General features: G+C 33.3%; 4 protein-coding genes and 1 long non-coding RNA gene across 10 annotated transcripts; 3 read left to right on the top strand and 2 right to left on the bottom strand.

Moving 5' to 3' along the window:
- The first annotated feature begins 296 nt into the window (after positions 1-296).
- Positions 297-13,784, top strand: LOC114164262 (sucrose transport protein SUC4-like). 3 transcript variants are annotated; one of them, XM_028048865.2, is made up of 6 exons: positions 297-1,097; positions 5,956-6,695; positions 7,119-7,182; positions 7,265-7,308; positions 12,752-12,911; positions 13,233-13,784. In XM_028048865.2, the coding sequence occupies exons 1-5, from the start codon at positions 596-598 to the stop codon at positions 12,908-12,910; spliced, it is 1,509 nt and encodes a 502-aa protein (XP_027904666.1). In that variant the 5' UTR covers positions 297-595; the 3' UTR covers position 12,911; positions 13,233-13,784. The 3 variants fall into 3 exon arrangements, 2 of the variants coding, with proteins under 2 accessions (XP_027904666.1, XP_027904665.1); XR_003599516.2 differs by having other exon boundaries at positions 298-1,097; positions 12,752-12,975; XM_028048864.2 differs by having other exon boundaries at positions 298-1,097; positions 12,752-13,784.
- LOC146883968 (uncharacterized) lies at positions 9,301-10,463 on the bottom strand. Its single transcript, XR_014984640.1, has 2 exons — positions 10,012-10,463; positions 9,301-9,667 (listed from the first exon to the last, which is right to left on the bottom strand). It is a non-coding gene; the product is annotated as an uncharacterized LOC146883968 (long non-coding RNA).
- A 677-nt stretch (positions 13,785-14,461) lies between the features above and the next one.
- On the top strand, positions 14,462-18,944 carry LOC114162903 (protein DETOXIFICATION 48-like). Of its 3 annotated transcripts, XM_085666895.1 has the most exons (5): positions 14,462-15,902; positions 16,401-16,449; positions 16,557-16,643; positions 16,719-17,054; positions 17,251-18,944. In XM_085666895.1, exons 4-5 carry the CDS (start codon positions 16,896-16,898, stop codon positions 18,736-18,738), a joined length of 1,647 nt encoding a protein of 548 aa, XP_085523021.1. In that variant the 5' UTR covers positions 14,462-15,902; positions 16,401-16,449; positions 16,557-16,643; positions 16,719-16,895; the 3' UTR covers positions 18,739-18,944. The 3 variants fall into 3 exon arrangements, with proteins under 3 accessions (XP_085523021.1, XP_085523022.1, XP_085523023.1); XM_085666896.1 differs by lacking the exon at positions 16,401-16,449; XM_085666897.1 differs by lacking the exon at positions 16,401-16,449 and having other exon boundaries at positions 16,557-17,054.
- Positions 18,945-35,919: 16,975 nt separating this feature from the next.
- IRX9-L (Nucleotide-diphospho-sugar transferases superfamily protein) lies at positions 35,920-40,148 on the top strand. 2 transcript variants are annotated; one of them, XM_028048604.2, is made up of 4 exons: positions 35,920-37,087; positions 38,921-39,170; positions 39,298-39,486; positions 39,734-40,148. In XM_028048604.2, exons 1-3 carry the CDS (start codon positions 36,276-36,278, stop codon positions 39,466-39,468), a joined length of 1,233 nt encoding a protein of 410 aa, XP_027904405.1. In that variant the 5' UTR covers positions 35,920-36,275; the 3' UTR covers positions 39,469-39,486; positions 39,734-40,148. The 2 variants fall into 2 exon arrangements, with proteins under 2 accessions (XP_027904405.1, XP_027904404.1); XM_028048603.2 differs by having other exon boundaries at positions 35,923-37,087; positions 39,298-39,501.
- Positions 40,149-42,143: 1,995 nt separating this feature from the next.
- Positions 42,144-68,684, bottom strand: LOC114196073 (symplekin). Its single transcript, XM_028086582.2, has 27 exons — positions 68,252-68,684; positions 67,738-67,897; positions 66,985-67,077; positions 64,121-64,223; positions 63,793-63,961; positions 58,104-58,278; positions 56,916-57,044; positions 56,188-56,802; positions 55,447-56,073; positions 54,912-54,977; positions 53,769-53,882; positions 53,436-53,681; positions 50,258-50,305; positions 50,029-50,175; positions 49,481-49,639; positions 49,317-49,379; positions 48,771-48,881; positions 48,580-48,663; positions 48,440-48,487; positions 47,769-47,843; positions 47,432-47,527; positions 46,237-46,317; positions 46,088-46,159; positions 45,586-45,630; positions 45,422-45,505; positions 43,165-43,268; positions 42,144-42,870 (listed from the first exon to the last, which is right to left on the bottom strand). Exons 1-27 carry the CDS (start codon positions 68,452-68,454, stop codon positions 42,756-42,758), a joined length of 4,032 nt encoding a protein of 1,343 aa, XP_027942383.1. The 5' UTR covers positions 68,455-68,684; the 3' UTR covers positions 42,144-42,755.
- Between the last annotated feature and the right edge of the window lie 3,405 nt (positions 68,685-72,089).

Below are 72,089 nucleotides of genomic sequence, written 5' to 3'. Positions count from 1 at the left end.
ATTTTTTTTTTATAATAGATGAAGTAGCACAATGCTTCCGGTGACAGACAGGGTTGGGCTGTCATGGCAGTGTTTCTTAGTAATCTGATTGCAGAGCCCAGATTTGACAATTTGACAAATTGTGAGATTGCATAATGCAATGACAGGAAAAGAAAACCGGATTGGATAACACACGGTAATTAACACATGTTTCGTTGAAGGATAAAGTTGTCATTTGGCATTCCCGAAAAAGCGAGGGAAACCAATATTATAATAATATTATTATTATAAAATAAAATAACGATTCCGTACAGAGTAACAGTTGCTGTCCAGATTAAGGCTTAGGGGAGGACGGATCCGTAAATAGGTGGTGAGGTGAGGGTATGTTTGCAATAAACATTGCCATTGACACAGTCATACATTGTCTGTGGGAAGCGCAGTGTTTCAACGGAATGAAGTGTGCTACAATGCGCCGTCTCCAGCGGAAGCGCCACTCTTCTCTCTTTCTCTCTGTCTTCCTGGTCTTGCGCTATGCCCTGAGGAAACGGTCACACGGAGATTGCGAACAAGCTAGAGATGGGGACAGAAGGGTCACGGAATTTGGAATTCGGACACAATGGCGAATCAAGAAACTCAGCAGGGCCGTCCCCGGCAACAACGCCGGTCCAAGGATCGACCGGTGGTCCCGGCTAGGGTTCCGTTGAGGCTGTTGCTTCGGGTAGCGTCGGTTGCCGGAGGCATTCAGTTTGGGTGGGCATTGCAGCTCTCGCTTCTGACGCCGTACGTGCAGCAGTTGGGGATCCCGCACGTGTGGGCCAGCATCATATGGCTCTGTGGGCCGCTCTCTGGGCTGCTGGTCCAGCCCCTCGTGGGCCACTTGAGCGACCGCTGCACCAGCCGGTTCGGCCGCCGGAGACCGTTTATCTTGGGCGGAGCATTGGCGATCATCGCTGCTGTTCTGGTCATCGGTCACTCCGCGGACATCGGGTGGTGGTTCGGCGACACGCCCCATCATCGCCCCTGGGCTGTGGGCGTTTTCGTTTTCGGGTTTTGGATTTTGGACGTGGCTAACAACGTCACTCAGGGGCCCTGCAGAGCTTTGCTTGGTGATCTCACTGGTATATCTTTCTTCCCTCTGAATTTCCAATCGTTGAGGACCAAATCAAAGCCCTAAATTTGCACTTTCCTCCTTAAATATTAATTACACGTTCGTTTTTTATTCTCGCACTGTACTTTTATTTTTTCATGATTTTTCCTTAAAGGCGCGCTATCATCATATATTCAGTTTGGCTCCAACATGTTTGCTGTTTAGATTGGTTACAATTACTCTAACCTGCCAAGGAAGTACTTTAAAAACTACTAAATTGATGAACTAACTATTAGGTAATGTTGATCTCCCAATTTTCGACATATTAAATCGTGTGACAAAGTAATAGATGAAAAGTTGATGTTCAATTTGGAAAATTTATGTGCGTTTGGTACAGAACTGCAGCTCCGTAATTTTTATTTTACACAAACTCAGGCCGTGTAACTTGTGCAGGGCTATTCAAGGTTTTGCTTCTGTCCAAATTGATAGTTAGAGACAAAATTGCCCCAACTGTCTTACATTGGTTTCTGTCAAGGAAACCATAAGTCACTTATTATTGTTTTGGCTAGAAAAGTCTCCCTAGGGTTAGAGTGGCTTTTTCTCATGGTATTCGAATTGTTAGCATGGGTTATTTCTGATGTATAGCTACAACGTGCTTTCCATGTTTAATCAGGAAAGTAATACGATTTTCTTAGCAGGGAACTGAAATCCTTGATATTATGCTGCATTGCATGTACTCGTGATTTTGGTTCTTTAATGTTCACTTTCTTCAGAGGCCATTTTGGTTGAAATCCTTGTGCTATCTTTTTCTTTTTTCAAGACCCTTTGATTCTGAAGATATTTAAATAACTGGATAATTTGAAGATTTATGTTAGAGGAAGCTATTATAATTTATAATATTAGTACATTGAATTTTTTGAATTAAAATTGAACGAAAGATTCCATTGGCAAAGACATGGAGTTTGGTAATGGGACTATACATTGGGTATTGGCCGCTTAAGGAATTGGCCTATAATTCCAGTGCTGACTCTAGACTAGGGATACATAGGCTAAAGGGCGATGTCACCCTGACCAACACAGGCCAATCGGGCTAGTATCTGCTGCATTGCTGGTTATGTCGGGTGGGACTAAGTGAACTGATGGGTTTAATTACTCAACCCGTCCCCGCATTGCCATCTCTAAATTTTATGTCTAAAATTGATTCTTAGGTTAATGAATTGTAATTATGTCTTCTTGTAAAGGTTATTAAGAGTATGTATGACTTATAGGACACTTTGGGATGAACGGCAAATCTTACTATGCGAAATGACTATACAAGCCTACATATGATGTTTAGTGCATGTTATTTGTTGTTAGTAGGATCTTAAGAGTTTATTACTAGAAGCTGATGGAAGATTTTAGAGATCTTTGTAGTTATTACTATAGAAGATGATGTATTATTTCAAATTAATCAATTGAATAAATTTCTTTTTTTGAGATTTCTCCTTTCAAGTTGGTGTCGGAGCTCCTGAACTTGGGGGTTCAGCTTCTGCATTTCTTCTTAACCGTCTTAATTATTGTTCGTTTTAGGGTTGCTTAAAGTGCACCCATTTCCTTTAATTATTCCTTATTATCTAGGAGGGGAGTTAAGGAATCCCTACTATTTATTTTGGGTTAAATATGTTTTAAGTTCCTAAATTTTGACGTGAAAATGGAATTTGTCCTTGTCCAAAACTTTGATATAGTTTGGTCCCCAGAATGAATAAATATAGTCCTCCTAACCCAATTGCATTAAATTTTTTTTTACGTGTCGAACGACATTTCAGGTTGGCGTTTGTGTTTACAAATTTTGCACGTTCTAGCTCCAATGCCAATCTAAAACGCTGGTTAACAACTTAAGATTAAACACAGAGAAATATATTTCTAGAGGGCTTGAAGGACCCTTCTATTGTTTTTCTATTTATATTGATTAAGAGTTAATACAATAGGGAGATGGAAGGTCAAGGGACTATCCTAGACTGCTAGCTACAAAACTAGGAACAATAATTAGAGATAACCCAACATACAACTCCATAGTTTAGGCCTACTGGCTACACTAACATAAGTAGACTTAATAATTATTCCAACAATACGTAAAAAAAATATTAACGTCATTGGGACAAGAGAATTATATCCATTCATCTTTAAAGTTTGGGTACCAAAATGTATCAAGGTTTGAAATAATGACAAATTCCAATTTCGCGTTCAAGTTTTGGGACTACAAACATATTTAACCCATTTTTTTAGTATGACAACTTAAGATTTTGAAAATCCTTGCAAGACTCCTTCACCCTCTTCAATTGAAGAAGGAATGCCTGCACTAAATGCTGAAATTGAACGTCTAAAATATCTCATGAAGTCTATTAGTAAGTCACCTTCTAGTACTTGCTCACTAATCATGACATGTGAGAATTTCAATTCTTCTTTCAATGTTTCTAAAACTACATGTAAGGACTCTGGTGCGACAAACATATGATCCTTCATTCATCTCTTTTAACATCATATGTTTCTAGTGACCACATTACTCTTGCCGGTGGGACATGTATTCTAGTAGCTTGACGTGGCAATATTTCTCTTTTGCCCTTCCTCAGTCTTAAAGATGTCCTTTATATTCCAAAACTTTGTAATAAACTTATTTCTGTTTAAAAACTTAATGATAACCTAAATTGTTCTATAACCTTTCCCACTCAATGTGTTTTTCAGGATCTTGCAACGGGGATGATGATTGGAATGGTTAAGGAATAGTGAAAGTTGTATTGCTTTAACAACTTGGAAACTAAGGATAGTATTAGTATACAAACAGGTACTTCTTGTCTCCAGTCTTGTACTACTACTTTTGAGTCCTTTCAAATTTGGCTTTTCCACTATCGTCTTGGACATCCATTCCTTTCTCTATCGTAGACTCTTCTTTCTTTCAGATTTCTCCTTTGAAGTTTATCATTTCAAGGAAAATCTTAGGAACAAATGTAGAGATTTTTTCAATCTCTTCAATTTAGGAGCCATCCAGAATTTTAGAAGCCAAGGGCAGTTTGAGTAGTTTTTTTTTTCCTCTCACAGTTTGTGGGATTTGGGGAAGCGAAAGGAGATGGTATAAGGGAATGGCTGAAAGGGTAACATTGTTTTATGTCTTATAAAGAGTATTTTGATCATATTCCTAACGAATGTGTGACATCTTAACACAGTCGTCCATTTGTAGGATAGAGGAGATACTGGAGCGTGAAGTTTGCAAGAGTGATTGCACCCAACATAACATCAAGACTAAATAGGGTCTACTGAGATGTTTATTTTAGAGTTGGAAGATTTAAGATGGAGAGTTATTGGAGAAAATAATATTTTAGAGAGAATATCTAAATGAAAAGGGCTTCGTTATATTTAGTTGAATAGATTCTTAATACACTGAGTGAGTGGAATCTATTTCCTTGGTGAAGATTAAATGGGTGTAACGTCCAAGATGTACGAAGATGCATTTCCTCAATACAAAGGTCTACTATTTCTTAAGTAAATGAATTAAGCATGGCTGCTATTGCCACTGAACACCCTAATAGTAGGTAGAAACTGACATAGCTGATGATTTGATGGAGAGTTCATTAGAAAGTCATCAAAGGTGATAAGCCTTTTGGAGGTCATTGGAATACTGTTGGAAATCTGTTGGGAGTCACCAGCAGTAAAAAGGTCACAGGAAAATGTTGCTAGAAGTGTTTGATGGTGGAGAAGAAGGCCAATGGAAAAAGGAAGGTGAAAATAGAAATTAGAGCTGCTGAAATAAAAAACATTTCTATATTTTAAAAGCATGGTATGAGAACTTTGATGGGATGGTTCATAGCGGATGCATTGGCATTGATCTTATATTGTAAATTGTCCTAACTCAGCACTAAAACCTAGCTCAGGGGGAGAGGATTGCCTGTGTCTTATGAGGAGTATTTGGAATTATATTCAACAATGTTGGGCATCTTAATGTAGATAAACATTTAGTTATTTTTGCGTGAGACAATTTCATATGGTACTGTACGGGGATGTCCTTTGCTGGGGGGACCTGCATCCTTTCTGAAATCTATATTTGCTAAATTTTAATACAAAGAAAGAATCTCTTGCTAATATTCAAATATCTGATACATACATGCATTCTCATACTCCATAACTCTATCATTTATTTGGTTCCTCGCTTCTAAATCTACGTGATGTATCGTGTAAGAAGTAAAAGGTTGATGTGTATATTATATCATAAAATTATCTTTTGTAAATATTGTGCACATCTTCTGGGAAGGTTCTATTCGTTTTCTGTCTCTGTTCTTAAAGTATTCCCGCTGAAGAAAAACTACTATATCACTTAAAACTTGAAATCAAATTATCAGCATCTGACAATGGTGAATACATGGAAACACAAATATTGTACCACATTCGGTATCACAAATATTGTAACACAAATATTCTATCTCATATTCGGTAACAGTAGGAAAGAAAAGGATAAAAGTCACCTTACCCTCTCTCCTCAAAAACTGGATAAAATGATCCCAATAGACACAGAAGATAATTAGAATGGTAGAAAATAATAAATTCTCTACCAAATTGCTAATGTTTATTTCTACACGGATGATTGTCTGCTTGGTATGTACTTCTGAATAGAGCTCTCACTTAATTAAAAGGACATGGTTTTTATCTTTTTATTTTGATCACATCTTGCCTGAATGGTTTTGCAAATGTGGCCTTAAATGTCTGAATAAAACCCCTTCAACCCGACCTCAAAAAAGAACGGAAAAGATACAGCAAGAAATATCTTATCTAAATTGTAATTTATTTAAAATATCAGCTATAAAAAGAAAACAATACATTGACTGCCTCTATATTTTGTTTATGTATCTTTGAAATGTTAGGTAAGGATCACCGAAGGACTCGTGTTGCAAATGCTTATTTCTCCCTGTTTATGGCTATTGGTAATATTCTTGGATATGCAGCTGGGTCATACAGTGGTTGGTACAGGGTCTTTCCTTTCACCATGACCCCTGCATGCAATATTAGTTGTGCAAATCTCAAGTCTGCTTTCTATCTTGATGTTGGTTTCATCGCTGTCACCACTTATATAAGCATCATGGCAGCTCATGAAGTGCCTCTGAGTTCTAGTAGGGCACAACCTGTTGAAGCAGCAGCAGGGGAATCGGGTGTTGCTGGAGAAGCTTTTCTGTGGGAGTTATTCGGGACAGTCAGATATTTTTCAACCCCAGTATGGACAATACTATCTGCTACTGCCTTAACTTGGATTGGATGGTTTCCATTTCTCCTTTTTGATACTGATTGGATGGGCCGAGAGATTTATGGTGGTGAACCAAATGAAGGCCCTAATTATGATATTGGAGTTAGAATGGGGGCAATGGGCTTACTGCTTAATTCAGTTGTTCTTGGAATAACATCTGTACTCATGGAGAGGTTATGCAGGAACCGGGGGGCTGGGTTTGTGTGGGGAATCTCAAATATCTTGATGGCTGTCTGCTTTGTTGCAATGCTTATTGTAACCTATCTGGCAAATAGAATTGGCTATATAGGCAAAGAACTACCACCAACTGGCATTGTGATAGCTGCATTGACAATCTTTACCGTTCTTGGGTTTCCACTTGCAGTAAGTTGCTCTATTTCCTGCTAAAAGCATTTTGTTTGTTCTTTTTTCTGTCAGTATTGAAGGCACCCTTTCTGTCTCCCATGTTCCTTAAAACAAAAACTCAAATTCTGTCTTTTTGCACGGTTTCAGTTACTCATCATATGAAGTATCTTAATTGATTTGATTTTGTCTGCATGATCTCCTTAGCTCAAATTGACTTCCGTTCTCCTATGTACCTTAACATAAACAGTACTATTATGGCTCCTTGAGTCTCTTGGCTCAATCTTGGCTGCAGTCTTACCACAAACTGGCTTTTTCTATCTCGAGAATCAAGACACGTCAAAATTTAAAATTTGGAAATATCCCCATTAATTGTGCATGATTTTGCCAATATATTATTTGATCTGTGTAAGTTAATCTGGCTTCATGGATCAATTATTTCAGATCACTTACAGCGTTCCATATGCCTTAATTTCCACACATACTCAGTCATTGGGGCTTGGCCAAGGTGAGCAGGGTTGATACCTTATTCTTTCTTGAGTATATTATTGTATTTTATGGCTACTTATATTAACTGTTAGTATTTCCAGGATTGTCAATGGGGGTCCTAAATCTTGCAATAGTGCTCCCGCAGGTATTACTTTTTGAATTATCCCTATTTTTTATTTCTTTTGTTGGATGGGGTGAGGTGGGAGGTTGAGAACCAAAGGAAGTTTTTTGCAATTGCTTGTTTGGCATTCCCAGGAGATTTTGTGAAGAAGAGTCTTTGGACTTAAAAGTCTAACTCAACTTCACAAAATTAGTTTCTAAGATGAAATTTTCATTCATATGTATCTTATAATTTGGCTATATCTTTGGTCAATGTGAGATCTTCAATAAAAAAGAAATCCAACAGATGATCAACAAAGAGAAATTAAAGAGATGTGGTTGAATTTGTAAATCAGTTTACCATTATAGAGTATTATTATAAAGGTCAGTGAACCTCTGTTGCAGAACACATGGTTATAAGGACAGAGGAGCACTACATTACAGTTATTCATTTGTACCAAACTACAGCTGTCAGCTGTTTAGTTCTAACTAATAACAACTGTTCCATGTGTTTAGTCTTTGGATGTAAAACATGATTGTGAGATAAATTTACAGCACTGAGTGATCACATTAAATAATCAGAGTACGACAAGGGATAGCTTGCTAAGTGAGTTGAGTTTGAATCCATAATAGAGCAGTAGTAGCAGAAGCAAGGCTTGTGTATAACTTTTGTGCTTGACCGAGCTAAACCAGTTAGTTTTCTTGACAACCAAGAATGCCGCACCATAAATTGATCTTCTGTTATCAGGAGAAGTAGCCCAATCAGCATCTATTTTGAGAGTTTAGAACCAGAAATCATAGGAGAAAAATTGGAATCTGTTCTAGCATATTTGTCTTGGCTAGCAGATCCTTTATATATTATGTTTGTGTCAAGAGTGCCATTGGGCTGTGGGTGTACTTCAGAAAATGATCCAAGGCCCCTAGTGTTTGAGTGAAAAAACGTAGTCTAGTTTATGATTAAGAGGCTGAATCAAGGACGTATAGTTTCTAGTTAATCAAATGCTCCAAACTTATTACAAATATAATCAATTGTAGGACCTCTCACGGACTCGGTGAAGAAATTTGCCAAATGATTGTTAGAGTTGACAAAAACACCAACTTTGAAGCAATATGCAAGGAAGTTTAACTCTCTTAGCGACTGCTTGAACAAAATAGTTCACAAGAGGTTGAATCCATGATTGAATACCCTCCTATTGCATTGGCTGGGGACAACATTTTGTTTCTTTTGTAGGAAATTAAGTTATTTCCAATAAGAATGCAGTTTTGGAAAGTAGATATCTTTTTAGTTAGAGAACCTATTGAATCCTCATCCAAATATCCCACAACTCAATGGATAGTAAGGTATTCTTGCCTGCAGATATTCCTGTCATTTGAAATTACTTAGATACTCTTAATTATATCTAAAAGGTTGGTCTAATTTAATGTATGTTTCAATTTAACGTATTTGCCAAATCAGTTATTTTTAATGTAAACATGTTTCAATTCTTTTATTGTTGTTTAAAAATTTGTATTTTAAAAAATATACATGAATACTTACAAATATTCATTAACAATTGTGGTTACTCGCGTAACGCTCGTGTGGGTATGGGTTGGGTACATGAAGAATTTTCATCCAACGGTGTGGGTAATGAGGATTATTAGTCGTTTTTGTCTTGTCCTATTACCATTCCTACTTGGAGCTCCTTTGATACATTTCAATATACAAATGAGAGAATTCCCATGTCCTTCACAAGGACAGTTAAGAAATTTATTCACAACCTGCGGCAGAATTAGTTGTTTCCTCCCAAATATTAATCACATCTGTCCTTTGAAAAATGGTAATACTAATCTTTGAATTGTGCTACATCTATCCCCAAGAAGTGATGGTGTCTACCAAGATCTATTGAAGTCCCAAAGACCGCAAACTTTTCTCTAATATGCAGCCATAAGCAACATCATTCTGTCCTTTTCATAAAAAAATGCAGCCATAAGACCTTAATGGTGGCAAATGTAAATGATACATACGAAGAATTGGAAAACACCATAAAGGCACTGAAAATTATTGGTGCGAAGAATTTGTATTTATTTCCAAACTCATTCACTAATCACACGAGCACAAAAAATCAACTTCAAAAAGGGTGAAATGGTGAATTTTAGAATGCTACGTAACTACAGATCAATCTTGTTTTCCAACAAGGATTATCAGTCTCCAGGATAGAATCAATTTCCATAGTTAGGTGGTCAACGTTGTCATCACCCTTTAGCTAAAGCTTGATGTCAGAAGTTCAAGTGTCATAGTTGGTCCCATCCAGCTTGTCAAAAAAGTGACTGGGAAGGGATACATTTGGAGAAAATACGAGGATAAACCTTGGGAGTTCGTAGTGGTAGAAGACACCATGGGTGACGACCTAAAATATGGAAACAACCTGTAATAGCAAGAAAAAAGAAAGTTAGAGCCCCTATAATGGGCCAAGAAAGCACCGAACAAGGTAAAGCGCAGTGGGAAACATTGATAACAGTTGGAAAGAGTGTGACAGCACAACTCGGGAAACTGAAGAGACACGATGTTTTGATCCACATAGGATTGAGTCACGAGCCTAAACACAAAATAATCCTTCTTGTGACATATGGTTGAGGCAAGAAGCATACCCCGCCTTGAGTTGGGATGAATTTAAGTTTTTTCTTATAGGAAAGAGGAAAAGCTATATACACTAAATACATTAATGTTTATGAAAAAATTGTAGGCAGTAACCGAGAATTATGAAATTACTTTTCCCTTCTGTTCAGTTCTTTTATCTCCCCAGTATTGAATCCTCCCTTTGTTTCTTCGTTTAACAACAGCAACGACTTTTTCTTTTATCTCAAACACTTTATCCCTCTGTGCCTTATAATACGTGCGATTGAGGAAAGCTGATATATCCTTTGCTGTAGTAAGAAACATACAAGTGTCACTTCCTTGGCCTTTTCAAGTATGTGAGAAAGACACCCCTTTCCCTTGAGATAGGTTAGAACAAGATGGGACCATCTGAGAAAGTTTTCCCATTAATCTGTGTGAAGCTCTAAAGTCTTGGAGTTCACCAGTCTTTTTATGAAAAACTGAAATCTTTTTCTGTTGATTTTGGATCAGACATCATGGAAATCTGAATCAACAACCTACTGTCTAATGAGTGATTTTATAAAGAGAAAATTGCAATGAAGGCTATTATGATGAAACTGTAGCTATTAAGGTTGCACACTCCTGAAGATAAAATGGCGAGGAAGGTCGTAAGTGGTAAAATAGAGACCTGGACACCAGGGAAAAACCTAGAGCTATGATACCATGTGAAAAATTGTGTAGAAAGTAACCAATGATTGTGGAATTACTTTTCTTGATATGAGATAGAAATAATACGTGGGTGTTTAACGAAAAATGATTAAGAAAAGGAAATAAACCTCCTCAAACAAAGGAAATAAATCTCCTGAAATAAAGACAATTTAAATCGGGCAAATGTACCAAATAAACTCCTAATTCAAATCCTTTAATTTTAGGGATTTCTTACAAACAAATCTGTAGTTATTATTCAATCAATCTATACTTATTGCACAGTAAATGTGCAATATTTACACCCATATTTCAACAATATTTAAATGAAGAAATACGAAACTCATCTCCATGAGACCAACTTATAAGGTGGGAGTTTCCTAAATCTTTATAAGTTATTGGTAATAGCTATCTATTGAAAATGTGAAAATTGAGACTTTTTCCAATATATCGATTATATCCTGCACTATTGAGCTTGATAGGTAGATGATAAGGTAGATAACCTAGGAATTAATGTAGGATAAACTTTGATATTATCCTAGAATCTAAGTTTTGGCTTAACCAACTTTAAAAACTAGTTCATGAGGTGAGGCCCATGCGAGTTACTCCCTACTTATATACATTGTGACTATATTACTAGTCAATGGTGGTATCATTAACTCCAAAAAAATGGCGCCGATAGATAGTGGATCCACCGAGATGGCACAAGGTAGGGTTGTTTCTTGTTAACCTTTAAATACCATGTTGATAAGAGAGAAAGCAAGACACATGATTAAGAAAATTGCCTAATTACTATAACTGTATAAATCCTAGAATTGCTTAATTACCATAATTAAAATATCTACAATATCTAATAGTCTATAAAAATATATGAGTTAAATCTCACAAGTGGTCCTGAATCAGAGTACCGTCACAATTTCTCATCACTTGATAAAATGAGATTTATAAATGAATAATCAATTAATTGACGTTGATTCATGTATTCGGATACCATTAATAGCAACAGGCAGTGCAATTATAGTCTGATCCCGTACGGTGAACTTCCGTAATTATACTGATTTATAGTTCTCTCCCAAGGTATTTTGCTGAGTAAAACTACGAGGGCAGTAATTTTCGTGCTGGGGCCATCAATTGAGATGTCTTTTGACTAAGAATAACAATTTTTGGCATGGGAACTGAGAAAAGTTTAGAGAGTTGAGACATTCCTGAAACAAGTGTCAAGATATGTCTGATACATGGGTCCTTTTTAAAGGTTTCCATGCTTATGTTTTAACTTTTAATTTGGTCAACTTATTCCCACCTTTCATCTGCACAGTGTAAGACAATTAAAAGCTGTCCATTATTACAAGAGTACAACAAGAAATATATTTGAAATAGGCACAAAAATAAACCATCTGTATAAAAAAAAAAATAGTAATGATCTCCAATTCCTTGGCAAATCTCTGGAGAAGATTTCATTTAATAAATCATGACCTGAGCACTCAAGGTTTGTCCTTGGATATTTGTTTCACACCAAAACATTCTCGAGTAACGATTGAGATTATGAGCATTTTGTTAAAGAGAGGTAGATTTGTGAACAGGAAAATTTAGCAGAGCTTAATAAAGCTTTTGCTTACTCCTGCCAAAGCCTTTAAAATTAGTTCAAGGGAATTTGGATTGAAGGACACAACATTCGCTGGGATTTCAAATTGCCTACACTATAGGATATATGCATCAATTAAATGCACTATACCGTGACTTACATTATGGTCTTTGTCATTTCTTCAGGCTCCACTTTGATTTTTTTCATTCATTATGAGCCCGAATTATTGCCTCTGTAAAACTAATTCAGGCTGCTGAAGAAAGTACTTGAAATACTCATCTCAATTAATTCACTTTTCCTTGATCCATCATGTTCTGAAATTACGTATTGCTTGAGACAGGCAATTAGATTTACCCAGAGTCGCACTGCTAATTTGTACAATCATGCAGGTTTAATGAAAATTTGCTTTGTACTTTTGCCTCTTCCCAGATACACATTTCAAGTAACTGATTGACAGATTTCAAACATGCCAGTAGACCTAGATTATAGAATTATTTTCAAATAAGAAAATTTATGGAATTATTTTACAGTTGTAAGTTTACGGAGATTTATCTCTTGCAAAAGAAAACTTTGTGGTGAAGGATCTTATTTGAGCTCTAAGTTTATGTATATGAATGTTTGAATTAGATGGTGGTGTCCCTGGGAAGTGGACCGTGGGATCAGCTATTTGGTGGAGGAAACTCTCCGGCCTTTGCTGTGGCAGCTGTTGCAGCCCTTCTCAGTGGATTCATAGGTATCTTGGCTATTCCCCGATCTGGCGGTCAAAAGTCTACAAGCCAAGCATGAGGTATCATGTTCTTTCTACATTTGACACGGATTTCTTTTGAAAGAGGGATGAGGAAAATGGACAGGTAGCAATAATTTGTAAATAGTTATGTGTTTGATTGTAGTCTTTTTATCGAGCCTTCTATTCATTGAAATATCTCCGGCCCAATCTTTTTGTAATACGAATAATTGATTACATGGATGTGTTTTTATTTTATTGATCATTATTTATGGGCAATGAACTAAGTTCTACTGCTATTATTTTCTGATGTTTTGGAAGCTTTTGACTCTCTCTCTGTCTCTCTTTTGTCATCCTGATGAGTGAGTGGTCTGTTTTAAACAGTGAGAATGTTCTGCTTTGTTAACCACGAGGGACCCTCTACTGGCCGTAAGAAAGGGTGATTTTTCTTGATGTATAAGGAACAATGTAAAAGAAGAAATTCTTATAGCACTACTTTTCCAAACATCCTCTGGCAACTCATATAATCATGAAAGCTGCCATCAAATACTGATTAGAAGATTATCTGCAATCAGTGGAGAATTTCTTCATTGTAAATCAGCACCACCTGTGTAGATGTTGCTTTTAAAGGCTAATGCGGTGGGAAGTAGTTGGGGCATCTTCTGTAGGTTCTAAGATTACTCGTGGGCGACATCTTTACAACCAAGATGAGTTGCTGCTGTTTGAGAATTATTCCATGTGAAAAATTCTTTTATTTTTAGGATTGTGCGTGATGCTTCAAGCATGATGTATTGGAATTTTAAGACTTTTGTGTAATTTGTTTGTATTAGATGAATGTGCTTATTGGCCAACACTGAATATGATAATTGTGCTGATGGAAACCTTGATTAAGACACGGTTTTAATGACCCATTTTTCTTTTGGGTTTGATTTATAATGGTCATTCATTTAATGTGTACATTTAATTTATCTTACTTCTTTTGAACATGGAATAAATTCTTGTTTTTAATACACTTCACTATTCATGAAAGTCTGATTTGCTTTCAATTCTTCGTACATTTGTCTGTTCCTAAGACTCAAAGAGCATTTAAAATATCAACCTTTATGTCATCATTGTCCTAACTATTAGTGAATAGATCTTCCAACCACGTGCCAGCTGCGCTGCTGGAATTTATCCGTCTAACCAGCCAGCAAAACTTTCTGTAAAGATTGGATTGAATTTTGCAGGTTATTATAATTTACAGGAAACAAGTGTTTACTGTTGCCGAGAGGGTTGGATGAATGAATCATTACATATTTTCAGTTTATTATGCTCATTTTATATAACAAAACCATGATTATTAATTTCTTTTAGTTGCTGGTAATTATTGGGCACACATTTCCATACTAGATTGTATGCCATGCGTATTCTACTGTTCATCAGAGTTCTAGCAGGTATGCTTTCTGGATTTCATCCATATGAACATGCAAGTGTATGTCTCCATAAATGATCATTTATGTCGCGTAGCGACGGAATTCAATAGTTATATGTATCTCTTCATTAAACCAATGTACTTGAACTGGTAGAGTAATAATCTCAAAGTGAAAACACTTATCATTCTTTTCCCTTTCATTAAGTTAAAAGAAGTGGTGGCTGATCTCCAATATGGCAACTTGTTTTCTGATATCTTTTTTTTTATCGATAACAGTAAGTTGGTACGCCATGATGACGTGATCCTGAACTCGTGGCTGCTTCAATTCATTTAATATAATCTTTTGCTGTTGGAGAGATATCTAGAGCTTACGCAGCTTCACCTTGCCAATCCATTTAGTGTGCCAAATTCGAGATAGGTTTCCTCCCATTCATATTTATTCATTGTTTGGATGAGACTGGTTTTTTCAGATTGTCCATTGTCAGAACTTTCACTGTTGCTTTATAAATTAATTCCAAAGCATTGGTTCCCTTGCATGATACATATCTTTCATTTCACATCAAATTGGTGAGCTACAGACACATGGAATCTGACATGGGATGGCCTTGAGTTACAGCAGATTTTTAATATATTTTCTTTTATCATTATACAATGAAATTCTGATGGCTGAAGTTGCTCAGACGGCAAGGGAAAAAAAAAAAGAAAAAAAAGAAGAAAGAGTTTACCTGCTGTGTTTGGGCTAATGATGATACAGAAGTTTCTGTTTCCTCATATATAACTTCATGCTCTCGTATTCACAGACAGACTCATCTTAATTCCATCATCTTCTGATATAAGATTAAATGGTTGTAATTTGAGCACGTAATTCTCTCTAGTGTCTCCTATCTCCCATCTGTCTCTTCTCCATACGGCCAGCTACCATCATTCCCCATTAACACCACTGGTGGTCCCTCTATGACACCAACACCTACCTCCATAATCCACACACATATTTTGCATATGTAAATAGATATACACATATCCATGAAGATAACCTTTATAAAAGGGGAAGTGGGAAAAAAAAGTGCAATATAATATACCCTGTATTTAACCTTTTGCAGCTTAAAATAAAATCCTAGGTAGGAACACACTAGTTTTATAATATGAACTAGGGAAAACAAGCCTATGAACTTTGATTTGTAACCATGTATCTCACTTAGAATTCATAATAACTTTTCATTTTCCTCTACTGTTTGATGCCAAGAAATATATATTACATGGACTAGTGGACACCCGTCCACTACATATATATATTTGAACATATCTGCTTGGTAGGGGATAAAACATTGAACAAGTGATAATAGTGGGAGTACAGCAAGAGGCATAGAACCGTGTGGGTCCAAAATTGGATGCAAGAAAAAACTTGCTTCATCTGTTAAATAAGGTAGCAGTCAAGGAATGTTTTGCCCTTCGGCTGGTTCAGATGGTCTATATATAGACAATGGATGTGTTGGGAATGGAATTTAGGACATGGTCTGGAGAAGATTGAGACATGCATGGCTTCTGCCTCAACCAACATGCAATGCCAAACATTTTTTGCCAGCACTACAAATTAGCAACTACCACCCACTGTCCAAAACCAAACAAAATATGTTGTAGTGAAAGTGAGTTAAAATTTGTACAAACTGTTGTTCTCTTTTTATTATATTCTGGTTTTTCTCTTTCTTTTCCACTTTTTTGCTCTTCTCTTTCTACCTTCCTTTTAAAGGTAAAAGAATTATAAAAATTTTGTTGAGTGCAAACACCAATGCATAAGCATCGTGTGTGGCCTTTCCATTCTAAAAGTATCACATCCCATACCAAAATGAAAAGGGAATATTAGTAATAATAAGTTTGTTTGACAAGTAGGGGAATTTTTCTTTGGTGAATTGGGTTGGCATTTCCAGTTTGAGGATAAAATTCTGTGTGTTCCTTATACAGGGAAATGGAAAACCCAACGTGGTGTTTTAAAAGATTATCCACACATAATCCATCCATTAATAACTGGGGGAGTTTAATTTAAACCACTACTATGGCCATCATTATCAAATCAAAGCGTGTGATCGATTTGACGGCTAAAATAACCACTAAAGCGAATAAATCTGTCCATTCTTTTTCTTCAGTTTCACCATCCAAAAGATAACACCTTTTGCTTCCTCTCCACACTCAAAGGTAAGGTAAAGGGGACCTTCCAATTTGTTTTTCATCTTTTTCCTTTTAAATATATTATTATTATTATTATTATTATAATCACATATTCTTATATTTTCTTTTTGTAGACAAAGAGAAGGTCGGTTGCCTCCGAGGACCTCCACAAAGCATTTCTTCCGTTCAAGCTTCTCTCTCTCTTTCACCCTTTTCTTTTGGTAATTAATTTCATAGTCATATATAATGTATATAGTTCAGCAATATTTGTGTATAATGACACGTAACCTTTGTAGGGCCACCTTTTCATTCATAAAAACACATTCCCCTTCACCCTTTCCCTCGCATCCTCAAACACAAAACCCTCTTATTCTTCCCTCACACACACAACTTCAAACGCACTGCACGATCACTAACCCCAAACACCACCTACCTTCTTCTTCTGTTACATACATAATATATCATCATCCATCATGTGTAATCCCAAACCATCCCCATCATCATCATCATCATCCCCATTTCTGTGTCCCACAAAAGCCCACATCATAACCCCCGACCCCAAACTCAAAAATCACCCTCCGCTTCATCGTCAACTTCAGGATGAACTTCACAGATGGCCAACTCCCAACGAGGTAACGACAGACACACAGAGAAGATATTAATACTCATTTTCTGTGAATGTAATTTGAATGAAGTTGCGGAAGATACCATCTTCATGGTCACATCACACGATGAAAAACAAACAATGGGAGTTTGTGATATTAACGTGTTTTTGTCGTATTTTTTGTCCATGCTACTTTATAATTTTTTAGTGCATTGGTGGTGCAGGTAATAGCAGAAATGAAGGCACTGGGGAAGATATCATGCCCAACAGCACTCACGGGGTTGCTCTTATATTCAAGAGCCATGATCTCAATGCTCTTCCTAGGTTACCTTGGGGAGATGGAGCTCGCCGGAGGCTCTCTGTCCATCGGCTTCGCCAACATCACCGGCTACTCCGTCATCTCCGGTCTTGCCATGGGAATGGAACCCATTTGCGGCCAAGCCTACGGCGCAAAACAGTGGAAAACGCTGGGCTTGACCCTCCAGAGAACCGTCCTCCTCCTCCTCTCCACCTCCATCCCCATCTCCCTCACCTGGCTCAACATGAAGTCCATACTCTTATGGTGCGGCCAGGACCACCAGATATCCTCCACCGCACAAACCTTCATCCTCTTCTCCATCCCCGACCTCTTCCTCCTCTCCCTCCTCCACCCTCTCCGCATCTACCTCCGAACGCAAAGCATCACATTGCCCCTGACCTACTGCTCCGCCCTCTCCCTCCTCCTCCACCTCCCCCTCAACTTCCTCCTAGTCGTCCACTTCAAAATGGGAGTCTCCGGCGTCGCCATAGCCATGGTCTGGACCAACCTCAACCTCTTCCTCTTCCTCTCCTCCTTCGTCTACTTCTCCGGCGTCTACAAAGACTCCTGGGTCCCACCCAGCTCCGACTGCCTCCGCGGCTGGTCCTCCCTACTTGCACTTGCGGTTCCCACCTGCGTCTCCGTCTGCCTCGAATGGTGGTGGTACGAACTCATGATAATCCTCTGCGGCCTCCTCCTCAACCCCAAAGCCACCATTGCTTCCATGGGCATCCTCATCCAAACCACCTCCCTCGTCTACGTCTTCCCCTCCTCCCTCAGCCTCGGCGTCTCCACCCGCGTCGGCAACGAGCTCGGCGCCAACCGCCCCGCCAGGGCCCGCATTTCCATGATAGTCTCGCTCGCCTGTGCCGTCGCGCTCGGCCTCGCCGCCATTGCTTTCACCACCCTCATGCGACATCAATGGGGCAGATTCTTCACCGCTGACACCGATATTCTCGACCTCACCGCCTCCGTGCTCCCCATCGTCGGCCTCTGCGAGCTCGGCAACTGCCCCCAGACCACCGGCTGCGGCGTCCTCCGCGGCAGCGCCCGGCCCACCGTCGGAGCCAACATCAACCTGGCCTCGTTTTACTTGGTGGGCATGCCCGTCGCTGTTCTCCTCGGGTTCGTCGTGAAAATGGGTTTTCCTGGGCTCTGGCTTGGGTTGCTTGCGGCTCAAGCCTCCTGCGCTTCTCTCATGATCTTCGTTCTCTGCACCACTGACTGGAACGCTCAAGTGCAGAGAGCCAATGACCTTACCACCGCTAATTCTGCTTCTCCCAAGTTACCCACCACTCTCACGCCGACAACCTCAAACCATGTTTCTCTTCCAGAGACTCTTGCCACCCATGATCACCTTCCCCACACACCCTCTCTTGAAACAGACCCTCTCATTATACACACCGTAAATTAATTCACCCATTATTTAATTAACCACTTCATCATTCCTCGCCAGAATCCACACCAGATTGGATTGTACAAGTTGTACTGAGGACAAAAAAAAATTTAATATTTATCTTCTCCCCCTGTTTCTCTCACATTCATTATCCACTCTTTTTCAGGTGGTCGCGATAGTAATGATGAAATTAAACTCCTATAAACTCGGTTTTATTATGTAAAGTAACTTTCTTTTTAATATTCTAGTGGAATAAGATTTTCATGATATGAACTTTACACACGGGTTTACCCGAGGAGAGGAAAAATATAGTGTGTATAAAAGAAAGAACGAGTCTTTTATTATTATTATTATGTTTTTCTCAGAACCTTTCGGAGAAAGAGAAAAGCATCGGGTTCAGATGTCGGTTTTTATTGAAGGAAAACAAAAGGGGTTTCTGAGTAACGTTCGTGCTGTTTCCTTCCCCAAAGGGCAAAACTCTTGACTGTCTAAAAATGGAAAAAAGAAATACCTCTAAGACCATGAAAACCAAGCCTAAAGCGTGAATTTAAACTCGATCGCTTTCGTTTCTCACTGTTCCATGTAAAAGATAACAATAATAAGAATTATTTGAAAGAAAAGGGTATTTGGGGCGTGAAGGAAAAATAGCTTTGATCCTCACGTCGCTCAATGAGTGTATGATAATGATGGTTATTCATTAGGGTTGGTGTTGAGTATCTAAAACTGGAGCTCTAATTGTACATTCTCGTAAATGGTTGTCGTACAATTCCGTAATGTGCGTGTGATGCACAGAGAGAAAATTGGCCCCATGAGTGTGTGTGTGTGTGTATTATCATTGCTATTATTATTTAAGTTTGCGCTGCTTCTTCTTCCCACACACCCTAACGTGTTGTGTGTGTTGAACAATTTGTTCTCCTCTCTCGTTAACTTTTATTAGGACCACTGTATATGATTGAATGACACATGTCTGTGTGCGAGAAACATTACATTTACGAAATGATATGTTTCTGTAATGTTTTTCAATGCACGATGCACATATGGCAGAATGATTAGTGGTGGACGAGTTGTGACAGTGGCAATGAAAAATGCGTAGAATATATATGCTTCTTACTTAATGCTCTTTTCCATAGTGTCTGTACGACAAATAAAGAAAGGATGAGCAAGGAAACAAATAGACACAGACAATGACGCGAAAAGACAACAAAAATAAAATTCAAGTTTTTTAATGTATATGTTTTGAACAACTTCAAATGTTTGATGCATGATCTTAAACCAGCTTGCTTATAAACTTCTAAACACTTCCTCCATCCATAGCTATGATTGGTTTAGCATTTCCTTTACTCTACTAATAGTTTGTAAATGAAGTCTGATGTTGTCTGGTTTAAGTTTAAAACATTGAAAAGTAGAGAATTGGAAACACAGTTGAGAAGAGTAGTAGAAAAATAAAAATGGAAATACCTTGGTGAAAGCAGCAGAGAGATGGATTTGATTTAATAAACGATTAATGAAGTTTTTGAGTGGCAAAGAGAGAAGCAGAAGTGCAGAAGGCAGAGAGTGGCTGGTGGGGGTGAGAGGTATAATGAAAAAGAGGTTAGAGTGAGTGTGTTTTATTTTACATGGTTAATGGTCTCAAGTGTACGATAAAAAAAAGGTTGAAGACAAAGAGACAGAGACAAGGGCACACACAAATGGAGAGAGGTATCTACTGAGAGAAAACAGTAAAAGAATGATAACAATAATTGGTAGGAGAGAAGTATCTACTGGAGAAGGGTATTGGAGGGGCCCTGTTTGGAACTGCAGAAACAAAATCCAGCTATTATTGCCTCTGTCTACTTCTCAGATGACAAAAATATTGCAACAGTGCCTCTGCATTGCCACTTCCCCACCACCTCATTTGTTTTTCTCCATTCAAGAAATAAATAAATAAACTTAGCAAACATTTTGTTCATTGATTCATTGATTCACAACAATGAGTGCTTGTGTTGTATGAGAAGGGCCCATCTCATATTTTTGCAGTTTAGAGTGGAACGCCAAGGCCATGTTTGTCGTGTTGGCCTTCTTTTCCTCCCGACCTAGTGCTTCAAACCACCTTATCTTCTTCCACTTTTCATACTTATAATTCTATCTATATATCTATCTATCCTAGTATTACTTCATACTTATACACTTCTGGCAAACAATTCTCTTTATAATGCCTCCTACACATTTCCAACATTTCATCATGCCTATCCAACATTTTTAGTTTCCAACACAGATTCTGTGGATATATGCCACCTCTCTCCCAACCCTTTTCTCCCTGTGTTTTCCATCTCAACCTAAACCTTTATTCCTCTTCTTCCTCTTATTCCTTATTCATATTTCATTTCTTGACTTTCATACTTTATTTCTTGACATGACTTAAGGTAGATTATTGATTAATGTATTAATGTATTACTGTTTTTTCTTTTAAAAGAATCTATGACTCATGCTAAATCACGCCAAAAATTCAAAGATGGAAGTCAAAATATAATTTTCTTTCGTTTCGTCTTATTTTTACTATTTGCAACCCTGAACTATCTTGTATGAGATGCATCCTGCTGCAAATCACAACTTAACAGACCACTAATTTCGTACTCAAAAACGTCTGTTGTTTAAAGTTCAGAACTTTAAAAGGGTTAAATTAACGAAACCTGCATACGAGATTTCCACTTACAAGGATTTTTGCAAGTTGGTATTGTCATCATATATGCATTAGTGAAAGCTGTTTCCATGCCCACCTTTTTTTCCGTATTGCCACTTTTTTCCCTTTCATCTTTCATCACACACATAACATAGGTTACATGTATATACCATGGATGATATGTGTGCATGCTTGCATGCTATGATATGTATGTATTTTTTTAAAGTTAGATATGTATTTGAGGTGGATCACGAGGTTATCGAGAGTTAAGGTAAGTTGTTGTTTTCTCATGTGAAAATCTCACATTAACTAGAAGTTAGACAAATTTATAATGTATAAATATATATAAATTTTATTTTACATATTAATTTTATGGGGTTGGATTATTGTTAATTTTTTCGTAAAAAGAAAGTGTGTTGGTGAGTATAGTGGCGGATGTTGGATGATGAGGGAGGCATAAATGAGAGTGGGGTCATGGGGTTGAGAAAAAAGAGAATAAGTATAATGATATTTTAATTACTAAATTTTGATATTTTTTTTTTACCAGAGATGTGATCTTTTAAGTGATTTATTTTTAAATATTAAGAATAAATAATGAAAAATAGAAAACCACTTTAAAAATAACATCTAAAATTATATGAAAAAATTGTGAAAATTTAGTAGTCAAAAAATTATTTTCCAAAATATAAACCCACACTACTGCTACTGCTAAATTTAATCTTTGTACTATTGCTGCACCTTCTTTGGCTGTACAAAAGGTAAAAATAATCTTTCTACTCTGTGGTGGGGTTCGCACATTCTCACTTTTCCGAACAAAATATAATATGGTACAAACTTGTAAGGGATAAAGCAAAGATAAATCTTCAGTTTTTCTAACCTTCTCCCAAAATCCTCACCCACTTTCTTCCTTTTTCTTTTGCATCATTTTAGGATTTTTTTTTTCACCCTAAAATTCGACCAATTTGAGTATGTAAATACTTATTAACTTTAAAGAAAAAGAACTAAAACTTAAATTTTATGTAGAAAAGTATTCTTTTTTAAACAACTTTAGTTCTTAAATTTATAAAAACAAATTATTTCAAAATGTTGATAATCTTTCCATCTTTGTTGATGTTACTTTTCAATCAAAGTGCGTAACGATTTTTTAGTTAACATTCATAATTTCTTTCGATTATTGTTGACTCAGATTGTTTTTTATGTTGATATTAACCACAATTATTTATTATGATATTGATTGAAGTTATTGGTTAGACTTTTTTTTTTTGTTGTTGTTGATTGTTGATGTTTACTGAAAAATTTATCAAATCGGCATTGACAAAAAAACAATCTTAGTTAACGTTGGCCAAAACATTTCTCAATTAATACTAAAAGAAAATAATTATAATATACTATTAACAAATTGGCCGTTGATAAATCATTATAGACATCAGAAAAAATTATGATAAATGTCAATTAAAAAAAATAGTTCATATATATAAAAAAAGGTCCCCTCAACATTGTACAAGAAAACCTTAATTAATAATGAGCGAAAAATAATAACAATCTACAACGAAACCAAAAATAATTAAAGCAATGTAAAGAAGAAAAAAAAAAACTCTAGTTGGTGTTGTCATTGACTAAAAAAATCTAAAGATATTGATCAAAAAACAATCCCGTGAAAAAATAAATCTAATTGATACGTACAGGTTGAAAAACATTTGTCATCAGCTAGCTAAGAATAACCTCAATTAATATAAGTTGAAAAAAATATAATATATCTGACATCTGTCAAAAATACTGCTAATGTTAACAAATAAAACATTGACGAACATTGATCCAAAAATACTTTAGTCTAACATGAAAAATAAAATAACATCAATAATGTCAACTGAAAAACAAATACAATTGACTTTAGTCTAGAAAACAATTTCTCTAACATTTGTCAAAACAAATGACAAATGAGGAAATTATGAAATCCAAACATTACTCAAGCCAACAATGTACTGGTCATACTTAAGTTGATGAACTTCCAATAAAAATCAAGTTAAAAAAATAAAGTTAAATATGTTTTTGGATCTTGAATTAATTTAGTCTTTTATTTTTAAAAATGTGTAAATTTAATCCTTTGAACCAATTTTTTTTTTAAATTTATTTAACGTTTTAAACGCATTTCTCAGCTAACATTGAAGCAAACATATATAAAACGGTGTAAACAAACTAAAATACTATAATGAAATGTATTTGAAACACCAAATAAACTTGATAAAATTTAGTTAAAATAATTAAATTCGCATATCTACGTAATTGAGAGACTAAATTGGTTCAAGAAGGACTAATTTCAATTTTCACTAAAAGTTAAAGAATAAAAAATATATTTAACCCCAAAAAATATCAGAAGAAAAGTCAAAAATTTGATAATAAAAAAAATGAATTCTTAGATAAAAAAAAATTGAGCACTTGATAAAACAAAACGCTCATAAATTTAATGTTTTAAGATTTTATAGTTGTTTCTCTTTTATTTACCTTCAAAGATAATTTTCAGATGTAATTAATGATTTTTTTATAAAGAAATATTTCTTTTATAATTGATTGGATTTCCCAATAAGTGCGAACCAAAAGAAGATTACAGAAGATTGAGGACTATAACAACGTCCAAGTTAAGTTTTTTGAAAAATCTTTTTCTCTAAGGTACAAAGCTTCAAGTGAAATTCCAAGTTAAAGAAAATTCAAAGTTACAATTGGGTCAAACCAATTAGTCTCTAAAGGTTGTGTGGAAAAAGAAATCTTTTCAAAATCAGGTTGAACCGGAAAATCGATGAATTAATTGCGACCAATTAAAATAAATTATTCAATTGGTTTACAAAATAGTCAAAGAAAAAATTAATAATAATAATAAACCAAATCCCACAAAAAATGGATTCACACTTCATTACTGAACAAAAAAATTAATACAATATTATTTTAATTTTAAAAAAATAAACTTAATCTGAATTTTTTCTTTCTTTCTAAATACAAGGCTTATGTGTATTAATGAAATTAATTGCATTATGCTATATTTGATTTTATATAAAAAAAGGTTATGAAATTATATTTAATATATATATTATTGGTTTTATGATTTCCCTTATAAAAATTCTGTGTGTTTGATTACGACAGTTTTGAAGACATAAAAGATAGATTAATTGGTTAAAAACATTGAAGTTATTAAAAAAGGTTGGTCAAACGGAAAAAAGGTTGAACTTATGGAAGTTATTGTTTGAAGAATAAAGAAGGTAGACATTTATGGTCTTTAATGGCAAAACATAGTCGAAGATGTATATTTAATCCACCTATAGTTACCATCTTATTACACAAGAATTTCTATAAATACAATTCTACACATGTCCAAATCTTATAGTTAATTGTTAGTTATTTATAATAATTTTGTCTGTGATTGAGACACGCAAATTCCTTAAAGACAAACACATGTCTCACACAATAACCTTATTCTTCCAACAAGCAACTCTATGTTGTCACCTATTTCTTAATACAAATATACTTTTCATCACTTATTGCTCTTCCTTATCATCTTAATTCCTATTTCCTCTCTAAACTTTATTACTTTTTTCTCTTTTAAATCCGAATTTTCCTTCAAACTTTCACCTTTTCATCTTAACCATTTTTTTCTCTCTTAATTTTCATATCATTTCTTAACCCTCTCTTCTTCTTCTTTTTTTCTCAAAACTTAATTATCTTATTTTATTTCAATTTTTCAAAATTTGTATAATATGATTCAATATTTCACATTTCAAATTTCGGTAACAAAATTCAAATTTATCACGAATGGTCGAATTTTGTTGTTCAAATAGCATTAAAAGTTTAAATAATGGTAAAGTTCTTCAATTGAATGTTGAAAGTCTCACATCAAGTAGAGATAAGACAATTTCATAATATATAAGTGGGGTGCAAACCTCTCACCTTACAAGCCAATTTTGTGGGGTTGAGTTAAACTTAAAATTCACTTCTAACATAGTATCAAAGACTCCAATTAAAGGATATATGAAGTGTAAAAAAAAAAAAAAAAAAAACACACATGTCTAATGTCTTGCATGCTAAGTTAGCTTTGAATGAGAATAATTCAACAAATTTCATAATTATGTGTTGCCACTTTTCACATATTTAAAATAGGCATGAAGATGCCGTCCCATATATGTGTGTATGTATGTTGGTTGAATAAACGTAAAGAATTAAACAATGAAAGATACGAAAAAGTAGCAAGAGAATAAAGAAGAATTGTTGAAAAAAATGAGAGAATGTGTGTTTATGAGGATTTTGCAATGCATTAACTAAGATTCAACTAAATAATTGGCTTAATATGGCAATAAGAATATATTCAGCATTCCTTCAAATGTCTCATCACACCACCCTTTATTAATGAGTGGCCATTTTCCACACTCTCCATCTATGCCTTTTTCATTTTACCATAACAAGCCTTAACTTTTCTCATTTTGGTTAAACTTTCTCAAAAGTTACGACTAATTTATAAATAAATTAAAAATAAAAACACACAGTTAGGACCCAACTTTTGCCATTACCTTATATATAAATTAATTTTAATTTTTTTTCTAAAATACTCGTAACAAATACAAAACTTAATTTATCAAAATTTGATTTATATTTATATAATACATCACAAAATTAATTATAAATTATTTAAATTTTACACGCTCAAATTTTTGGTTGAAAAGAGAAAGAAAGTAAATATTATATTGTTTTTTTTTTCTTCAAGACAACTTAATATCACCACCTTTACTGGACATTCGAAGTACTCTTCTTCAACTTTCTTCTTCTTCCTTTTTGCTAATTAGTGTCATCCTTATTAATTATTAGATGTAAAAGAATGAAAAATATGGATTAAAACGCTTAATCTCATTTTTTTTTCTCCACCTACGTGTCCTTAATTAAAAACCACCCTTGTCTCTCTTTATTGTTAATTTTATTAGTTAAATATTGTATTGACAACAGAAAAAAAAAAAAGAGATAAATAGGGAAGACTAATTTGATCCTAAAAGAAATTTTTTACCATACATTCAAAAAATATGTTCAAAAATGGGCTTCCTCAAACGAAAAACTAATTTATTTAAGCAAATATATATATATATATATATATATATATATATATATATATATATATATATATATATATAAAATTTATGTTATAAATTATTTTTATATTTATGTTATTACATTAAGTTTCTTTCTTACAATCTATATTGTATGTAATTTTCATATATCATGATATAGTAAAATATAAATTATTTTAATTTATAATGATAATTTATTTTAATTAAAATTATCTAAAACATACTAATAATTGATAAAGAAAATAAAAAAATACATTGAAATATAAAACATAATAATAGAAAAAAAAAACTATAAACTTATTAAACTAATTTTTATCTTATAAATTATTAAAAGTATCTTTTAGTCAAATAAGTTAGTAATTAATTTATTGGTATTATCAAACACATTAAATATCTTTTCATTGTTAAAATTATAAAATAAAAATGAAAGAAATGTGTTTCATTATGTACTTTATCAAACTTGATTAATTGCGTGCTGGTATATTTTCATATTGATATCAGATCCATTATTAAGTCGTACGAAAAATCTAGTTCCTAATTTGAGTATCTTTCTTCGTAGATAACGAGTTAAAAAGTAAACATGCATGCACGATGATTTTGTAAGATAGTAAGACGGTAGAGTCTTCAATTTTTGAAAAATACTTTTACACATACAAACACAAAAAAAAAAATAAACATGTTGAAAATATAAGTATGACTTTAAATTTCGTATCGCATAAAAATGAAAAAAACTTAAGTAATATAAAGAACAAAATCTATAACCTTATTATTTTAAGTTTTTTTATTAAAATAGCATCAATTATTTATTTATTTATTCATATGAATCGGACTTTTAGTATATTTTATTTTTTAACTTATGGATCGCATAATTATCCTATGATAGAGATTAGGTAGACTAAATCATAATTAAAAAGTGAGATTTTTGTGAGGATAATGGTTGAGGGGAGATTGTTGCGGGTGACATCAATTGTCTTGTGTGACAGAAGGTAAGTAGGTCGGACCAAATTGAATCGTGACATTTGGACTGTTACGCTGTTAAATAACTAATATATATTATTTGTAGATTGTGTTTTTTTTAAAGGTGTGAAAGTATTATTTTGCGAAGGAGAAGGTGGGAGTGACATGCCCTACCTATAAGGGAGTCCTACATTTACGCCAAATAGAGCAAAAACCTACGAAGGCAAAGTCTTTGTTTACGGCCAATGATTTTGGAGGACGTTCATTACATACAGATTCATGCATCCACCCATCACATTGAGATTTCATTTCCTATTTCCTAGGTGGGAGTGAGGTGTCTTGTCTACCTACAACACAACCTTCACCACCACCACCAATTAATCATTTCTCTCTATTCTGCATTTTCTACACTAAAATCCACTCAAAAAACTTTACTCAATAACATTAATCCAATCCACACATTTTCTCACATTCACAACAATGTCTTTTTCTTTTTAATTATGTACAAAAACCTATGTGTATGTGTTGCTTGCTCATGCAACAACATTCTAGACTTAAAAAGTATATATAATATGCAGAAGATGCAGACGAAGAATGAATAATAATTGGAGCGAAGGACGAAAAAGAAGAACACAGAGCACGCTGCTAATACTATAATAGTCAATAGAATAGATAATAGAATAGGTTAAGTGTTGAAGTACCATTCAAGCCTTCAAAGATGCCATTCATGTGCTATTCACCACTACCACTACATCTCTTCTTAGGCCCATTCTCTGCATGCTAAAACTCACATCAACTTCAATCTTAATCAACAAAAAACAATTTTAATTATTAATTATTAATTATCGTGTTTGCTTCTGACAACACCAAATAAAAGGGTGTGCATGGCTACAGTTTGACCATTTTCATGGCTTCTGCAATGCAATTAATATCCATTAAATGCAACAAAGTTTCGTATAGGAAAGCTATAGGAATAGGATAAGAGAGTGTAAGTTTGAGGGTGAATGCGTGCATTTGTACAATAACCACAAACAAAAATGTCATGCTGTCAAAACTGGACTTTAGGCTTTATTGCTTTAGGCCATGGACAACTAGGTTTTCTTCTTTTCTGTGAAATCAGAGAGACAACTATAGTAATTAATTCTACTTTTTTTTTGTTTTTTTTTTATGTGGGAAGTATATGCATTCATTTTATGAATATGAATTAATCCCCATCAAAAAAATTAACGAAATTTTGATATGTCTTAAAACAAAAAGGCCAAATTATAGAGAACAAGTGTTTGTGTTGGTTTATTTATTACGATATGGATGAAGATGCAGACTTTATGCAGAAACACGTGGATACAGCACAGTTCTGTATAATTAATTAAAATATATATGCTGGTTTAATGAGAAAGTGATGTATGTCCCTTTAGAAAATCTGCCATAGAAAATAAAGAGATACTCTGAAAAAGAATAAAAGAGTAATAAAATAACAAAATTTAGATTAAGCTCTGTAGATTTTTATCAGCAGACTTTTTTTATTCACATGTAAATAAATTACTTATAAATAAGCATTTTTTATGGAATACGTATTCACGATTTCAAAATGTGAACTTGTTTTAAGATTTGTTTATAATAAAGTTTTTTTGATTGTGAATATCAGTTTGTTTTTTTATCTTTCTTTGTTCGTAATTGATGATTGGTTTGACCATATAGTTTTGTGTTAGTTGAAGTGAAAGTAAAGCAACAAGAATGTGTCAAATTTGCAATTAATTTGCCACCGCCTACCCAATGTAGTAGTGATTGTTTGAGATTTTATCAGTTTTTGGTAGCATTTGACCAATTTTCATATGTGGTCGTGTTTTGACCATTTGTCTTTGTTGGGGTGCATGGCCCACACTATTATTAAAATAAAATCACCATAATTAATTCTTTGAATTAATAAGTGATTAAGAATTAGTGCGCCAAACCAAAAGCGATTTCAGCAGAAAAGGAAATCCAAGAAGCTATAAACACCAATCAATGTTATGCATAGATACTAAAACTAATTCATTCAACACAAAAAGCACAAACAAAGTAATCATCATATACTATACTAACATAGCTCCTTCTTTTAATTTGTGAGTGGGGTTTGCAAGTGCAAAATTATCAATATTATTTATTCATTTCAATTCTAAGTTATGTATGAATTAATGATGAATGTTTTTAAAAACTCAAAGAGAAAAAAGTGTGATTTTGGAGAGTGAATTTGAAAGGCCTAAGTTGCCCTAGAAAAGAATATGTACTCTTATTGTTTAAGAAGTCTTATGAACTATAAATTTGGGATACGGAAGCTGAGTATATGGTAGCCATGGCTCTCCATTGCAATAAGATAATTGAGAGCTAAGAAAAGAGAAAAAGTAAAAGATTGTGTCCATCTTTTTGTCTTTCAAGTAAAGCGTTTTGACTTGAATTTGGACCAAGTCATTCTGTGGTTTATTTATGCGTAATGCATTAATTCTTCTGATCTTGGCATTGAGTAATACGGAAGCATAATTAACATTCTCATCACCTGCGTATCAACTTCTTCAACTTCTATCTTAGAAGCTAAGACAACATTCAAGACCAAGATACCACTAATTAAAGAGTTAAATATATTTTTCTCCCTCAAGTTTAAGTGAAATTTGGAATTAGTATCTTTTCAAAACTTTGACCAATTTAGTTCTTCATATTTAAAAACATGTGAATTTAGTTTTTTTAACCAAATTTTGTTAAGTTTATCTGACGACGACGTTCAAGCACATTTCATGATAATATTTGAATTGTTTACACCGTTTGACACATTTTCACTTCAATGTTAACTCAAATATTATAATAAAATATATTTAAAATATCAAATAAACTTAACAAAATTTAGTAAGAATGACTAAATTCATGTATTTATAAAGATAAACGACTAAATTGATATAAAATTTCAAATATAGACTAATTCCAAAATTCACTTAAAGTTGAGAGACCAAAAATATATTTAATATCCTTAATTAAAGGTGTAAAAGGAATAAAATAAACTAGCTTTTATATTTACTTTCATGAACCTCCGACTCCTTTTTTCAAAACGTTGCTCTCGTAACTAACTCAAGTTCATGAAAAAGATAATAACATAAAATGATTCCATCTGAATTATATTTCGTTCGTAAGAAAAGTACCCTGTGTAAATAGAGACTTTTTCTTCTTGCACAACACAATTTCTTTGTACACCTCAAAATTTCAGAATGCATATAATAAGACCTTTTAAAACAAGTTTTTCGGAACACCTTTACATTTCTTGGTTCCGAAATAAACTTTCTAAAACACATGAAATGCGTTCGCAAAAAAAATTCCAAAACACATTAAATGCATTTTGGAAACAAACTTTATGGATCGAGTTCTTTTTTCATTTTCTCTCTTCTTCTTCCTCTACATCATTCTCTTTTTCTTCTTGTTCCTTTGCAGCAGCAAACAATGGCAATGTTATGGTGCAGGTAATTATAGTGGGGTGCTAAAAGCAATAGTTTAAATTAAATTAAAATATTGGGCTTCATTGCTGGGCCTAAACAGTCCTGCTAAATGGACACTCTTGAAAGTGCTACTGTTTTGGGCTTTTATTAATTTTGTTTGAATAATACTTTGATGTTTGATACGATGTAACAAGAATCAAAAGCGGGAATAGTCAAATTCTTAAAGCATAAGTATATATATATATATTCGTAGATAACATGGTAACTAATGCTAATGCATAACCATAAAAGTGATATCAAAGGGATCGATGCTATCTTGATTAATTTCGTACATATGAACTGTTAAAGAGATAAAGGAAAATGATTTCTCATCTTATATTCGGATTTCCAGTTGAGACTTTCACTTTTGTACGTAGAACATGCTGCCGATAAAGGAACATCGATGATGACAAAGATTAAGGACATTTTTATTTTTTACACACCCATCCGGAGGTGCAGAAAGAAATCACGGAAGTGCATGAAGAAATACCCAAAAGGACATTAAAAACTTTGATTAAAAAGGTTAGTGGCCCAACCCATTTTATGTTGACATGCCTCTCGTTTGTAATGGAGAGAAGTTGGGCTCTATAGCCCATAAACAGAGAGAAAATCAATTATGCCGCCGAATCTTGTTTGAGAAATTGAAAACAATAACCAGAAAAAAAAACAAATATGTTAAAAAAATGTTATAAATAATGGTATTTTTATTAATATATTTTTGTATGCTCTTGTTTTTCTTTCTGTAATCTATAAGATATTTTAACAAAAAGATAAAAGAGAATATATATTTGATCATTTTATCTTTAGAGAGTTAGATATATGTGATTTAAAGTCCTTAAAATTATAAATAAGAAAATATACAAAAGAAATAAATTTGTTGGCTTTTATTGGAAGATGTCTATGTTTCTAAGAGGTAAAGAAAATCCAAATGTGGGAAAATGAATAAAAGAAAAGAGCAACATCTGCAAGTCAGTGTTTGGATGGAGAAAAAGAAGGAAACATTAGGTGTCGTAAGGAGATTCTTTAAACACATAATAAATAGATGAAACAAAATTTAAAATTTAGTGATGAAGAATGTGTTGAGTTATAAAAGGAAATCCAAACAACAACTCCAATCAGAATTGAGAAGAAGGAGTGAGAGATTATTGGTGATGGAGTTTGTTGCAGAGAAGAGGAGTGTGTGCTTTCAAGTGCTATGCTGGATGGGGCTCATATTGTTGCCAATTTCATATCTTCATTTATTTATTTATTATAAAAGCAACGACACCTTGGATTTTTATCTTTTTCTATTTTTTGTCGGAAGAAGATGAACCGACACTTAATATTTTTAAATAGTTATTTATTTTCTGATAAAATGATATATACTTTTATTTGTATTAAATACTTTTTATATGTGGAATATATTTGATGATTTACTTTTTGTTAACTTTTCTTATTTTAGAAATGTTTATGTTTTCAGAATAAACTATATTTACTATTTCGTCAACCAACCAGGTGTATTTTATAAAAATGTTTTTATACTAAAATCAACAAATGATTCATCGGTTAAAATAATGTAATTAATGTTGTACAAAAGTTCCAGTAATCAAGACTTCAATTTGTAGTTTTTTTTTTTCATGCACCTGTAATTAGGACATGTATAATTACAGTCCAAACACTCTTTTTAATTATGATTATTGACCTATTTTATGTTAATTAGATAATTAGGTGATGAATGTTATTACCATTTAGTTTGTGTGACAATAACTTCACACATGCTATATAAAAGATTCTGATGAAATCATGTAGATAATCGACAGAGTGACTTGGATTGTCAAACATCATCAAATCACATTTGTAAAGCCCTTTTTTAAAATAATCTCACACGATCGATGACTTAAACATATTTTAGAGATTTTTTTTAAGTAATCTCGCATGACCAAAAACTTAAACGTTTGATTACACGTTTATATATCTCTTTTAGAATAATTTTACATGACATGTTAGTTAACTCTACTGACTTAATCATATAGTAGATTTATTTTTACTCCAAGAAATAAATTTTTATTTGTAAAAGAAAACTAAAAGATCACGTTCCTTACAAATTGTATCAAAATTCAATGTGGGAATATCATATTTTTATTTATTTATTGAATAATATGTAAACTATTTTTATAATATAACAGTAGCTGAATTGGAAATATTTCATTTAACCAATGTAGTAATTAAAGCAATAACTCACTATAATCAAATTAACTAGATGTTACGACAATTGGTTAGTTATAACTTGCTAGTACTTTTAACAATTTATAGTATATTTAATAAAAATACATTAAATGTGTTAATCCATTTTACGTATTAAAGATGCTTATGGTTTCTATTTAGAAACTGAACAAGTAATTAATAAAAATTGAAAATATTTATTCAACACTACCGTTGTTAAATCACATAATTATGTATCTTTGTATCCTCTTTGTTAATCTCAGAACTTCAGATTGCATATATCGGTTATTCAAGTTAAGTAATTTGAGAACAAATGACTTTTTATTATTTTTTTAATATAAATTGTTCAGATATTCAACAGAGTTGATTAAGAATTAAAACAAATTTAAATGAAATAAATAATTGTTTACGTAAATAAAGAAATGACTCCTTAAAAAGTTAAGGAATCTCCTTTAACAACAAAGTCTTTTTTTACAGTAAGAATTAAAAAAATAAATAAAATTGAGAGCCTAAATCAAAATATTGTATTAATGCTGTTTTCTGGGAAATACGTATTATTCATCCCTAGTAGGGTTACAAAAACAATGCCGTTCTAGAAAAAACATGTTTTAACATGCTTAATGATTCTCAAAATTAACTTACCAGTGATATTAAAATTGATTTTAAGAAAATTGAAAAAAAAACATTACGTTAAATTTAATTGATTTTAAGCGTAACACTAGTAAAATATAGTAATAATTAAGCTGTGTTATAAGCGTAAACTATTACGAAGAAAGATGTTTAATAAAAAAAATTATATTTATAACCAAACATAAATAATTTTTGTTTCTAATAATGATTTATTTTTAATTTTTTTTAAGAACACTTTATTTTGAAACTTAAATAAATTAGTCAACTTCACTTAGAAATTAATCTCACTTTATCATTTGAATAACATCAATTAGAAACGAAATATGTATCATATATGACAATAAAAATTATCAACAAACATATTTATTTATTTTTTAATTCTAAAAATATTATTGAAATTTATTTACTTTTAATAATTTACAGGATACTTAACAATAAGGTTATTTTGATAATAATTATCTTAAATTATTATTAAAAAATGTAAATTTATTATATATTACCCATGCGTAATCATTCAACTTTTAATAAAAGAAACAAAGTAGTTTGTTTTTGAAAAAAAAAAAATCCAACATGCCACATTTTTTCAAATATGCTTTTACTATTGGAACTGGTTGAGGTAAGATTATGTGAAGCTAAACTAAAACTAGCTCAATTATATACATGATTCGTATTTTACAATTAATTAATATCGTATTAACTGAAATATTGACTCAAAGAAAATCTATCATTACCTCAATTTAACACGTGCTTTCCGCAGATGGTTAAAGATTAGACGCTGAGTCAATATTTTCTTTTATATTTTAATTTTCTAATTTCGGATTATTAAATTCAATAATACATTTACTGTTCTTTTAAATAAATTATATGTCGCTTTTACTATTATAATATATAGTTTGTTAAATACACATGATTTCTGCAGTCAATATATATAATTTTAACAAAAAGAAAGGGCACGAGATCAAAATGCCAGAAATATAAATAGAAGTTTTTTTTTTTTTTATATATTTCATTTATAAGTAGAAGGATTCTAAAAGAGAAAGGTTATTCACTTATAAGTTTAGGCATTCATAAAATGCTTCTTTCCATTCGGAAACAATAATTGTTTAAGGCGGCTCTAACATACTGGGTAAGAAATATTTAACTAATATATATCTCTATTAAAATGAATTTTTAATTACTTTTCTGTCTCTTTATAATAAAAGTAATATTATACATTTAATTATATTATTCAAAAATAAATTACAAATTATTAATTTAGACAAATTCATTTAAAATATAATATATATTTTAATGCTGTGTATTATTTTGAGTAAAGAAAATATAGACCACGGAAATAGATAAAAAGTAAGTTGAAAAATATAGGTAAAAAATAAAATTGAATGTTTAATTATTTAGTAAAATAAAAATATTTTTTAAAGTAGTAAGTTGAGAAGAAACAAGTAGAAAGATAAATAATTAACATAGATAAAAAAATTAATAAAAATATGTTTAACCATCTTCCTAACATTAATTCTCATTTTTCTCACTCAATCTAACAAATTAATTCTCTAACCTCTTCCTACCTGATCTCAACTAAATAAGCTCTGATCGTAGTAAATATGCCTATATAATTAGATATAAAAGTTCAATCTCTTACCCACATTTCTTTTTAAAAAATACAATTTAGTGAATCTGACCTTTCATTTAATATTTTTTTGCCTCAATTTAATGATTATTCCTTAAAAGTAGATAATGTATTAAAAGAAATATATTGAAAAATATATTATTAATGATTTCCAAAACTGAACTTTTTATATTGATAGTTCGTAGTTGAAGGTAGCGTGAAATTGCAACAGTATAAAACATTTCTCTTTTTTTATTTTAAACAAATAATATAGTAATTAATAACAATTATTTTTCATGTTCTTAAAATTAGAGAACATATTACTCACTATTAAGAATGTTGACAATAACTTTTTAACACTTCTTATCATTAATTAATATTTAACAAAAGGTAAAAATCATGTATTAAAATTTGATGGGTACTGAAAGGTGTTCAACTTAAAAATAAAAAACTGTGAGAAATTAATATTTCTGATTTATTTTAATGTACGTAATGGAGTTTAATTGTTTTTACGAGTTGCCCAGTGTGACGTCCCTACGTAGACGTATTTCGTTTTTGCCCGGAGGTGCAGCTGGTCTTTAACTGGTACCCGAACCCGACCCGACCCGGATGAGTATTTTGCAGTGTTTCTTTGTCTCCTGTTCTACATAGAAGCGACTCATAACTGAGTATTTAGCAATAGATCTCTGGTCTCGCTCTTTCTGGTTTCACTAAATCCTCTCTTCAAATACTTTCTCTATAATTCAATCCCTAATCTCATAGGGTTCTGGATCTTTCTCCCATTCTTTTCAATCTCTGATCCTTCCCTTTCCCTCCCTCATGTAGTGTTTTTTCAATTTCAGTTACCGCCATAAATTCATTTTTCTTTTTTTTTTTTCAATTTTTTCTGCGTCGACGTTAAATTAATGGCCTCGTTTCGGCGGACACTGTCGCCGGCGTATCCCGATCGCCAGTACATAAACGGTTCGTTTCCGGTTTCCTCTCCGACGCATAAGCTCGCTTCCGGGAACGCCAAGTACTCGTCGCCGTTGCCGGCGCTTGCGGCGGAGTTTCGGCGACTCGTCGGCGGTGTGTTCACGCGCCGGCACGGTCGGAAAGGGCAGTGGAGAAGGGCGGCGTTCAGGTGTGTTCTGTGCTTCTTCGTAGGGTTCTTGCTAGGCATGTTCCCGTTTGGCCACATGGCGGAGGACATTCGGTCGCACGAAATCTCGTTCGAGATGAAGCCGCCGCTGCCGCACGCGAACAACGCGCAGCAGCTGCGCCAGGAAGATCGCGTTCTGCGAAATCGCGTCGATGAGGGTTTCGTGATCGATCCGGTGAGCCTAAGCGCAGAGAGGGAGAGGCAGAGTGATAGGTTCGATTTTGTGCCGAGGAAGCCGCTGATTGTGGTGACGCCGACGTACGGCCGCGCTTTTCAGGCGTATTTCCTGAACCGGTTGGGGCAGGTGTTGCGGTTGGTGCCGCCGCCGGTGGTGTGGATTGTGGTGGAGATGAAGGCGGCGTCGATGGAGACAGCGGAGGTACTGAGGAAGACGGGCGTGATGTATAGGCATTTGGTGTGCAATAAGAATTTGACGGATGTGAAGGACAGGGGGGTTCATCAGAGGAACACAGCGTTGGAACACATTGAGCGTCATAGGCTCGATGGGATTGTTTACTTTGCGGACGATGATAATGTGTATTCTCTTGAGTTGTTTGATTCCTTGAGAGACATCAGGTGCTTACTTTGCTCCTAGTTGATTGGACTGTCGTTTTTTGTTTTGTTTTTCTTCGGCTTTCTAATTAGTTGGTCTCGTGGTGATTTGTTTGCATTTGCAATTTGCATCTGATCCGTGTTATCTTGCATTTGTGGAGTGTTAGTTGTTATTGTTGCTAGTATGAAACAAAGTTTTTACCTCCTGTTTGTTAGTTGCCTCTAGTAACTTACCGCTGGATCCAAGCGGTTGGCACCCCTGCTTTTCGGTAGCATTTGGCTTTTAGGTTTCGCTTAATGTAAACATCAATTTAGATAATTGAAATATGATTGACTTTGAGGTTAACCGAGGGAAGGGCCGTGGGATTCCATTCTTGGGTTCTAATGTGTTTTGGGGAACGCATTTGAGAAATTACTCTTATTTTGTTTAGGTTTCATTTAAATAATTACATTACTATATTTGTATATTTAGTTTTAGGATATTTAGCATCTCTTGGTAATAAAGTTAATACAACTGTCCTTTTTTGTGGTGTCGATTCATACTTTCTTTGACTTTTAGAAATATGTAGGCCCAATTTATATAAATTTCGCAATAAGCATTTTATAAGGGAAGAACTAGGAAGGCAAGTGATTCGACCTTTGAATTAGACGAGACACTATCTAAAATAGCTAAAGTGAAAAAGTTGATTTTAACTTGTGAAAAATGTTTGATTTATTTAACTTATTTTCTTTTACAGATAAGAAGTTTATTCAAGGTAGACCGCAATGAACATTTTTAATGTACATTTGTCTTTTTATAGACTTAACACAACTTATAATATACTTCTTGAGTTTTTCTTTATTATTCTTGTACCAAAATCTGCTATGTCCCAAATTTTCAGTAGAGTGGAAAACAATGGTTCTTGGTTTGTGGTTTCTTGTGGGATTTTTTGCCATTTGTGCATCTTTGAGTAGTCACGGAGCCTTTTCCCCCCTTAATTGATATGTTTTTACCTGTAATAGCAGTAATGTTGTATTGTCTTTGTTTTTTGTCTTCAAGAATTTATAAGGGAAAGGACGAAAACAACAAAAACCTTGTTTTCACCGTTTTCTTTGCTATTTCTTGAAAACAGGGAACTAAGTAAGGTAAAATCTATGTAATCATTCGAGAAAACATATTTACTGAATGAAAACCAAAATCTAACCAAATCTACCTTTACATTTTCATATTTTTGTTGACTTAAAGTTTTGGGGAGTGGAAGTTCCATTCCAAGGTTAGAGCTAGTTACAAGCCTCAATTGTACTAATAACGAGCTTCTGTCCAAAGAAGGAGCTTTATTGATGCTATTGTCATCTTTATGGTTTAGAAATAGTTTTTATGTAAAGAATTCCCACGCATCATTATCTTTATTTATGAAGATTCCATTTTACCTTCAACTTCAAAGTAACTTTAAGATTAGAGAAAGAGATTAACTTAAACTTCGTCTGTAGCCACTCTTCCTGCTTGGTGAATAACCTCCTTCTAAGTGAGATCCCTTGGTGATGCCTAGGAACTAGTTGAGTAGTTGCAACTAGGTAAAACCGCTTGTGGTTTGGGCTTATGTCCTAATCCCCTACGTAAGATCTTCCGGTAATCCCAAAATGTCATAGGCGCCCTTGGGGGTGCCTACCCATTCTACCTTTAGTCACCAAATTAGAAAAGCCAGGTCAAAAGCCACCTATTACCTAAAGGAATTCAAGTATTTGGAATTGTTAATAACGTTAAGCTTTCTTTGAGACATATCTGTTGGTTTTATAAGTGTGCAACATGTAATAATGAATTATGTCCTATCTTGTAAATTTGAATTCCTACGTTCTAATGTTGAACTGATTTTATAGCCGCTTTGGCACTTGGCCTGTTGCCATGCTTGCTCCAAGCAAGAACAAGGCCATTTTGGAGGGTCCTGTATGCAATGCAAGCCAAGTGATCGGATGGCATACAAATGAGAAAAGTAAAAGACTTCGTAGATTTCATGTTGATATGTCTGGATTTGCATTCAACAGCACAATCTTGTGGGATCCAAAACGATGGCGGCGCCCTTCTTTAAATCCCATTAGACAGTTCGACACAGTGAAGGAAGGTTTTCAAGTATGACTTCTATTCTATGTCTTTAATCTGACATTTAGTTGGTCTTACTATTTAATATTGTTTAAGCCATTTAATATCATCAGCAATTCTTATAGTCATTAAACTCATGTAACTTTTGGTTTGACAGGAGACCACCTTTATAGAACAATTGGTTGAAGATGAAAGTCAAATGGAAGGCTCACCTCATGGCTGTTCCAAAATAATGAATTGGCATCTTCATTTGAGTGCTCATAATACAGTTTACCCAAAAGGTTGGGTGCTTCAGAAAAACCTAGATGCTATCATACCTGTCAAGTAATCCTCCACCAATTCTATTGTGAGTGTGTGATAGGTATGATCTGATTTGTAATGTGCATATAGAATCTTATCTGTAATTCTTAAAGCGAATACAGGATGCATTTTAAAGTGATACTGAAGAAATTAGAATGTTAACTTGAGAAATTTTGCTCCTCTCGGGCCTCACATCAACTTGAGATTCCTTTAGTTTGTGAAATTATTAAAAGGTTTAATAATAGCTTTAACACCATGCGAGACAAAATTAACTTGGCTTTTGTTCATGACAGTTTGCCCATATTTGGTATTGGTTCATCACAGAATATATGGATACATGAGTTAGCCACCATTGGCACTAATGCATTGTGTCGCCGGGCGGACAGGAACAGGCTATTGATTTTGTTCCCGAAGTCTCTTGCACAAAAATATTTGCAAGGGAAAATTTTTGCTGTTGTAAAGTATGTACCTTATTTCTTTGGGAGAAATAGATTCTTGGAGAAGAAAAAGAAAAATACTCTTTTAATTGATTGTTGGATTTCAATATTATACACAACTATGTATAGGTGGATATATCTTCTGGGGGCCAATTGATGGCATCCCATACTGTTTCTGATTTAGGCAGTACATCAAAATCTGCAGAGGGTAATGTCTCAAATGTACACTCTTTTCCTTTTATTCTTTCAATTCATGCTATTCTTCTCACTACTTGCTTTATTGCCTTAACCTCTAAATAGGTTAATTATCAATTGCCTGCTAATCTTTAATGAACATAGGTTAGTTATTTATTCCATTAGTAACTTAGTATTCACACTTTATAAAAATAAAGATAAAAGTTCCTAGTTAATGTACTTTATTTTCTAAAGTGTTGAATATTTATATATTAAATATTTCATTAATAAGTATTAATAAGTATCGATAAAATATCTTAAAATATTAGATATAGTTTGTGTCAAACATGGATATATGACACAAATTAAAGTATCAATATCAGTTTAAGACTAATTAAACATAAAGTGAGAAGTAATATAAAATAAATAAAATTTTTGTGTAAAACTAATATTTATAGTTTTCTTTAGAAATTTTAATATTATTAATTTATAATTTTTTTTTCTTAAACTCTTGACAGGTTCTTTTTTATGAAAGCTATCATAAACGAAACCAGCTAACTTTACTTTGTTCTGGGGGGGGGGGGGGGGGGGGGAGAATAATGATATGTTAAAATTCAGAACTTTCCAGTTACAATATAGCAGAAACAATAGTAACACTGGGATCACTTTAGTGGTGTGCAACTATCGTATACAGAAAACAATATCTAAAAAAAGTGAAATTTCGTATCATTAGCATTTACAGTACAACGGGTGACTTTAAGTGAAATTACAAATAATATATACGTAAATATATAAACTATTAGAGTAAAGTCTTGTCTCCATCTGGATTGTGGGATATTATCATAATTGAGTTTGAAATTATAAAATGATAACTAAATATCTAAAACTAAATTCTGCACTGAAGTTCATCTTTGTGATTAATCACCCTGCGAATTAGTCACTGTACATTGAGAATCCCTTACAAAATGATAAATGTATGGCTAGGATGTCACGCGCCACCACATGTACTGTAGTTTATAAAGTAATAAAAATAAAATTACTAAATGTACAGTATCTCGAATGGCATATTTAAATTTTGAACATTCATTTGACCTTTTCTATTACTAGAAATTACTATGACAATGTTTCACAACTTTAAAAACCGAAGGTGTACCAAAATCACTAAATAACGATTGAATAATTAATCGATTTTAAATCACAGTGCAAAGAAAAATTAGCTGTAGCACATTTGATAAATTTGACTACTCAAGAGCAACCAATGAAGGAGATAAAACGTTCGAGTGAACTAAATTATTAAATGATTACTAAACACGTGTTTGACGGTCAAGTTAGCCTATATCTTTGATGTCCACCACGTGATATTCATGTTAAATGAATCAAAATGATAACTATAATTGTTTGACCTTTTCCAATTCACATCAATAGAAACTAAAATGAAACATTTAAGAACTATTATAAAACATTTAGGAATCAACATGAACCACACATCAAAATGACAATTGTCATTTATTTTCTTCCACACGATCGAGCTCAAATGAAAACATTCAAGGATGGAAGGATCCAACCAATTGCTTTCAACGTATATGGAACCAGAATAAATGAGAACAAAAATTATTTTAAATTGTGTGCTTTCTTTCCTTTTCTGACTAGAAACATTTCAAGTTCAAGTTTAAGCGTTACAATTTTATGAAATATTCATATCTGCTTTTAAAATTAGAGTTAACTAACTTTAACATACAGCATTAACTCCAAACGATCAAGTACTCTCTGAATAAGTTTTAAACATTTTTCTGACCTAAAGCAAGACTAATGTCAGAATATCTTCTACGTCATCAAACTAACAAGTCATATAGGATTTTGTTTATAAATTTACCAGAAAACTCCCCACTTAATTTGAATAAAAAGAAACTTCTAATTTGAATATCCAAAAAATATTAAAAATCAGACGATAACCGGTAACAGCTTAAGTTACGGTATAATAGCCCATAACAATTGAATGGTGATTGCATATCTGATATACCATTTAATGATTTAAAAAATATAAAGAAATGTGCACAAATAGCATAACAGCACATGGGTCGGTAATCTAGTATTACATGAAAATGACGTGTCAACAGTTTCACCCTTCATATAATCATCACAAATAGTTTTCGTATATTTTATAGAAACCCTCCATGTTTAGTGTTTGAATTTCTGGAATAATCTGATCTGACTAGTGATGGTATAATTTTCTCTTTAGCAAGTCTTCCCGAAGCGAGGAAAGGACAGTAGAAAAGGGATTTCAGAGACATGATTTCATTTTCAGCATTATCATAGCGTCTGGAGAGGAGAGGAGGACTATGGTGATGACTTATGCAACCACATACACGAGGATAGTCCATAGTTCTTACCCCAGAAAAGGCAAGAATATAACATCAAAATTGAATGAATAATATTACAATGAAAAAAATAAAATAAAATAACCACAAAAAGAAAACTATGATACATTTCCTAGAAGGCGCGGTGGATTTCATGAAAACCACGATATGATTGGATGGTGACAGACTCTGAAGAGGCTGCTGCTGCATTTGGGGCTCCAAGACGCCGTATAAGTTTGTTTTTCTGTATCTTTGGATGCCAAGAAATCCAGAAGTCGATCAATCTTATCGACCACAATTATCAATTGGCCCACTTACTAATTTCCTGTCAGTCAGTAACTTAACCATCACGTAAGAGTTGCTCCATGAACTGAAGAACTTGTGTCAGAAGGGTGCAACGAAGTTGACAAATGTTGCTGCACATGAGTTTCATTTGCAAGACCAAGAACTGCTAAAATTGATCTGCACATGGTTATACATAAATTTAGTTCACTACAACCAAATTTAGACCTAGCCTCTTCTCTGTACTAGAATGCGAAGGAAAAACTGAAACTAGAAAATATAGAACGTTCGTATATGCTTTTCCAATTGATAGAAAATATACATGTTAACGGGTGTAAGATTGGATTATTTTTTCCATTCAATTGCTAATAGAAATAACTGACAGCATACAATTTTTGGATGAGGTATTATATTGTAGAATTATGTGTAAGATTGGATTAAGCCTTTCAAATACTCATATCTAGAAAATCTTACCTACTAAGTGTTGATTTTATAGTTGGTTGATTGGCATATGAAGCAAGGGGACCTCTGAGATTAGCATGCCTGTTGAGTGCACCTTCAAGTTGTTGGGGTGGCAACTGTGAGGAGGACGAAAAATGTTAACGTTAGAAACTAAATGGCATCCGGATCAGATGTAAAAGTTAAAAATAACATCATATAATTTCGGAAAATGTGATAGATTTAATCTGCATTTATTACTTTTGGTCCATATTGTTTATCACTGTTATGTAGTTAGACAAGCATTTCAGAAGTCTCAGGTTTCCTTGTTCATAAAAGTATATTTAGATTTAGAGTCTAGAGTCAACCCTCCCTTAGCATAATCAGTGGGGACCCGTTATTCATTGATTAGTTATCTTTTTCGGGTATGCTACACCTTAATTTGACTTTTGACTTCTGCTGTGACATCCTTCCAGAAGCTTCACCAGTTCCCTTTACTCGCCACTGTCAACAAGTCTTTTCCACCCGAACCTTGGATACTCTGCTAAGCATGACAAAACTCCAGAAGTTTTAGGCCAAATCTGGCATCAGCACTACTCTTATCATTCAGCATCATACCCTTAGCCCCTCTAAAACAAGATAGAACTCTGCAGAACTGAGTGACAACACCTCCCAGAGTAAAAAAGTCCGAATTCTCTCGATCTCTCCTCAAATTTATTAGCAACTTAACTTCTTTTTAACAACAAACTAATTCGCTAAAACCTAACAGATACACCATTAATTAAAAAACTCTTTCCATGAAGCTTCATCCCACAGTTTCAACCCATTAAAGCGTCATTGTCACGCCAACCCTACCAAAGTAGCACCAAAATAGCTCAAAACCCTCCTAGGTCAACTGCAGACAAATGCGATCTCCAATATATTTGATGCTCTATTTTCTGCTGTACTTTTAGCCGCGAGACAGCATCAATGCCTCTGCAAGTCTACTGAACCCAAGTCTCCATTTGATCATCATTTCCACCCATTTCCTTGCTACCTGGAGAGCCTGGCCATGGTGGTGCCGGAAGTAAATATGCTTCTGTTAGCCATGGTGGTGCTCATCATTTCCACCCATTTCGTGAATCATATTTACTTCCGGCATGCCCTTCCAGTGCTTCCACAAATAATTGAACCTTTGCCTCCTTTTCCTTCAGGTCAAAGTGCTACTGCAGTTGAATCAAACATTCATACACACCATCTCTCTTGAAACTTGCAATTTCATTCCTCAGTTCTCAACTTCATTCCCACTTGCAGGGTCACCACTGAGACTCAACAACTTAGCATTCCATTTTTCTATGTTCAATTTTGTTGTCTATCTTTTTAAGATTTCTAAGTTTCTACCATTATTTTTTTCAGATATGTGACTACATACGTTTGGAAATAGGGTTTGAATTTCTTCCGGTAGGCACCTAATTTTGTTCGTAACAGTTACTCTTTTTTGTCCGGTTTCTTAAATGCAATTCAAAACTGCCTAATTATTAAGGGTACCAAGGAAAATTGAGGCTGCATTGAGACTTTCAACACAGTGTGTTGATAGAATTTAGTTGTGCATGTTTTATTTTGGTAAATATGACATCCTTTTGCAGTCGGCATTGTAAGTTGGGTCCTAAATTTAGCTTGTGACTGGGAGGTAGTACTTTGGACTTATCTATGAGGATAAAGGTTACATTCAGATAATTAGACAATCAAATGTTGACGGGATCGTTGGACAGATTTGCCAACTGATTGGAGATGCAGTTGCATAGTCATTGGGCATCAGAAAAGTAAAACAACAGAATGTAGATGAAGCTTGCAAGGTCAAGGGTCAGAGGGTTTAAGCCATGCCATCAGATTCTAGTGAACTAATTTGTGATAATTAAGCTTCACTACATATCAAATCTAGTATTTCATGAGCAACAAATGAGTAGATTCCTTTCAACATAGAAGTGATCTTACATAGAGCGACATCACCACCACTCACTAATCCAAATGACCAGCAAGTGGACGTTTTCACCAAATCATTAAGAGGACCTAAGATAAGTTAGATACATAATAAAGCCTGGTCCTAACGACTTATATGCCCCAGTTTAATAGTGTTTATTAAAAAGTATGCAAAATAGTGTGATTTAAGGTAATCAAATCATAATAACTACAGTAATTAATATAATTGTGATTTGTCTATAATTCAGCTTTGCTGTCTAGTTTAGAAGCACATATTTCCTCGTTTCTCCACAGTAGTTATGATTTAATTTAAGGCAAGTTCAGAATGCAGTACCTGCAATAGAACATGAAAAGAACGTGGCTGTGTCTGATATACACATTTTAAGAAACCAACCCAAAGTTTAGGCATACGCCACACCTGCATTTAGTAATTTAAAGTTAAACATCAGCAGTCCAAGGTCCATACATCAGAGTAAAATGTGTTCCAGAGAAGCATACCTGTCTTGTCACAAGTTTTGAGAGTATCTCCATAACAAAATCAACCTAAAAACAGAATATTGACATTAGAAGTATAGGTTTATGTTTTCTACATGGCAGGACTTCCTTTGAAAATAAAGATCGAAATTGAGCAGAATCCTTGTATTGTAACAACACTAGAAGCACCACACAGATGCCATTGTTATTACTGATGTATTATCTAATTTATAATTTTGCATTGCACGAATTACTTGAAAAAGAATTAAGCCAATTTTCAGGAAATTGATCTGACCATTATGTTTGAAACTTTAGTTAAACCAATTTTTTCAAAAGAAAAAAGCAGAGAATGAGTACATAGCTCTGTCAGCAAAATCTCCTAAAGTAACGTATTTCATAATCCCATTACCTATAATACCAGTATGCTATATATCATCTAAAGAATTCAACATCAACATAATATCTTAACAAACAAAAATGCATTAGCAAAAACAGATATGCATGAACAAAATCTGAATAAATTTACCAGTGCAGGAAAAGCATCAATTGCCTGAATAACTGTTCTCATGAAAAGTAGAGGCAGCGGAGTTTGATCAACCTGAAAATTTAAACAATAGAGCCATGAAGACTTGAAGTAAATCCAGTATAATTGGCCAAAACACTGAATCTCCTTACCATCTGGTTCAATGCCTTTGCCAGAACCTGTTGTGTGAACACAGTACGTTGCTCAAAACAAGCCGAGCAAGCATCTGTTATCTGATGATGCAAAAGAATAATTCAGAATTCACTACTAAAGTTTTAAGGTTTTTCAAGTTGATACAGCAGAACTAGTTCAACTAACATTGATGAAAAGGATCATACAAATCAAACTTGAGTTTGGTACTAATAATAGCTTTATGGAAAAATATTTGGATTACTTTTTATACATTCCAGATAAAAGGCAACAGTCCAAGACGATCCAATTAGGCTTCAACTTTTTATGCACAAGACCATAGTGATTTGCATCTAAACAAGCTTTTCACGCACACGACACATAACAATATATTATTTCTAAACAACACTACCATGACAAATTAAAGCCAGGTAAAAAGAGGCACGAGGTATTGAAACAGTTCATAGGGAAAAATACATTTGAAAAGTAGTGAACTGCTCATTGCACCAAGACACAACAATGGTTATTTGGTATTTTGTTAGTTTAACAAAATAGTTTATTTATTTCTTATTGGGGAGGTGGCGATCAGGAAAAAACAACATACAGTTAGCTACATAAGACACAACAACTATCCTTATTGAGATTTTGATGTGTTGCTTGCTCTTTGTTGTGTATCAATTATTTCCTATTTGTGCTCTGATACCATATTAGAACAAACATTTTATTTTCATTTTAGAATATGTACACAAAACATCTCCCCTTCCCCAAAAATGAAAAATGATGAAACCAGAAGGGTGAGAAGTAGATCAAAATTACAAATGACCCTAAATAAAACCAAAAAGACCATATACCAAACCAGTTATATGATTTGACCAACAACATTTTTACAAAATATATGGACTTGGATTACAGCTAAAAAGAGTTATAAATCAAATCTAACACAACCCACCAAATCTAGTGCCACTAAATATCAATCAGGTTAAGAAATAATAAGCTTAATTGTTTTAATAGAAAAGGTCATGCTTACTTCCTGATTATATGGCACTAAAATTTATTTTACTTATTACAAAAACTCATAAGATGTGACATCCTCCAAAAGCATTAATGCATCAGATGTTCATAGATCATCAATAATCGACCATACAGAAAAACTCTTTTACAAACACATTTAATTGGAAAGTGTAATTAAAGCATAAGCGTAGATAATAGAAGATATGCCTTCTTAAGTGCAAGGCCATCCTTCTCCGGAACAATTCCATGCATTGCAACCAACACTTCTACAGGAGTTAAAGCTGGACCTGTATGAGCTGAACCCTGCCATGAACAGCATCAAACGCTTAGCCTATCTAGAAAGGAAGAAAAAAGATAAAAAAAATAACTTCCAAGAAATATTGAGGCTAACTCGAACATAAATCCTCATCTACCTAAAGGAACAGGTATAAGGAAACATGGACTGTGAATGAAAGCGCAGTCAATGTGCCAAGCACAAGGCATCCAAGAATAAAAAGCATAAAGACATACAAATATGAAATCCAGCATGAAAATTCAAATATACCTGTAGTATGTGAGCAAGTGCTCTTTGAAACTTTTCCAATGGGAGATCAACAAGCCTTGGGAATATTGGTAAAACCTGTCACCATCAAAATTTGAAATCAACCTGATTAAAAAAACTATCTACTACTAATACAGCAAGAGCATGAAGTGCTAAAAATTATCAATACTATTAATGAGAAATAGATGGAAATGCATCTTCAGGCAAGCCAGAATCAACTTAATTTCCTAGCCACAGACACATATAAATTCTAGTTCTAGAATAATATTTACTACTGAATCTAGATTTGACTTTGGATAGATACTTTAAATAAATTAAACAACAAATGCAAGTAAGCATATTGATGAGAATCATTATATCTTTTTCTAATTTTATGTCAGCAACACATACTTTGTGATGGTGATTGCCAGCATAATTAAATTTACTGATCCAAATTTCCCAGATCTATGATAGAAGAGAGTGGAATATTGACTATACTGAGAAATAGCTAAAACGAGATGCAAAATAGAACACCCTAAAAATTAATATAAATGGTTTGGGGTCTAGTATGAAATTTCGTCAAATATATTTTATAAGCCAGAACAATAGTGCACCTACAAATGAAAAAACAAATTTTAAAGGAAACTAAGCAAGAATATAAATAGAAAGGTAATAAAAGAAAATATAAATATAACCTCCTGTTTGGAAAGTGAAGACAATAATGGAACAAGAATTGTAACATCCTGCAATGGAGAATCAGCACAAATAAGAAAAAGAAACAAAAAAAGTAATCATTGGTGAAAAAGTTTAAAATTATTTTGACTGCTATACATACTCTAAATTTTGTTTCATACAAACGTTTAACAGTAGATATTAAATCAGATGATGGCGACGTGTCCTGAGTCAATATTTGCAGTACCTTCAAAAAAACAAGATCACCATTAATGTCTCTTTTCATATTCTGGTGATAATCCTTCAATTATGGAATTAAATAAGCCATAGCAAATAATGAGAACAATAAGCTACCAGTGTCAGAAGATTTTCACTTCCTTGAGGTGGATCAGATATGATACGGAGCAGTTCAGAATAAGATTGCCCCAGTGCCCTTACAACAATAGGAATGTGGCGATGAAAAGCCTACAAAAGCATGAGTAGGAAAAGTCAGAAAAGTCAAACAAAGAACTATTATTGTCAATAATAGCTAAAAGAAAAATCACAATGCAAAAAGGTGAAAAGGTGAACTTCTTGGCAGCACTGGTACATGATTCATAGTCATAACCTTTAGTGGAAAATTCATGTTTTCGTTATGAAGAAAATAGTTACATTTACATACTGTTCCACAATCACATGAGCAATTGATTCAGAGAGATGTCAATTCCGGCGCATAAACTCAATCCCATTCCACAATTTTTCTTTTATAAAAATCTATTTACTATACTACAAAGATGAGATGGGAGCAAACTCTATCAATTACATATTTTATCAACAGCTACATAAGAAACAGGTGGGTTAACCTAACTCACTGAATACTACAAAAATAAAACTAGTAAACAAACATAAACAAAATTAGACCTGTTTAACAGTTTTCGGGGCTTGCCCATACACATTAAATACAATCTGAAGAAGACTGGGTTTCTGCAAAGATATAAAGAAACTACATCAATGTTACTAAAACAGATGAAGAGTAATTGCTATTTTAGTCATTTCAAAATTCAAAGAAGTATTCATAAACTAACCTTAGTACATAACGCAAAAAACAAAGAAATGAGACGTTGAGCTTCAGAAAATGATATAGATGGAACATTTTGAATCAATGGTTTAGCCATCCTAGCAGATTCATCTTCAGAAATTGAAGACTCTGAAACCTGGGAAGTACTTATTTCATGACCTTCAACCTATAAAATGAAGTAAACACTACCAATAATCAGTTTATCGGGAACAAAAGTGACCAAGCCTCGACCCATTATGTGGGAAGCAGTTTATGCACAGAAAAACACAAAAGAAAAGATAAATAATTAGGAAAAAGGATACTTAAGCCTGATTTTGAAGCCATATTACATGAAGTTTCATTTCTCATGTCTTAAAGCCATAAACAAAAAGGTACGCAGAAAAAAAAAATCATTGCCACATGTTTAATCCATAAGAATGAATCTGACAATCAAAAGCAGAATATATAATAAAATCAGAATTAATATATAAACAGATATATTACAGAATTCTTCAAAGCATTGTCAGGTTTATCACAAGAAAGATACACTAAGTGGCACGAGAATTAGCAATGCACCTCTGCCTCGGCTCTATGTTCAGTAGGTCCAGGTTGCAAAAGACATGTATCCGAAACTTCATGTTCTACAGCAGAAAGCAGCATCTTTGTTGCAAACTTTTCAACATCTCCTGATATGTAACTAAGCTGAAAGAGCTTGTTTGTAACCTGTTCAACATAAGCAAGAGCATTCAGTTTCATTATCAATTAACAGTCAGGCAGACTCCATAAAATCTTTTACAGCATATACCAGCCGAATAGCTTTAGCTCGAATCTCATCCTGTGGATGGACAGCACACTGCCATAGTAAAGCAATAAATTAGACATTGGAAAAATGTTACCATAAAAGGATTACATCAGAGGAAAAGGAAAGTCAAGGTTAAGAAAACAGGTAACAGCTTGAAATATTGGCAGTTTTACTAAACATAGGGGGACTAGGTACTCAGATACATTAAGAGCAATGAATTTTAAAAAATGTACTGAAGACAAAAATCAAGTAATGGTGAGTGATGAGCAAGCCTTGACAACAGTAAAGTTGGTTCCTTTTCACCAGGTCTCAATCCCGAAACAGCAACTACTTGCAAGCATAAGACTGCGTGTCTTCTTCCTCATACCCCAGCTGGTGGGAGGCTCAGGCACACTCACCCATTTTATTGGGAATATTAATGGAAAAATGTATACCAAGTTTATAAAACATGCAAACAAACAAAAAATGACATTTGAAGGTTACAACAAATTAATCATTAATGGCTAAAACAATCCTCGAGGGGTTCTACACACATGCTAACAACTAGCAACCTCAACTTTCACTGAACTATCTTTAAAAGGCTACAATGCAATAATTGCACCAGTGAAACAAGACTAGAAAGAATTAATATAAAAAAAGGAAGATTTTTATTCAATTAACTCAAAACAGTACATCCACTTCTATAAATAAAGAACTCAAACCCTAAAGTAATAACTACAGAGATCTCTAGAATATTCTAACAACTTCTAGTAATTTAATATCCTACCAACAACTTTCGGTACTTCATTTAACATCCAACTAACAACAAGTATGTGGCAATTTTGGAATTTGGATTGAGTGTTGGACTTTGGATTGAATGCATGCTTGGTTTCTCGTTGGATAAAGTCAAGCCATCCAGGACCCATTATTTACACCAGAATGTGAATCAAAATTGTCAAACCAAAAACGTACTGAATGTATTTGAATGATTGTTGCTTTTTGTTTTCTTGGCTCAAAATTGATGAGATATTAGTAATATATTACCAATTGATAAAGAAATGAGAAAATTAGTAAAGGTCATATGTTAGGAACCAAGAATTGTTTTTATTGAATAGAATGAAAAAAACAAGAAATAGGAGAGCACTCTATCCTTCAAGGGCGTGCGCTTCACAAAGAGATAACACTTAGTCTACAAAATTCACCACCTTCCCCTCTCCTTCTTTCCTATTTATATCTACCTAACACCTCAAGTAACTAACTGATGAATATTCTAACTATTTTAACCAATTTCTGTTCTCCATGGATCCTAACATAATCTGAACACACAGAGGAGGCCACTAGAAGCACCTGTTAGAGGAGTACCCAGTAGATGTGAAATAAGATTTATACGGTTTTTTGTGTTTTTCCTTGGAGTAGTAAACTAAAATGTAACACTGCCGCTACCAGGTATTGACATACAAATATGAATCTTAATGAGCAGTAATCCACCCCCAAAGAACCTTCCAATAAGATTCCAGATATTAACTTATTTGTCTACCTTGTATGAAATGCCAAGGATTGGAATAACAAGTAAAAATATGATAAAAACTATGCGAGTTCTGAGAAACATGTGTTGAATGACCCACTCCAAAATGACTGCATGCCCATGGAATAAACAGATAGCAAATTAACAATGGTGATGGATGAGCACAAGGATTAATTACTAAGACCCAATCATTCACTGTTCGAGACTTTGTTCAATAGTGATTTTACAATATATATCTCAAGATATTGCTAAAATTATAGAACTAAATAAACTAATCATATAAAATAAAAAATATCTAAATTATATATATATATATATATACACATATTATCAACATTCCTATTTATTCCTATATCATATTTTTGTTATCAGAGGATATCACATCCCCTCTACTTATAATATTGATTCATTCCTACTCGTGCTGTCTCGGAAACACAATTTCAGCTTAATGTTTCTCTCTTTGAGCCACATTTCCAAACGATTCTTTTTTCTCCCAGGTTCCCATTCACTCTACCAGCGAGTTTTTCTATCCTTGGTTATTATTGCCTTTTTTCCAACTCTCCTGAAAAAAAAAATGCCTTCCATGTTTATGAAGATAAGGGAAATACTGATTGTTCGGTATTCTGATGCTGACTAAGCAAAGTCATCAAGCAATAGGAATTCCACTTCAAGGTAATTTTCTCTTGCTATAGATAATTAAATGTAGTGGGAAAGTAAGAAATAAAATGTTGTGGCAAAACCATTTCCTCAAAGAGCTAAAATTTGAAAAAAGTTCCAAAAACAACTTGTATGTGACAACCGGAAGCATTACATGTAGCCTCTAATTCTGTCCTTCAAGGAAGGATCAAACAAATTGATGTGGATTGTCACTTCATAAGAGTAAAGCTGGAGTCACGAGACAACACTACTACATCAGCCAACTCTAGTGATAAGTTGATTGACATATTCACAAAGTCTCTAAGAGGACCAAGGATCAATTATATTTGCTACAAGATGGGCACATTCGACTTATATGCTTCAACTTGAGAGGGAGTGTTATAGTTAGAGAAATAAAGAATTGATCCTATATAATTAGAAACATCTAGATTATATATGTATTATTAGAAATGTTTTCATTTATTCTTGTATCAGATATTTGTTATTAGAGGATATCAAATTTCCTCTATTTATTATATTGATTCAATTTTCTCAATATAAATAAAGCATCCCAGTTGTCTGCACAACTTCAACTCAATGTTTACTTTTCCTAGCATTTTACATATATATACAGTGTACACATGGCACACAAAATTAATTAAGCTAGCTGAAATGTCAGATTTTCTTTTTAGATCAGCATTGTGAGTTCTCATTATTTGTTAGTGGGGGTAATTGAACCTACAACCTCTCACACCCATCCTTCCAACTTTACCATTAAGCCAACCTTATATCTCCGAAATGTTGTCTTAGATGGTTGCATGGAAGCAGTATAGTGAATACTATCACTTTAAATTCTTTAAGCGCTAAAAATATTATCATACTTTTAGCAGATTGTTTTTATCCCAAATTATTTAGTCCTTCAAGTCTTTTCATTTCAAATTATTACTGTGGAATTCCATGAGATTAAGTGACAGCCTCCAATACGCCACAGATGGATGAGATACATATTTTGCATTTAGAGTCTCATGAATGACAGCTAACCTTCAATGCTATTCCCAAGCAGGCTTGGCGATTTTGTGGACGCCCCAAAATTAAACTCCAGATAGCACCAAGGCCTTGAGTCACACGTTCAATGTCGCGGATAACTTTTCCATCATGACCAATAACGTCAGAATAGCAGAGATCATTCAAAATCTTCAAGGACGATTCAGGCAAAAGTGGAACTTCACCAAGAAGTCTACTAAAAGACTTATCTGAAGCTGGAAAAGAGTCCAACAAAGTTTTGGCCTACAAGGAAGTAGTATATCCCACATTTATAAGAAAAAGATAGAAAAGTGTTGTTCATTACGTCAAAACATCAAATTTTGAGCATACCACTCCCAAGAGAAATTTTTCATATAAAACAGCAGAAGATGAAGCATTTTCAACTGAATCGAATATCATCAGGGAGTGCAGATGGTACAAAACATGCAGTACAAGTTCATGTCCCTGAAAATCCATCAGTAAGTGATCAGTTAGTCTACAAAAGAAATTAAACAGATGCAAATTTTTAGAGACACGTCTGTAAATTGTTAAAAAAAATACTTAAAAAAATTGAGTCAAGAATTAAGACAAGTTTTGTATCTAAGCAATACTTATAAAAACATTCGAGGTGATAAAACAGAACTCTACTTTACGAACTAGTCTCCCTTTATAAATTCTTTATAGATTCCACATACCACCCTACAGTATGCAGTTTGAAGAATAGACTATATCTATTTATCACGTTTCCAAACATACTTTACAGCTCATTTAACACCAAGAAAAAACCTATTCATGAGCTTCAAATACAATACTATGTTACGATTTTGCTTGGCAGTATAAACCTTGAGTGGCACAAGCACTGACAATTGTTCCATGGTTAATCTATGGTATCAGGTTAGGCCTTCAAAGAATTGTATGGCTAATTGTTTCTTGACTTAGGCTAGCGATTCAAATAAACAGTCTCTCCACTCACAGGGTTAATGCAAACATATACTCTTCCTAAACCCCACTAGGTAGGAGCCCTTCTGCACGGTGCCACCCCTGTTTACAATCTATGATGTATCTTACAAATGTCAAGATTCATAAAAATCAAAGTTGACAAGCTAATCTACTTCACATATGTTGTGGAAATTTACAAGCACCACAATGATTTATTACACATAAATCATTACACTAATATAATATCATTCATTACTTATAAAGTACCATCATATGCATTTTACACCTCCTTCGATGAATGTGTGTATGTCTAGTCCATTTTAAAATGTAAAACGATATGCAATTCTGACTCTGATTCAAGAATGATGATTAATGTTTGCAATTGCAAAGTACCCATTTTAAGAAACTAAAAGGAAAAAAACACGTCAGCAAATCATAGCAACAACTGTAATTGAAAATTATTCAACAAATTTCTGTTACTCCATCCATGACAGGTAAAAAAGTTAGAAATAAATTTTGTTACAAATTACAACAGATTTTAAAATGCAGACACACCTTTATCCAGTGGTCTTCCAGGATGTGTTTTTGAAGCATCATAATAAACTCATCGTCATCATCAATCTGCAAGGGGACAGGCAAGACATAATTAAAGTGAACACATGCTCCATTGTTCCTTGTGTTGAATGAAATTTGCTCATAGAGGTTGGAATATAGCCAAAGTTTAGTGCTTCATATAAGTAAATACATTATACATTCCTCCGATTTTTCCTTATTAAAGATAAAAAATGAAAATGGGTATCCGTTTCTTTTAAAAACTTTTGCAAAAGAAATTTAAGAAATAAACAAACGCATTAATATAAATCTTCTTCCTGATATAAACTTACAATATAAATACTATCAGTTGTACCTCTGAATTTCTAATAGTGAAGGTTAGCTATTGGATTTCTATAGTAGTGTATAAATGCTTATTAACTAAACACTATAAAAAGAATCATTTGAATATGATGTTAAAGATATAAAAGAAAAAACAGTACTTTGATATCTTTGGTAGAAATAAAACCTTGAAACAGTAAAATAAACAGTTTTCTACCTGAGCAACTAGTCGAGCAAGTAGTGGCATCCAAAACTGCTGACAATACGTTCCATGTAAATGTTTGTATGAATTGATTATGTGCCTAACCGTCATGTTTTTCACCATACTTCGCTGTTCTTTGGATAGTTCAACATAAGGTGGAAGCTGTGGTAACTCCAGACAGGTATCTTCCAATGTCGGTTCAACTTGAACATCAAGAGAAAACTGATCAAACTCTGAAATAGATGATGAATCTGTACCAATTGTTTCAGTGTCATCTGACAGATTCACCAAACTTGGATCCTCCTCTCTTAAATCAGCGGATGAGACTGAAGGACCAAAGGAAGTATCTGCTTCTGCAATCCGATGAATATCTCCAGGCCTTTCCTGAACCTCTGTTTTAGGGGTCACCTGATCAGGTGCTGAAACTGAGGCACCTTCAGAGATCATATCATCATTTTTTATTTTGACTGTTAGATCTGATGGAGTATTGTCATCAGCAGTAACAACAGGAAGTGAAACAGGTTTAATGGAAGAAACAGGTTCATCAAACTCTAATTTTGTGGCCCCACTATCATCTGTAACTGATACAGTAGCTCCTCCAGGAGCTACCACAACACGGCGGGGATCAAGGCGACGGGGATCCTGAAAATTTGAACCAGATGGTTCAAAGTAACACAGGTTGTATTGTATAAAATATCTATTTGGAAATATAGACTACCAAAAGCTAATTTGTACAAAAAAAGAAGCAAGATTTACCCGCCGTGGATCACGTTTAGAATCAGCAGGCAGGTTACTGAAGTTAGACGTCTCAGATGGCAATGAACTAGAGCCAAGTACAGTTGCCGTAGTTGAAGGCAACACAGCTTGGCCAGTACCAGACACGGATTGGACAGAATTTATTGGAACAGAAGTTGCTATAACATGTGATTGACTGACTTGGGAGTTTAATTGCCGTGTTGCTGGTAAATTCCCAATCCTAGCCAGTGGTGGGGGAGTCTTAGGCAAATGCTTCATATTAGTTATGACAATATCAGCCAGCAGATCAGGATGAATCTTTGAAATGAGGATTTCAAGAGATTCGGCACCTCTCTCTCCTTCAGCAAGTAAAGCACCAATCACAGCAATCATTTGCTCTACAGCAGTCATTTCACTATCTAGTAAAGGAACATTAGGTGATACTCCATTAACAGAGTTAGGATCTTGTCCAGAATCATTTATTTTAGCTGGTAAAGTAGACTGAGAATCAGGACCAGAACGAATCCGTTTAGATATGGTTTCGTGACCATTGGTCATTTGTTCATTATCTAGAGGAACAGGTCTTTTTCTAGATAATTCCCCTGGAACAGATGACTGAGTTGATGGTTGTTCATCCTGAAAGTTAAAAATCAAATTTAATGTAATATAATAGACGGAAAAAAAATAAGAACTTCTGCTCAGTATCAGCAGCTTACTTGATAGCAAAAAGATAGCAAATCACTACATACCTTGCTAACTCGTGCATCACGAGTGGGACGATCACCATTTTTAATCATTTTGTCGACTTGCCGAAGCACCTGATCTGCAGCATCCCCTGCATTCATAGCTCGCAGGCTCCTTATTAGTCTTTCTCTTGACTGCAAAAATATGAATAAAACAGTTATGTTAGAAAGTGGATTTAAGTCTTAACTCAACCCTACAAAACCGGCTTGTAAGGTGAGGTTTGTACCCCACTTATATACTATGAAATTGTCTTATCTATTGTCGATGTGGGACTTCCAACACACCTCCCTCAAGCCGAGGTATATACATCTCATACATGGGTTTAGAAATGGGTGGTCCGATAACGGCCCGAGATAGTGGGTGGAACATAATGTCCAAGAAATTTTGCTATAATAGGCTTTTTTGGTTTTTTTAAAATCTGGCTCTCATACCATGTTGAATATAGAGAAAATAGGATTCGAGATTAATCTCCCTTGTGTATAAACCACATATAGGATAATCTATTTATAATATAGAGAGATACAACTAAAAAGAGTAACTAAAAAACAAATAGAGTACATAGAAGATATTGTTTGATATTGTGTTTAACAATATCTAACAAGTTATTTAGAAAAATCAGTCTAATCATGGTTAGCCACAGAATGCCAGTCCATGCCTTTAATGCAATAAGCAAGACTTCCTAACAAAACAAATCATCACAGTATTCTTTCTGCATGCACTAGCCAGTATGCAACTTAATTATAAAATGCTTAATTACAAAAGTTGAGAAGAAAATGGCACAATTCTTGAGACGTAGGAAAACAGTACTTGCACGCAGGAAAATTTGTAGTCAATTCCTACATGGCATATTCTAGAATCCAATCAGCAAGTTAACATGAAAATAAAGCATTAACCATTATTGAGGTATAGTTTCTCAAAAGTAAAATGCGAGATTGAGAAATATCTGAGAAAAGTAGGACCACAGATTCCATGCTTAGTACAGATATGTAATTTGGAGAGTGATGATAAATATGCAAAAGTAAAAACCTGAACATTTTTTAACAATAAAAATATACAACTATCATTATTCCTTTTGCCAACTTTTCATGGATATAAAGTATTCTGAGGCCAAATAATTCTTACAGTAAGTTAATCCAAGAACTATGTCAGAAGTTTAAGTTAGAGGTTCCAATATAAAAGACAAGCACATTTACCTCTAGTATTGGTGAATAAGTGCACCTAAGAAATCCCAAAAAAGCTGTTCTTAAGGAGTACTGAATACTAGCAATGTGACATCCCTTCGCTGTTTGAACATTTGGATCAAATTCAAGCAATGCTAAAAGAATAGTATCATAGTGCTGTGGCCTTTTTCTTGCAATGGCTGCTAAACTGTCAAAACAAATACTTCAGAGGGTTAGGTTTGACATGACAATGAATGGAGGCAAGAGAAGCGAAACATTATACAAACAACAGCATTTACAAATAATGCTATGGAGCAACATAATAGTTTAAGAAAATTTAAATCCAAGAACTTACGGAAAAAAACATGTCACTATAGGCATATTCATTCGTAATTCTAGCTATAAACAAGCAAACCAACCATTAACAGGGTATTTTTTTAGTACATATAACAAACAGCATACTATGCACAATTGTGCTAAATTTGTGTTGCATTGATTTTAACAAACATTTTATTTCAAATTCGTATTTAACAACCCAGTGAATGCCTGCATGCTTAAGTGGTGGGCAACTACTTTCAAAGAATGTTAGAAACAACCTGGCTGAACTGCCTGCCAGGTGTTCAAAAGCTCTTAATAAAATTTTGGTCATCACTGCTCAAGATAAATTAAGAATTCATCTATCATGATCTGATAAAGGAATTTAGTTATTGAACCGATACTTGCTGGAAATATAGAAAGTTTAGTAGTAACTGGAATCAGGCTCAAGCAATAGGCGAAGCAGAGATATTCCTTTCTTCCTGTTTCCAAATTGCCAGAGCACTTTTAGACCAACGCATTTTGAAGAAAATATTTAGTATGAGTGCTGGACTATCAGCTTACTCATATATTCCATAGGTAGCTTACTCATATTTCTAAGAATTTATCAAGGAGAAGAAAGATGCAAACGTAAAATACAACATACTAAAATCCCCTAAATGACCATTGGCAGAGCATCACAAAGAACCTAGATAAACTACTGACATCCCAAATTAGCTTGAAAGAAGCCTAAGAACAGAAAACTCTAACATTTCTTTCAGACCAAATACGCCAGAGAACCATAAACTGAGAGAAACACTTAATATTTTTGGCATCCCTAGCAGTCTTATTTTCTCATCCGAATAAAGTCATTTAAAATAAGGCAACCTACTGGTTACTGGAACTCCATCTTCTATTCATTCTATATAAACCAAGTTAAAGGAACACTGTTATGAATCATGTAACATATCTAAACTAAAACACAATACAAGAAGCTCGAGAAAAGTATGCTTCAATACTAAACTGAACCTTTGTCACTTAAGAAACTTAAAACTCGTTTTGTCAAACCTCCGTATTCATCACAAACCAGGGTCAAAATATGCCTAACTCGTATCCTTGCTAAAATAATATGAACAAGGCAATTAAAGGGGAAAGAACTAAAGACTTTAAGAAGCTGCAGTGGCTGGTCAGAATATAAGAATACATAACCATTACTAAAAATAAAAGCACACAGGAATGAAATGGATATCAGAGATACATTGCCAAAAATTATATACAATCTCATGTGATGATATGTGAGCACATTATATTTTTCTTATATTTCTTTAGTCAATTTTGGGGGCAAAAGCTGATAGCCAACTATTAAAATGAATCTTTATTATAGTTCTGAAGTGACAACAAATAAATTACCATGAAAAGACAGTCAGATAAACATGTCATTGCACAAGGAAAGAACCCCAGTGGCTTATGATTCAATCTTTAAAATCATAATCAAAAACTCAATTCTTTGTATACTCAAATTCATGTGTCCTTTAAAAAATGTTTGCATGCAAAAACTTAAAGAACATAAGAAATATCAAAAATTAAAAAATGTCAAACCTTTGTCAGTGTTTGACTACAACACAATATTACCAAAAAAAAGCAGTGATGAAGAATAATCCAGTATGAACTTCTTATAAGATGCAAACTAGTAAATAAGTACACAACACATTATCTTTACAAAATTGTTCCATGTTAACAAACGGAGGCATGCCATTATGCAGAGAAAAAGACAAAGGCTGAACACAATGGCAAAAAAAAGATTACTAAAGCTGTTTTAGTTGGAGATTTCATTCAAGCAAATTTGTAAAATATGGAAGTATGATTAAACAGATAGCTGTACCTATCTTCAAGGCAATGAATTGCAATTTTTCATATTAACATTAGAGACATAAGGATTTCAAAAAACAGAGAAAAACAGATACCAAGAACCCAACACATAGAACAAGAACAAAATGCAGAAAAATAAAGTGACAAGTAATTGAGTTTTACAGACAAATAAGCTGCAGATGACAATTACATTTCTATCGCCAGGAGAAATTAAAATAATAAAACAAGCACAACTACAATCCAATAACACCTGCTCTTCTTGTTTCTGGAAGATTCATACTATTTTCACACATAGGGTAACAGCCACATCACAGGCAACTAAACAGTTCAACATAGGGCATAATATGAGTTACCAAGAATAAAACCATCCATAGTTTCAGGATAACTAAACAAATAAGGGTAAAATAATGAAATAAGCCTCTATAGCTTACAACTGATCGAAACAATCACAAGGGATTTAACAGCACACACATACTCAACTGAAATTGTTGCTATCACTAGAACCTTTATAAGCCAACTGCTAGACAAACCCTAGCCATCTCATGTAGAAATGCTACAAAGGTTTTTTAAAACTTTAGAAGTAAAGCCTTATGTTGTCATAGTTTTCAAATAACAACATGCATGAAGCTACAGAGCAAAGATAAATTGTTCATATCGACTGTCATACTCCTTTGATGTTTATACATTAATCATAGTCACTTAAAATGCATTGTGCATTGCCATAAAGAGGCTGGCATAAGTGAAAATGAATCCCCTCAGCTTGCTTAAAATCTGGTTAGAGTTCAATGAAATCAAGTTAATTATTTAATATTTATTGCGAAGTTTTTAAGAATCTAGTTTTCAAAACAAAAGGCTAAAAGTAGTGTAATTTTTGTTATATAACATTGACAAATTTTTGGTATTCATTCCACCATTTATCATATTCCTTGCTTGCTGATATTTTGGAAGGGTGGAAGAATTGTTAGCTTGGATTAAACTCTATATTGAATATCCATGTTGTAAGATTAATTTCAAAGGCAGGTTTAAACTGCAAACCAGCTGCAGAAATGAAAAGGGATAAACAGAACACTTGAACTTTAGAACCTGGTTGTGCCAGAACAATCTAAGGATCAGCTGAATAGAAGTTTAATGGGTTCACTATGTAATGGTTCTAGCATTATTAATATGCTAACAAATGGAATGGAAAATCCATAAAAATGCCAAAACAAATATATAACACAAAAACAACAATATATAAATTGAATTATTGAGGCATTAACTGTGTATCAGCTGTTATAAAATAATAAATACATTAACTGTGTTACAGCATGAAATTTTAAATAGTAAATGGTCTCTTAACAGTTTACAATAATAAACTGCATCACTTGACGACCATGTTTCCTCGGTTCACTAGATGTCCATTATAATGCATCACTTTCGATTTCTAACACCCGGCCAACTGGCACTCCATTGGTATAAATAATGAACCATCTTACACAGCCTTATCAAGGTAACTTCCAACTTATGAACCACCAATGCAGAAGTATCCAAGGCCAATAACTCCCCATAAAGAACTGGTCGGCATGCTGCAATGTTACTAAAATAACAAGTAGTTGAACTTATTTGATCGATGAGTCCCTGCTTCAGTGATCACTCCATTTTCAACATAGTAAAACCAGGGGCAAAATGCAGTTATATGCTCATTTTTTAAAGAATTTCATTGATTTAAGAATGGAATCAGTAATGATTAAAGACTGAGTGTATAAGGTAATGATATTGACGTGAAATCCCAATGCAAAAAGATAGACTAGAATCTTAAGAAATACACTTGCAGCCTTCCTGCATAGAAGTGAGTAAGGCAGAAAATATGCATACAACTTTAAACTATTAAACTTTAGGACCATTGTGTGTTTGGAAACAAGGCATAAATAGTGAACTCATTTACAGGTTGCCAACCACATCAATAGTGAACTGAAATACATGCACAGTAAATGCATAAATAGAGATAAATCAAATAAAAGGGGGATAAGAGAGACAAAATAGTTGACCATATATTTTAAGGTAATTGGATTTGACCTTATGTATTTTCCTGTCCCCAACACCTCTGTAATATTAACCACGTAGCCATCTTGTCTTAATTTATTCTTTTACTCTTAAAGAAATGCACGAACAATAACAAATGTCCTCGGATTTTATTTTCATTTTCACAATTATTCTTGGTACCACTTATAATCCATATTTTATATTATTGTTACTGCCCCTTTTCGAAGCCTGGAAAATTAATCAGTTCTGAGTTTGAAGAAGAAAACTTTCCAAAACTTAAATCATACCATGGACAATGGATAATTTGCGACAAGGAATTTACCAGACAACAGAAAAAATGGCTCGGGACAAAATTTATAAACTTACTGCAGTGATGCCATCTGTAAGATCAATGATATTTGGAAATATAATTTCACGTAGATATAAACTTAATGGCGTGTGAGTCATTTATTTAAGAAAAATGATTCACGGACACCAAAAAGGTGCATCAACACTTAATATACACCTAGAGAGAGAGTAAAAATGATAGGTTTATAGGTTATATGATGTGATAACAAGAGAGAGAGATAGAAAGAAACAACAAGTGTATAACAGGTGTAGATAAAATGAAGGTGTATGTATATCAGTGCTCTTTATTTTATATACAAAAAACAGTAAAATAATAATAAAAAATGAAAATTCATCTAGAGCCATCGAAATTCAACACAATGGCAGAATTAAAAGTGAAGCAGAAAAGTATAGAAACAAATATTTAAAGCATATGAAATTAGACTATTAAATTCCTAAGAAGAGCCAGTTTTAAAAACGGGCCTGGTAGGTGACAGGATATGCATTTATAATTTTTTACAAGGCAATAAAAAAATATGGTCAGAAAACAACCAATTTCATAACAACTAATACTCGTGTTATCATGCACATGCAACTAGTCCATAATCTGTTTGATTTCTGTTTCAGTTGGCAAAGACTAGCCATCAGATTCAGTTGATTATAGTGTTTGGACTTAGGACATCTATCCAATTGAATACAAGTTTTAGCTTCTGTTTTCAGATCAAAGCTCTTTCTCCCTCACTGTTTTTGTAACTTTCTCTCGTTTACTCTTATTCATAAATCTACCCACGAGTTTAATAAAGGGCCCTGGTGACTAGTGTGTCAAGGGTATCGGTCAAGGAACATTAAATACACCCCATGAAATGCTTCTAGCTAGTTTAAAAATAAAAAGTTGAGTATTGAATGTTTCTCACATTCCTGTTGCCTTTATTAGAAGAGTATGCCTATGAGAACAGCAATCTTAGTACAAAGAGAAAATGAAATGATTTAAAGGGTACAAAAATCAACGTGCAAATAAATGAAATAAAATGTTAATCAGCCTACTTCTCAAGCAATAAGGGAAAACAAGCCTTAACATGCAACCACATATATATTCAAAAAGAGTTGCCTACCACACAATTTCCATAGGATCTATTGCTGAAAAAGAATACAGAGAAATGCTAATGATATTTAAACACAGGCCATTGGCTGCTACCACATTAAAACTCACCAATTTACAACAGTAATAGTCAAGCAACCAGGAAGAGTGCCAACAGACTGCAATAAATTTAATAGAATGCCAAGAGTCCTATTTCCTTCTGACATGAGCACCACTGGATCAAGAACAGGGTGAGGATGACCACCAACCAACCACAAGACATTAACAGCTTGTCTAACTCCTGCATTTGGATTGGTTTTAGCAATAACATACGACTAGATGATTATTAAGCTATTAATTTCCTTTTCTAAACTGGAACTATAAGTAAAAATTGTGTTGTAAAAACTCAAGCCATTAAACTCACGCATACATTAAACTTGTTAAATGTGAAGAGTGGTACCTTTTGTGGCTAATTTCTCAGAATCACTGATGTCAGATGCAAATAGTAATACAAACATTTCAAGGAATTTCAGTGCCAGCAACTTTATTCCAACAGAACCAGGCTACAATAGCAAGCAAATTAATATCTCAGTCAGAAATCAGAAATAAAATAAAGCCCATTGTTGTAGCCACTACAAGCTCAAGTTAAAAAATACATAAGATTCCAAACAAGGCCTAAAATGAAGAAGTTGTACATGGATTAGTGTGAGACCCAAAAGCTAGTAAACAGGATAATATGTACTTTAAAAACATATACAAGTATTTTAAGTCCAAAAACTTGTAAACAGGATAATATATATATATATATGTATATATATATGTATATATTTCAAATCAAAAGAGGCTAGTGAAGAAGACAGCAAACAAACATGTGCACTCCAAATATCACTTGCCACAAGTACATTGCTCAAATGCCACTTTGCTCAGCCAAAATTGCAATAAATTATTATCCTATTTCATATATTGCAATATGCCTCTTATATGATCAAACTATCACTTCCACACATCAAGGTCCGCACCTCCACCAGAGAAAACTTCACAAAAATACCCCTATAGGTGTCAAATAATTATAATTAATTTGTAGCTAAATGCTTTGGCTCATATTCCCTAAAGCACCAACTCCAACAGAAACACAAGATACAACATAGACACAGACAGTGTCCATGTTAAAAGCCAAGTGAGTTTAAGTCTCACACTAAATACAAAAGAAAAAGTTGGAAAACATATAAAGAAGAAAACCTAGAAACCCACAAACCCCTTCAAAAGATCCCAACAGTCCAATATATAGTATGCTTGAACACACTATGCATAAGTATGTGTGCAAAAAGGAATCAAACTACACCGTATAACTTACACCAATTATTACTTCACTTGATAATTTTATCTTAAAATTCACTGTTGGATCATACCTTCTTTTCATATTAATCATGACTACAAAATTTTATATTTATCCAAAATTACTTAAATACCTCATTCATATGTCGAAATTGTTGCAAAAGAGACTTTAAAATATAAAATTTTGAATTATTTGATCATATTCTTTCATTTTTCAATTTTGAAAAAATTGAACACAATCAATCAAGGTATCATAGTTAGAACTCAACAGTTAAATTGAAAAACAAAGTGCAACACTATACGTGAAATTGTTGATAGTGAAATAGTAGGTATAGCTTCCACAAATGTGATGTTACCCTTCATCTATATACACACACACACATATATATGATGGGAGAGCCTTTTCTACATGATTGACAATTAAAAATTGACCAACAACAACAAAAGCCTTTCTCCCACTGCATGATGTTGGCCCATGGATGACACAACACTAATACGATTGGTTAAAGACACCATTTTCATAGATATTACATTATTCACCATGAATCATTAACAGCTTCTCCCATCTTCCTTCTTGGTCTCCCTCTCACACTTAACAAATTATATATATCAACATGACAAAAATCTAAATTGAGAGTTGCTGGTGAGTAACCAAAGCTGATAACAAAACCACATGACCAAAACAAGAGTGAGTAAAAAACAATGATGGAACTGTGGAAAAACTGTGCTAGACAATCGTATGGAAACCACGCTACAGGAGAACCAGGACAAAATCAGGGGCATGCAGGATGAACTGAGAAAGTTTGTGCTGTTTAAGGAGTTTCCATTCAAAGAAACAACGTAACTCTCCTATAGATGTTAAAATTACTAAATATTTTAGTATAATTCATTGACTATTTATATTTAAAAAACTTAGAGAAACAGTGTCACCAAGTGTCCAGCCAACAAGAGGAGGCAGTTTATTGTCTAGGTTCATGTCTAAAGAAAAAATAACAGTTTTAGGTTTAAACATGCTTCTAGTCCTTAAATGAACAAGTTTTTTATTTTGGCTCCTTTTAAAAGAATTCTTAAAACTTTAGTCCCTCTAAAATTCAAATCACTGTTATTGATCTCTAGTATTATGTGACACTCGTTAATAGCTTATGTGTTCAACAAAAGATCAAGTGTGATTATTTCAAGGGACGCCCCACTAATGTTTACAATACTATGTCAAATGTTTTTTATAAAGTGTGACACCTTTAAAAACATTACGATCCATAAAACAAATGTTTTTTATTTTTCTTAAAATGAATGTTATGGAACAAAAATAGTGACTTCAAAGTTTAGTAGGATGAAAATTAAAGAAACTGTTTAAAAGGGACTAAAACCAAATTTCGATCATTTTATAAGTACTAAAAATTTAGATTTCAAAATTTACAGGATGAAAAACAAAGAAAATATTTATACAGAACAAAATCAAAACTCACTAATTTTACAAAACTAAATATATATCTAAGCCTGTTTTTTACTACAGACACTTGCAAAGGTGTGCCTGACACATGTCCAAGGCAGGTCTGATAGGCATCAAAGTTGGAAATGTTTTCACAAAGGACAAGCCAATTTGATGAAATGTTTGTGATTCATAGGGCCAATCTAAGGAAAAGCACCACAGAAAAGAGAATACTGAAATAGACCTGACAACATGCATTCAGTGATCAAAACCCATAGAATGGGGATTCCCCTCAATGATTGCCTATGATTGGACAAAAGACTATCAAAGCTTTTAAAACAGAGACCTCTTAGCTAAACTTCAATTGTATTTCAAATATTAAATAATCGCATGGTTCAATATGTTGAATATAGCTTGTTAGTATATTCCACAACAATATACCACCTTCTAGAAAGTAACAATTGCAGAAGACAGTAAAACTTAACAGTGACATACATGTGCATTGGTCTTCCAAGCAATTATTTGCAACAACAATGGATTAAAAACTAGAAGCTAATTACCTCCAGAGCAATCCCAAAAACAGCATCCTTGAACTTAAGCATTGACATCCAAGTATCTTCTAGCCACCTCTCAACTTTACCATTTTGTTGAAACTGCTTGTTTTCCAAATTACTATCACTTGGTCAGTATCATACTATGTACAAATGTATATAAAATAGAGAAGTTGAGATGGGCAGAGTCTCTTCATATTAATGAATTTCATCTTCTTAAAAACAATAGTTCAGCTCTTCCTCTTAACTAAACTGGTTTTCCAGATTAATATCACTATCATTTGCTCATAAAACATAAAATTTATGACAATTAATTATTGAAATGGGAGTGAGATGTGTTTCTTTATTTAAGAAACATATGGGCTAGAGGCATTAAGGGAGGTGAAAAATCCATCTAACGATGACCAGCAATTAGATGAACCACTGGAAATAATCAATATGCTCTGACACAGCACAAATCAGGTATAAAACCAAATTTTAATAATGACACCATAGAAACAAAAGAAATGGGTAACCTAGTATCATTTACACAGTAAATATGCATGTATCATGCTAATTCATACAAGACCAAAGAAAGTTAAGGGTTAAAAAGGGGGAGAGTCACCATGATAAACATGTAAACAAAGCAATCAGATAAATAGCAAGACTTATTCTTTAAAATAATTTAATCTGCATAGATAATTTAAAGAAAAAAATCCGTGCATGTATTTTATCGTATCAGCTCGCAATTATGAAGATAGGCAGCGGGACTAGAGAAAGTACCTGCACAATCAACTCCTCAAAAACACTAGCGAAGATATTTGTGGCACTAACAATAGACTGCTTTACAACAATTACATCACTGTCTCGTAAAAATGTTAATAGTACAGATATCAGCGTAGGAGTGTGCTCAACTGCTCTAAAACCAATCTCCTCGATTATCCTGAAATGTAGTGAAGGAATCAAAATTAAAGTAAATATAGCTATCATTCAAACGCGCGCGCGCGCATTTTGGAGAGCGGAAGGTAAAGGTAGCACAAATTATGGATGGAAACAAGCAAGCTATAAAACTCCAGGGAGACAAATTGCACCCAACGAACAAAATTTTAAATAAAAAAAGCAGAAATGTAGCCCTGCAGCATTACCCTAAAACGCCAAATTCATAAAGAAAAAATGACAGAATGAATAGTCGATTCAAGAGAAGGCATAAACAACTAAAAAGCCGCAACCACACAGGGTTAGAAATCAAATAAAGAAAGAAAAGATTTAAAAATAAAAATTAGAGTAAGGAACCAACTGAATGAGCAATTTGCGAACGAGGCTTTCAGGAGAAGACTGAAGTTCAAGCAAGTAAGGGAAGAGGTCGGCGGCGAGAGAGTGGTCGATGGAGAGAAGAAGGTCCTTTGCTTGTTTGAGCGACGAGGTTTTAACGGCAAGGTCTCCGTGGTTGTTGGCCGTAGCGAGAAGAGAGAGGGCTTGGTCCCTGGTAGGAGCGGCCATGAATGTTTGTATGTTTTAGGGTTTTGAAAAAACGAGGAATGGATGAAGAAGGTTTATGTAATGTTGGGAACAACGAGGAAGAAGAAGAAGAAGACGAAGGATTGATATTTCGAATTGGATTGAAGCAAAAACTCGGCGGGCTGAATCTAAATCACAGTCACTCCCTGATTGCAACGATGAGGAATTGTTCATTGGGATGGTCAGTAACAAATTTATCCATCCATTGTGTTCTACACAGATTATTATTATTATCAACTCAAATTTGGCTTTTTTTTCTCTAAATAATAAAATATATCCAACTAAATCAAAAATCAACCAAAGATAAACAACTAAATAATATATAAAATAAAAATATATATAATAATAAACAAATAAATAATCTTTTCACTTTTCTTTTCGTATAAAATCAAACACATTTCAAGATCTCTTTCTTTTTTTTATTCTTTTTCGCGCTATTTTCTTTTTTTTTCTTCTTCTTCCGTCAACCAATACAAAAATCAAAATAATTAATCTCAACAAATTTCATACATGAATAGAGACTTGTCACGACATGGTTAATACAAATGTCTACCAATAATGTTAGGATGATTTGTTGGTTAATTTTATTCAATCTATTGGTGAGTATTGAGTAATAGGTTCTAGTTAAAATTTTCATGTATAAATAAATAGATCGTTAAAAAAATTATTTATTTGCATGTAGATATTATGTATCAAATAAAGTTCATATACCACGTATAAAAAATACTCGTATTTATATATGCAAACAGTTTTTCTTAAATTATTTACATAAAAAACTTTTATTAAAAGTTTATTTACAGAAAAAATGAATTGAAAATGTGTTCCTAAGTGCAGCAACCTATTCACTCTAATTTTATTAATTCGCTAAATCCTAACAAAACTGGAAAATGATCTTCCGTTTCTCGTCTCCTTGATTTCTTTCATTTCACAAGTTATTAAACAAATAAATAAAATGAAAAATACAATATTTATAAGAAATAACATTTATTATTTAAAAAACTAAAGTAATTAAAGAAGCAGAAAAAAAAAACTTCAAGTATGATTTTTGTCAGACAAACTTTGTAAAAGTATTACTCTACTATGGTTGATAATATGTCCGTGTTAAGAAATATATGTTAGTAGCACTACATTTTTTTTATTTATCGTATAAATATTATTTTTCTTCCTTTAGTGACACTGGACTAATCGTGTTTTTAGTGCATGATTATAATCATAATTTTGAAATAAAATTTAATATTTTATAACTATTTTTTAGATATTTTATTATAAAAACTAATACAGATTTAATTTTGTAATGATTTTTATGTGTATAATTTTTATGAATATTAATAATATTTTAAAAATAATTTTTTATAATAATTATTTTTTCAATTATAATTATATTGTTTATTATCATAACAAAATATACGCACATAGGTTTTCACGAGATTTTCGAAATTAAATAATTTGTTCTCTAACTCTAAGTAACTTTCACTTTATCTTTATTTTTATTTTTATTATTATCAAATTTAAAAAACATTTTAAAAGAATGGACAAAGTTAACTTTTATCAAATAAATGAATAAGTAAACATATTTTTATATATTCCTAAAATAACATTCAGATTATAATATGTCTAGAACTCCTTAATCTTAACTTAAAAGAAAAGGTTATAGGTCTACAAAGAAAATTTGTGATAAATTCAAAATAAATATATTAATTAACTAAGTATAAAAGATTTCATAATTGTTTTTTAAATCCAACAAACAGTACTTGTATCATATTTTTCTACCATAGTTCTAAGTAAGGTTGGGTATATTTTTCCTACTATTTATAAGTATAATTATAAGGCTTGTTAATTACTTGTATGAAAAGTTTTATGTTTGGTCTTGTTTAACTCAATATGTTAAAAACGTTTTTATCAAGTCATTTATGCTAGATTTCTAATAATCACTTTAAGAAAGTGGTGACAATGAGTTTTCTCTGATGTGTTGCTATTTTTATTGGGATATTTAAATAAAGATAATGATATTTTAACCTACTATATTTTGACTGACTTTTAACCTACCACTCCAATCACCCTTATATCATATCACATCACTAAAAAAAATCAAAATAGATGGTCTAAGGAAGATTATAATGGTGGATTAAAAGTGAGTCAAAAAAGTGGGTCAAAATATAATTATCATTTAAATAAACATGTTTGCTCTTGAAATAATCACAAAGAAGAGAGAAATTTTCAAGTTTTTTTTTCGACCAAAAACTCTTTCAATCATATTGTGGGGATTATCATTTAATTATTCATTCATTAACTTTGAAAATTGTGATGGTTGAGAGTGAAAAGGATTATTATTTAATTCTTCATTCATTGACATTAAGTATTTTTCTTAGAAAAGATAATAAATTATTATTTTTATTTGATTTGAAATTAGAATTTTGTTTAATTATGTTTTGTTAATTATGGAAAACGAATACAAGTCAACCTGTTGGCCCGCGAGCTAGACAGTGGGGCGGAGGGGGCCAAGAAAATAGACTTGTTTCTTAATTGTGGGGTGGACCAGCCTCGCCTACACATTTACAGGCCAAAATGGGTCAGACTAACCCGCTTTGCCATCCCTAGCTGCCAATGACGCGACTGAGGGCATCTTCGTTGTTGCCACTTACAACTCAGAGCGTCTCCACTAGCGAAATGTATGGGTCTAACTTCCTCCCACTCTCCAAATTGTGTGATAACTTTAGTACAACATGTCGTTTGCGTTTCTTTCAAGTAATTTGCTCATATTTTTTTTTTATCCAAGTCATACAAAAGTAGCTCGCTCATTCATGTTCAATCCATCTAAAAATAGTTTATTCATTTACATTTTTCCCTTGTTTTTGTCCACTTCAAAGTTATTTTTATTTTAAGTATGCTTGTTCTTAAAAATTATGAATATTACCTATTTTAAGAAATGGGTTATATAAATTATTATTTTTACTAATATAATTAAATAAAAATAAAGATATTAAAATTTTTATGCAAGACGCAGGCAGACTTGAAAACTCGCGAACCAAACGTTATGTGAGACAAACCAAAGAAATTAACACGCTTCTTTTGTTGTGGGGCAAGCCAATTCAGTCTGTTTTTTGTAGACCAAATGCGAGACTAGCCAAAATGATATGGATCGATTCGCATTGTCATCCCTATCTAAAACTCACCATGATTGAGAAATTATATCATAAAATGACCAAGATCTTTAAACTCGATCATTGATAATTATTTTATTTTTTATTCTCCGGTTTATTCTAACACTGCATAATGTTCTTAAATAATAACATGTTTTTCAACAATAATATGACATATAAAAACACCGTATTTTACACATAATGTATGACAATTATCAAAATGTCATAAAGTATGACAATTCTCAAAACGTCGTATTATATTATAAAAGACAACAATTGTAAAAAAAAATATTATATAAAAAATGTTATTATATATTTGAATTTTTGTAATATATAATAACTGTAACACTGTTTCAAGTTAGCATTAGACCAAAATACATATTACCAACAACAATACACAGAGAGTGCACCACCACGGTAAAAACTTCATTTCGTTAATATAAATAAATAGTTTTTATTTATATGTCCTTTCTTTGG

This window comes from Vigna unguiculata, chromosome 9 (assembly GCF_037176805.1).
Source record: "Vigna unguiculata cultivar grain cowpea cultivar isolate G323 ecotype 2 chromosome 9, ASM3717680v1, whole genome shotgun sequence".
NCBI classification, from domain to species: Eukaryota; Viridiplantae; Streptophyta; class Magnoliopsida; order Fabales; family Fabaceae; genus Vigna; species Vigna unguiculata.
This window is presented reverse-complemented; position numbering and strand designations above follow the sequence as displayed.

Bases quoted from the DNA above. Each gene is read 5' to 3' on its own strand.
- LOC114164262 (XM_028048865.2), top strand. From the start codon at position 596: ATGGCGAATCAAGAAACTCAGCAGGGCCGTCCCCGGCAACAACGCCGG. The intron at 1,098-5,955 runs GTATATCTTTCT...TTGAAATGTTAG, and splicing joins TTTGCTTGGTGATCTCACTG to GTAAGGATCACCGAAGGACT. The intron at 6,696-7,118 runs GTAAGTTGCTCT...CAATTATTTCAG, and splicing joins TTCTTGGGTTTCCACTTGCA to ATCACTTACAGCGTTCCATA.
- LOC114162903 (XM_085666896.1), top strand. From the start codon at position 16,896: ATGTGTAATCCCAAACCATCCCCATCATCATCATCATCATCCCCATTT. The intron at 17,055-17,250 runs GTAACGACAGAC...TTGGTGGTGCAG, and splicing joins GATGGCCAACTCCCAACGAG to GTAATAGCAGAAATGAAGGC.
- IRX9-L (XM_028048604.2), top strand. From the start codon at position 36,276: ATGGCCTCGTTTCGGCGGACACTGTCGCCGGCGTATCCCGATCGCCAG. The intron at 37,088-38,920 runs GTGCTTACTTTG...CTGATTTTATAG, and splicing joins GATTCCTTGAGAGACATCAG to CCGCTTTGGCACTTGGCCTG. The intron at 39,171-39,297 runs GTATGACTTCTA...TTGGTTTGACAG, and splicing joins CAGTGAAGGAAGGTTTTCAA to GAGACCACCTTTATAGAACA.
- LOC114196073 (XM_028086582.2), bottom strand. From the start codon at position 68,454: ATGGCCGCTCCTACCAGGGACCAAGCCCTCTCTCTTCTCGCTACGGCC. The intron at 47,528-47,768 runs GTATATTTGAAT...TGTTCATGGCAG, and splicing joins CACTTGCTCACATACTACAG to GGTTCAGCTCATACAGGTCC. The intron at 46,160-46,236 runs GTAAGGAGATTC...TTAAATTTTCAG, and splicing joins CAAAGGCATTGAACCAGATG to GTTGATCAAACTCCGCTGCC.